Raw genomic sequence first — 72089 nt, 5'->3', positions numbered from 1 at the left:
AGAGAGAGGGAGAGAGGCAGAGACACAGGCAGAGGGAGAAGCAGGCTCCATGCACCGGGAGCCCGACGTGGGATTCGATCCCGGGTCTCCAGGATCGCGCCCTGGGCCAAAGGCAGGCGCCAAACTGCTGCGCCACCCAGGGATCCCAAATTTTCCTAATTTTTGAGGCAATTACTTACTCTGACTCAACATACTTTCAGTAAAAATCTGGTACAAACAAAAGCTTTGACTGGTGAAGTTGGGGACATTCAGAGAAAAGAATCACAGTTCTTTATAAAAGAGCAGCAATGCAGCAAGTACTATTTAGCAGCCAACATGTTGACGCCATGCATCCTCTCAGGAGTGGACATGAGACTGATAAACTTCCCTTCGGTAGGAGATTCTGCTGAAGGACATCCTACTATGTGGGGGTTGCAGACTCCCAGGAAAATACCACCTAATAACAGAATGTCAAATATTTTATACAATAACTGGCCTAGACTCTTTTAAAAAGTCAATGTTGTTAAAATAAGAAGCGATTGGAAGGAATGGAGGATGTCTCTTTACTCCTGCCCAGGAGGGAAACACCAAAAGCATTGCTTTGAGGCAATTATGCTGGCAAATGATTTTATAAGGTCTGTGGGATGGAGCAACTGTGACAGCAAGTGACAGACATTGAGAACAAGACCCAGAGCAAATTTCCAAGCACTCTGATGTGTCCAATTTCAAAATAGGATATCTGGTTGACATGAGCAAGAAAAAACGATTCCAGTCATTTCCCTGGGAAAAAAAAGAGTGGTCATTTCTTAGTGACTGGCATTAAGTTAGAGCCAAGTAGAATTTCCCAGCTAAGATATCTAGGTAAAATTCTATTAGATCAGGGGGATTCAGGATAGTACAGGAATAGACCATGTTTCAATAGCATAAAAGACTAAGTAAATAAATAAATGTGCTGTAAATGCTCTGTCCTAGATTTAGAAGCATAATAACTAAATGCATCATGCAGATTTTAATTGGATCTCTAAAGAAAAAAAAAGAAACCAACTAAAAAAGACATTTTGGGGGCAATTAGGCATTTTAAATATGGCCTCGTGATTACAAGACATCACTGAACATCAATTTTATTAGATGTGGTAACAGTATTGTAGTTATGTAAGAAAATATTTTATCATTAAAAGATGTGCATGCTGAAATATTTAGGAGTAAATGTCATAATGGCTTTTCCAGAAGAATATGTGTGTGTAGATAGATAGATAAAGGAAATATGGCAAAATGATAACAATTAGTCATTCTAGGCAAGGTGTCATGTGTTCATAATACTATACTTTCTTGACTATATGTTTGAAAATTCTCAAAATAAAAATGATTGGGGAGAAAAGAGTCTTGAACTAATTCTTACTGACCTCCAACATCAAAGACAGGATCAAATCTGAGAGCAGAAAATGAGAAATAGCTTGGAAGGTAGAGAGGAAAGCAGAAGAGTGTGGTGTCATTGTTGCTAAGAGAGAAGAGTGTATCTAGAATAATGGAGCAGCACAAGTGTTCAGAACTCCGAAGAGATCATATACGACATGGAGTGAAGAATAGGGATTGAGCTAAGTAATATGATAGTCACTGCTCATACCATACAGCTCAAAACTGAATTTAGTTTGAAAGAAAAAAGTAAGATACTTACAGCAAATTAATTTTTAAAAAATGGAAATAACATCATGATGGATGTGAAGAAGAGAAAAAGGTAACTGAAGACCAGGAAAACTGATGTCCCTACAGAGAAACACAATATTGAAAAAGCCCAGAGATGAAGAGCTAACAAATTCTGCTGACATATAGGATTACTTTATCAGCAACTTCTTAATTCCATTCAAATTAAAAATGGGTAGCTATTCTCACCCTTGGTTAAAGTTGTGCCATGAATACAAAAGAAGACAGAAGGGCAAGGTGGATTACTGTCAAGAATTTCTTAGCTCAGAGGCATTAAATCTCAGATGACTAGGCTGTGGAGTATACAGAGGAGTTGTCTAAAGGATATAGGATGAAGTAGAGGTATTCATGGACTGTATGTATAGAAAGTTTATGTTCAAATGCTGTTTCTTGAATTAGTGATTTTGAAGGTGAAACAGTATTTGATGATAACAAAAAAAGGAAGAAGTACAGGTAGCTATGAAATTATATGAATAAAGGAATTTCAAAATTGAGGACTTTCTTTAAAAAAAAAATTTATTTTGAAGAGAGATATACACAAGTGGGAGGAGGAGCAGAGGGAGAGAATCCCAAGCTGACTCCCCACTGAGCTCAGAAACCCACTTGGGACTTGATCCTACAACCCATGAGATCATGATCATGACCTGAGCTGAAACCACAAGCTGGAGGCTTAACTGGAGCTACCCAAGTACCTCCCAAATTGAGGAACCTTTGTGATTGCGGCTCTAGGAGTCAAACCCAAGGACTATCTGAGAGAGCAGTCATTTGGAAGTGAATTACGTGACAAGGGCATCGTATTTTGTAGGAATTAAGGAAAATATTACTGAATAAATACAACTAGAAATTGGGGGGAGCATGGAAAAACATGAATACAAAGGATATGTTTGGGTTGATTGAAAAACAGTTTTCCAATTCTCATCTATCTAAATAACGCAAATTTCATGACTCTCTCATTAAATGTACTATATTTTTGACTACATTTTAAAATTCAGTGTTTATCCATTCTTCTCTATGTACATATTGTAGTTATTAGATATCATACTTTCATTAACAGCATTTTAAGGAGTAGTATATATGCACATAAACATCTTAGAAGTTTTATAGAAATTTTGAGTCAGATTTTTATGATTCCAATAAAAATTTTCCTGGGGTTGATTCCTAATTACAAACAGAATATTTTGTTTTGAGAAAAGATATAGTTTATATTAAATCTATTATCTAATTTATATTAATTTATTATCTAGAATAAGTTGGGAAAAAGAATGTATTGGCATGTTGAAAATACAAAGTATATTTCTACATGTAAAAAATACAAAAAGAAAACACTTTAAACATAAAATGTGGGCAGCCCCTGTGGTGCAGCGGTTTTAGCACCGCCCACAGCCCGGGGTGTGATCCTGGAGACCCGGGATCAAGTCCAACGTCAGGCTTCCTGCAAGGAGCCTGCTTCTCCCTCTGCCTGTGTCTCTGCCTCTCTCTCTCTCTCTCTGAATAAATAAATAAATCATATATATATATATATATATATATATATATATATATAATGTTTGCATAAAAGCAAACTTTTTTTTCTTAAGGAAGGCAATCTTCTGTTAATTAAATTACCTATAATTTAACTTTCAAGTATAAGTAATTGGTAAAATGGGAGTCAAGTCAAGTTAAAATCAGCAACATTTAAATTTATGTATTTATGATATTTCTTCTTAAAATATTTTTTAACCTTGAATTTACTCTCTGACCACATACAATCTAATTAGCAATATCCACTATATACTTTATGTATCTAAGAAATGATTGGTTTTTAAAATTTAATCTTCCCATCTTACTGATTAAATTTGCTCTTTAATCTACAAAAGCACAAAATATTTATTTTCGAAGCTTTAGATCATTTGGCTGATTTAACATCTAAAACCCAATTACTGTAATCTGTCACATCAGCATACTACAGAAGAAAAATCATATGACCATATCAATAGATATAGAAAGAACATTTGATAAAAGCTGATATTTATTCAGCATAGAATCATTTAGCAAACTATGAATAGAGAGGAACTTTCTCAACTCAATTAGGAACTTCTACAAAAACCAATAGCTTAACAGAGTGAGTAGGCAAGCCACAGACTGAGAAATAAATGTTTAAAGGAGACATATTTGATAAAGGACTGTTATCCAAAATATACAAACAACTCTTAAATCTCAACAACAGGAAAATGAACAACCCAATAAAAAAAAAAATGACCAAAAGAGCTGAACAGGCATCTCACCAAGAAAGATATACAATTGGCAATTAAGCATTTAAAAAGATGCTTGACATCATATGTCATTAGGAAAATGAAAATTAAAACAACAATGAGATTCACATCTATTAGAATGGGCAAAATCCAAAAACCCAAAATAAAAATACTGGCAATACCCAATGTTAGTGAAGATGTGGACCAACAGAAGTTCTCATTCATTGCTAGTGGGAATTGAAAAATGGTACAGTTACTGTGGAAGACAATTTGCAGTTTCTTACAAAAGTAAACATCTTATCATATGATCTCGCAATCACAAATGAGTTGAATGTGTCAAAGACTTGAAGACGTATGCACCCCCCCGCAAATCCTGCATACAGATACTTATAGCAGCTTTGTTTATAATTGCCAAAATTTGGAAGCAACCAAGATGTTGTTCAGCAAGTGAATGGATCAATACACTGCCAGTACATCCAGACAATGGGATATTATTTAGTGTTAAAGGGAAATGAGCTATCAAGCCCTGGAACGATAGGAAGGAACCTTAAATACATATTAATAGATGATAGAAGTCAATCTGAAAGGCTACATAGTGTATGATTCCAAATACATGACATTCTGGAAAGAGCAAAACCTGTGAAGACAGTAAAAAAATCAGTGGTTGCCAGAGGTTGGGATGGGGAGGAGTGAATAATATTGGTAGAGCATGGAGAATCTTAAGGGCAGTGAAAATACTCTGTATGAGACCATAATGATCGCTACCTGCCATTATGTATTTGTGCAAAGTCATAGAATGTACAACATCAAGAATGAGCCATGATGTAAACTATAGACTTTTGTGGTATTGACATATCAGCGTAGGTTCATCAATTGTAACAAATGTACCCTTCTGGTAGGGGTTCTATCTATCTATCTATCTATCTATCTATCTATCTATCTATCTATCTATCATCTCTCTATCTATCAAGAGAGAAAGAGAGAGATGGAGAGAGAGAGACAGAGAGAGACAGGGAGAAAGAGAGACAGAGAGAGAGAGAGCGCATAGGGGAAGGAGGAGCAGAGGGCAAGGGAAAAGCAGATTTCTTGCTGACCAGGGATTTCCCCCAACGCGGATCTCTATCCCAAGACCCTGAGACCATGATCCCAGTCAAAGTCAGGTGCTTAACTGACAGAACCACCCAGGAGCCTCAGATGTTTATATTTTTATATATTATATATGATAAAGCAATCCCACCCTAGATTTCTACCCAAATCAAATAAAAATGTATATCTACAAAAAGCATCTTTGCAAATGTTTATAGCAGCTTTACTCATAATAGTCGCAATGAGCCGCTCACCAAGTGATGACTGGATAAATAAATGGTGATGCATCCACACAATGGAATACTATTCAACAATAAACATAAAAACCACTGATACACATGGCAATCTGAATGAGCCTCTTAAGTGTTACTGTAAGTGAAAGAAGCCAGACACAAAAGGCTTCATGCTGTTTGATTCTATTTGTATGACATTTTAGAAAAGACAAAATGATGGGGACAAAAGATGCAGCAATAGTTGCCAGGGCTGGGGGCTGTTGGGGGGTGGACTCACTACTGGGAGACAGGGAAAATCTGAGGTGATGGAAATGCGTTATTTCTCAATTGTGATGGTGGCTATGTGGCTGCATGTATGTGTTAAAACTGATAGAAATAAGGGTGCCTTGGTGGTTCAGTTGGTTAAGTGTGAGGACTTTTTTGAAGTATAATTCACACAAAACACAACTGATAGAAATATATACCTTAAAAATAATTTGTGCTTTGTGTGAATTATACTTCAAAAAAATCTGATTTCAAAAAATAATAAAGAAAAATGCCAAGGCAGAGTGGGGGCCAGCCCTCCTCCACTGCTGAGTCGTCAGGTGGGCTTGGAAGGATGGTGCATGGTGGGGGGCTGGGCAGTGCATTTGCTCTTCCCACAATGAGATACTCACTCCCAAGTCATGTAAAAGGGAAGAAGAGTCCACAGTACAGGTTTCCCTGTACTCCAAGGGCCTCAAAAGCTCTGGCAAGCGAGAGCAAATGGCAATTTCCCACTCCCCCTTCTTTTACTTTTCAACGAGATGCCATCTTTTCTCTAGAGAGCACCACACCAGCTTCATATTCTAGTCCATGTCCCATGGAGGTCACATCTGATGTGGTGATGTCTTTGTTTGCACACGTTTTGTATATGCAAAACAAATGAAACAGAAACCATCTTCTATTCATAAAAATTTCTAAGGAAACAGAAGACTGTGGGGTTTTGTGTGCCATTTAATCAAAATTCTAATAAATGAAATAATATTCAAAGGGTTGATCAGCTGAGAGGATTACCTGCTGTAGAAGGCCTAATTTGTTTCAAGCCGCAGAATTTGATTTCTCATTTAAAAAAAATGTGAATATTAATATACTCCATGCAGTGTTCTCTTGTGAGAATTAACTGATATTATGGATGTAAATTACCTGAGACTCAGAGAAATTAAGCAATTTGCTTAAGTTTACTCTGCATAAATGACAGGTGAGGGATCTGGTAGTAATTACTAGTAAACCTTGTTAGATATATGTGGAAAGAAGCTGAATATTATAGCTCTTAGGAACTGGCCTTTTTATACATTCAATTGAAGATGCTTTACTGTGACTTCACAAAAGAAAATTTACTGTAATCCCTTTACTACTTCCCTGATTCTTACACACACACACACACACACACACACACACACACACACCCTAGAAACCCTCTTTGCATTTATTTAATGTGTCCACCAGGTGGCATTATTAGCACACAGGCTGGCAAATAGTCTCCTAAAAGTACTTGTAAAACTGACATCTTGTATTTGTTCCAAGTTAAGCAAACCTGAGCTTTAACCATATTGGTTCCCACACGTGTTGGTATTCATTTTACCAATCTCAAGTTATTTTTACCGAAAAATACAACATGTTAAGTTGAAGTTGTTTTTAACTGCTTTGTGGTGGTGATGTATGGTGAGACTGGAAAGTGGTTTACAGTTTGGTTAGTCCCAGCTCCTTGGGGAGAACACAGAATCCAGGGCCACTCAGGAGAAGCACCAAGCACCAAGCACTGGGGCGGGTCCCCAGGCAGAGGGAGGAAAGAGAGCTGTGAACAAGCACTTTGCTTGGAGTTTCTGTGGAAAAGAAAGTGAAAATAGGGCAAGCTTGCTTGGGATTGGCTAATTTGAATAATGACAGTATGTCTAGGGGCTCGGGGCTGTCCCTGGTTGTCTGGTACTGGCCCCTGGGGTCATATGAGGGTAGTTGAAGGTGTGGACTGAATCTAATGGTCATGGAGAACTGATTGACCTGTCAGCTGATCTCAAACCTGGGGCAAGGCCACACACACACACACACACACACACACACACACACACAGAGTCAAATAAGTATCTTTTAAATTTTGTGGCAAGGCTATTCATATTTCATATAGATGATAGTCATTCAGACCTTTCTATCTTGTTAAAACTTGAGACTCTTTCCATTTGTTCCTAAATCCTGAGGAATTCTGGCTGGGAATGTGTAGCCGCCTCTGTCTAGCAGCGGAGTGGGAATGAGAGATGTGAGCCTGGGAGTTTTCATTCCTTGGGGTTGCCTTTGGACCCATTTAATGTATTTACCTCTATGTCTTACATTCCTTGTGTCTAAAATAGAGAAGGCACAATGTTTGATGGATAGGGCTTTACCAGGAAGCTGAAACATTGGTGGGGAACACTATACAGCTTATGGTTAGTGGAAGTCAATTAAGTAACCATGTGTAGGCACAATGTTTGATGGATAGGGCTTTACCAGGAAGCTGAAACATTGGTGGGGAACACTATACAGCTTATGGTTAGTGGAAGTCAATTAAGTAACCATGTGTTACTTAATAAAAAGAAAATATTGTGGATTCCCGTGGCAAAATGGTAAAAAAAAATTGGAAGGGGGCATAAAATTCATATGGAAATTGTAATTTCAGGCAAAGGGGGCACAGATATTAAAATTTAAAAGTCAAAAGCCCAGAGGCAGCTGCTCAAGTTTTTAACACCATCAACCATTCCTCACCACCCCTAAAACCAGAAAGAGCCCCTACTCCCTGCAAAAGTAAAAATCTCTTAGCAAGAAGGCTTGCCTGAAGGCTTTATACTCCAACTGTCACTATCAAGGTGAAGAGGTACTGAGGGGGAGCATTCAAATTTATATCCACCTAAGAATCAGGCCACGCACGATCCCTCAGGGATTGTGACCAGAGTAGCCCTTTCTACAGCAGCTCTCAGGAATATCCCTCATGGATTTACCTGAAGCATATCAATCAGGCAGACTGGCCTGTTCAATATGAGATGAAAAAGAAAGACAAGAAACAATGTACAGACAGTTGACTTCTGAACAATGCAAGGGTTAAGGGCCTTGAAAGCCCATGCATTTGAAAATCCAAGTATAACTTTTGGCTTCCCCCAAACTGAACTTCTAACAGCCTACTGTTGACCAGAAGCCCCGATGATAACATCAACAGTCAATTAATACACATATGTTAATTTATATGTTAATTGTATTATATACTGTATTTGTATAATAAAGTAAACTTGAGAGAAGAAAATGATATTAAAATTATAGAGAAAATACATTTACAGGACTGTACTCTATTTATTTAAAAAAAAATCCACATACAAGTGGACCCACACAGTCCACACTTGTGTGGTTCACGGGTCAACTGCAATTCAAGACAGTATTGTTCTAGGAGATACTAGGAAACAGAGATGGCACTGTTGGAGCATACAAAGGAAGATAAACCCGAGTAGAATGATTGGATGGCCAGTTCCAGGAGACAAGTTAACTAGAAACATGTGGAAACATCTTAAAATATACAAAATGCTCAACTTTTCTAGTGTTATGATAACATTCAGATTCCTTCCTTTTTAACTAGTTGGAGACAAAGGTGAAATTGGAATTCATTTTTCTCTAAATTAAACATCTCATGTTTTACAAATAGAGTAAGTGATTTTGGGACAAATTATACAGATTTGTGTGACAGCATCTATTTACAGTTCCCTGGAGCTTTTAGACAGAGCTAAACGAAATAGTTAGCATCTCTCCTGGTCTTCACCTAGACTCTAAAAGCCACTTTTCCACAACTCTCTACCCCCTTATTTACCTCTATTAAAAGTTATTACATTTTATTATATGACTTTATGACTGTGTTCTCCACTAGGCTACCAATTCCTAAAAAGAAAATGTTCATTATTTTATATTTCCCAAGGCCAAGGATATTACATGGCATTTTTTTTAAATTGGCACCATAAAAAAAAAAAAACAATGGGTAATTAACATAGGTTGAATGAATAAAATAATATATGGATTTTGATATTCTAGGGAATGGAATGGGAAGTGACTAGAACATCAACATTGAATTATCGCTGAAAAAAATGTCATGTCACCTGATCAATGTCATGTCCTAGAGTTGCAGAGCCAATCTTTAGTAGGTAATAGAATGATCACTGGTAAAGAAAAACTAAGAATAGATAGTCACAAATATAAAAAAAAAGTAGTTCTATTTATTTAATTTTGGAAACAGTAAAAGCATTGTAGTGAGAATAAACTATAAGTAATTGTCTTGTAATGCATAGAAGAAATCTTACCGGAGTGCCCAAAAGTCCAGGAAGAAAAGACATGTAAAGAATATATAGAGAATAACCCAATGAAAACATTTTTTTGCATATTTAAGCATAGATTTCTACCTTATATCTACTATTTTCCCACTTTCACTTTTTAATCATGTCTCACAATTTGCAGGTAAATATTGAAATTTTAGGCATTAAAATAGTTCACTATGATTATATTTATAGATTTTGTTTCTGGTTAAGATTTTTATTTTACCTTTAATGTTTAGTAACCTGGTGATTTGAGAGCACATAGATTGTATTTTCCTGTGATAGCCAAGTCTATGCTAACGATGCTTTCTTAATGAACATGGTAGATTTTTCTAAGCACAGGCACACCATCCTGCTGTAGTTGTAGCTACTCAAATAACAAAGAAAATTGTATATACATAATGAACACTATGTAAGTTTTTTGAGGTAAGGATGCTTGTTTATTTTGTTCATTTCTTATCTGCACTGTTCAGAATTGTGAGTGGCCCTGTTAGATCATCAATACATTTATTTCATTGAGTGCATTAGAACTAATTTCATTTGTCTATAGATTGCTGTTTTGAAGGAAGCAAAAAAAAAAGCTTGACTCACAGGAAAAACTCAAGAGGAAAATGTAGGTAGCTTCAAATTTCATACAAAAACAGTGTGTGGAGGGGTACCTGGGTGGCTCAGTCCTATTAAATGTCTCACTCTTGGTTTCATCTCAGGTCATGATCTAATGGGTCATGGGGATTGCCCCCATCTGGCTCTTCACTCAGCAGGGAGGGAGTCTGCTGGGGTATTCTCCGTCAGCCCCTCCCCTCATTCTTGCGCGCGATCTCTCTTTCTCTCTCAAATAAATATATCTTTAAAAAAATAGAGTGTGGAGAATGAAAACTATAGACTTTGGAAGCTGCTGTGTAAAAGATTGATTCTCAGATATGGTCAGCTCTAATAAAGATAGTTGAGTTGGTGTAAAATTTGATAAAATATTTGACTTTAGATTAGATCCAGATCTGCTAAAAGAGTTGATCATTAAGTTCCTTTACAAGAGGCACTTGAATGTTTGGCTTCCTTTTTGCTTCCCCAGTGCCTGGAATAGAGCAGAATAGGTGGTACGTACACAACAACAATGAGTTTAAATGGAGATTAAAGATAAATGCTTGAGAGGTTGCAAATAGATGGCGCTTATCTTAGAAATCTTATACTGATAAAGAAAGAAGACACTATCCCCCGGAACAAAGGATGGCATTTGTAGCTTGAAAGTCATTGACAAAGTAGCAAGAGAAGTCATGAAAGGGGGAGGAGGCAGTTTGGTTAGTCTGTGAGCACATTTTTTAAATAATAAAGGGCCCATCAAAGTCAATTGGGAATATTCCAGAAAGAATGGGATGGAATGTTTGTATTTCTGATGTAACTACCTTGGATTTCTCTTTTTATTTATTTATTTATTTGAGAGAAAGCAGGGGAAGGGGGAGAGGAAGAGGAAAAACTTAAGTAGACTCTGCGCTGGTCACAGAGTCAAAGTTGGGGTCCATCTCATGACCCTGAGATCACGATCTGAGCTGAAACAAAGAGTTGGAGGTTTAATCAACTGAAGCACCCAGATGACCCCACCTTGGATTTCTTATATCACCTATGACAATATTTTATACTTCATTCAGTATATTATAAATGTCTGTTTTTCCCATTTCTTCTTGATATTTCTGTACTAGGGGATCTTTCTCTGAACATCGTGACTGCTCTTTTCTGAGGCCAAGGCCAAATTATATATGCATCTTTTAAAAGACAATAGCTCTGTAGTTGAAGAGTAATTACTTTTCCAACTTTCATAGTAAATTTTCTTTTAAAACACTATCTGCAGTGTGAAATTGAGTAGATATCTGATGGAGCTCAACCCATTTATTTCTCCCCTCAAAAAATCATTAAGTTTGAGTCACATTGAAAGCTGTACTGACATTAAATAATGCATTCTATTGCTTTAAATTGCTTTCCTACCTACACATTATCCAGGTACAAAAACACCTCACAGTCTTCCACATTTTGAGCTTATGTGCTTTAAATACACACACACACACACATCCACACACTTACACCACTTCATTATTAATAGATAATAGCAACACAAAGCAATGAGCAACTTGACTTACAGTTTTGGCTTCTTGGGTTACAATAAGTAATTCCTGTGATCAGGGATGTTATTGCCATTGGGTTTTTTGAGTGTTATTTAATTTGGTACTAATTTTCCAACAAAAGTGCTTGCTGTATTATAATTTATTTTTCCTTTTATGAAGTTATCTTAATTATATAGAAAATGTTAGCGCTATGGTTGACTTTTAATTAGCATATTCCAAGAAGAGAATTTAATCCAAGCGGGGATATAAGGGTATTGATTTTCTGTCTTCTATGTCATGGGTCAAGTATAATGTGGATGCTGTTTGTATTAATATAAATTCCTAGCAATAGCATTGAAATCTGTCACTATTATTGATTCCTGCTTTAAATGGCCAATGCCCATTGATTTGAGCAGAAAAAATATTGGGATGGATTTAGCACTTGCTTGCTTTGACTTGTAGTCAATACATGACTTATTGAACAGACATTCATAATATTGCACTTTATGCATACCCATCAAAAAGCATGCAAAAAGATACAATGAATGGGTGTATTAGAAATGGCTTATAGACCACGTGTCCTTGCTGGTTATTTTCTGATGGATTTCCAGGGGGTCTAGAGGGAAATTGTACATAAATATGTGGGTGTCTTGCAAAGTGTATATAGCAGAAGCTATGGTATCTAAAATATTATAGTGGAAGTATCTGGAATTTGTAAGAGAATTCTCAAGACACTAAGAGCATTAGAGTATGAGACTTTCTGGATTCTTACAGTCAACCATAGAAGTAATGACAATATAAGAGTAATAAACATGTGAGTAAGTGTGAAATTCAACATTTATAGATCTAAGAGCTTATGGGTTGAAATAGCCTATTTCTTATTTTTTAACAAATAATAATTTTGTCAATTATTCTGAAATTACCCAATATTCAGAGGAGTTCAGATCTAGAAAGCAGAGATACCATACCCCATAAATTCTCAGTTATCCCTGTTCTAACTAGACCTTTATGTTCATACCAGTCTGACCTCAGAACTTTTGATTTAGTCTTTTGTCTTATCTTACTGCTGTACTTCATTCTCTTCATTCTGTGACCTTTTTTTTTTTTTTTTGGTTTGTCCCTGTTTTCCGTTGTTAACTCTGTTGGTTTTACATAGCTTTTCCTAGTTGTGGCCTGTCTGATGCCCATGTGAACCTGCTTTTACAACTTCCTATGATTTTCCACAGGGCAGAGAAGAAAACATACATTCCATCTTCATTCCATCATCACCTAAAGGTGACTGGGAACTAAGCTAACTTTAAATATCATGACTTCATTTCTGTAGTTCCTGTGATTTGTCTGGTTTCTTAAGAGAAGTGTAATGGAAAAGGAAAACTAGCTGACCTTGAGCAAGTCATTTCATCTCCTAAGATTCATATCACTAATTTTTAAAATGATCTTGACTTAGATTTTCAAAGTTATACTAATCTGTAGAAATTCTATTTAACAGTATTAATAGTTGAATCAAATTTCATTGTGAACTGGGATTTCCGCTGGTTGTAGAGTTTGGTATCTGAGAAGAACTTAAGTAACTGGTTGATAAATATTTTAGTTTGGTTGAATCTTAATGCATCATGTTCTCAAATATTTAAAACAATGAATTTGGTTGTTCTTGGATGAATTTTACTCTTTACATTCCAAATGTAACAATCTTCCTGGTTTCACCCTTAAAAAAAAAAAAAAAAGACCCTTTCTTTAAAAGAAATCACAAAACTGTGGGGACATTGATAGAAAGCTACTCTCTGGAGTTAGGTGGCTTTGATTTAACACTAGATTCCAGGACTTAGTAACTGTGAATTTCAGCAAGTCACTCAATTTTTCTAAAGATATTTTCTCCTCTGTTAAATGAGTTTAAATTAAAAGAAAAATATTTAAGTTAAATAAAAATTTGTGCATATTAAGGGTATCACATACTTAACTGTGAAATATTTGTTTGCTATTCAATCATTACTACTATCAGGATCACTATTATGTTCACTATTATTATTAACTACTAGTTCCATCAAATTGTGATTCAGCATTAATAAACTAGCCACAAATCTTTACAATTTGATGAATATGTTTTATCTATAAGTACATTCACGTCCCAAATGACTGCCTTACTTTCAGAGTGGGAAGGGATTAAAGACTCCATAGGGCATAATGTTGAGCACATCTCTGTAAGTTCAACAGACCAAAATGAAAAAGATCTAGAGAATAATTATAAAATTTCGTAGGAGTCAGAATTTAAGAGCTCGTTCATTTTCTATTGCTGCAGTATCCCAAACTTTGCATCTTAAAACAACCACCATTTATTATCTTGTAGTTTCTGTAGGTCTGGATTCCAGGCACTATAAAACCGAGTCTTCTCCTCAGGGTTTCAGGGCCAAAATCAGGATTTTGGTTAGCGCTATGATCTTATCTGGAGTTCTGTGTTCTTTCTTAAGCTTGCTGAGGTTGCTGCAGAATTCCATTCCTTGTGGTGTAGAGCTAAGGTCTCTGTTTTTTTTTTTTTTGCTGGTTGTGAGCAGAGGCCCAGCAGGATAGGTCCTGAGGCTGCCTCTTGGGTTGTCCTACAGACATCGCTCACAAGACTGCTCTTTCTTCCAGGCCTTCAGAAGGGTCTGCTGCTGCTGTGTCTTCTCTCTTTACAGCACTTATTTGATTGGGCCCCACCCAGGATCATCTCGCTTTTGATTAACTCAAAGTCAACTGATGAGGGACCTTAATTCCATCTGCAAATCTCACCCTATAACATAACATAATCAAGGGAGTGATGTCTCATCAGATCACAGATTCGGTCTGTCCCCAAGGGGAGGAGATTACGCAGGCAGCTAGTCTACAGGGAGGTCTGTAAATTTGTGGCACAGAGAAATTTCTTTATGTTTCTTACAAACTCTTAAGCACAGAAGGGGAATATTTGTAAGTAAAAATGTTCCTGAGATACAATAAAGAAAAACTTAACTGGATGCTTTGTTTTTCCTCCAAAATGAGATAAAAGAGAGAATATGCATTCAGAATACATCATTTGTAATTAAGTAGTTTAAATATTTATCAAACCTTGGAGAGAGATGCAAAATTTTTAAGGTTAGAAATATCAGATGAAAAGATAAAACAGGCAAATGTAACTAAATACATATAAACATTCTGAATGAAACTAAAGTTCATGTTTGATAAACATTTATAGTAAATAGGGGGTTAATAGGTTTATATGTACTCGTAGTATAGTAAGTGAAAGATAGTCTTTTAAAAAACAGTGTAAAATACCTGAAGGGGTATAAATTGACCATACCTACCATTTTCTTTAGGTTTATCATATGCCAATGGACTCAGTGATTTATATCCATTATTCTAATTTTAATGCTTAGGTCAATATTGGTACTAGAGTTTTAAGAATGAGTACACTGATTCATAAAGGTTAAATGCCTCAAATCCCAAAACAAGCAGGTGATAGAGCCCCTCTCAGCCAGTGCCGGTCTGAAAACTTCCTCTTTCACCTTTTTGCCTGCTTCCACTTGAATACTCCAACCATGGGTAGTTAAGAAAGGGGAAGTTCTATTAATCTCTTCATTAATGAAATTATTTTTTAAACGATATGCTATTTTCACTTATCAAACTATAAATATCTTTTTTTCCCCCTCACTGCTAATGGTACCTATCTCAGCTTGGTTGATCCTCATATGACAATAGATTCAGATTCAAAATTTACTTCATTTAATGACCCTGGTTCATTTTTGAAAGAATTGAGGCAATAAAAATTCTAAGACCTACCAATCTGTTAATTGTCTTTAGCCACAGAGGAACCTGAGTACATTTTCCTTAAAAATTTTATGTGGGTAATTCTTGGGTCAATGCCATAGAGATTAGGAGATGGGGGTTGTAGATTGTCTAGTTATCCTAATTATCAGATGATATAAACTTTAGTTCTTTAGTGCACCCTACCTATTTGGGAGGTGGTCCCAGGAAATGCTGGTAAGAGAGTAGAGAAAGGGTTCAGGGAAGAAGGAGGAGCCAGTGAAGACATACTCTACCCAGCTGCCCCGGGGGACTCTAGAGAGTGGGCTATGCACACATATATTTCTTCTGTATGATCACATTATAAAAATTGCAAATTAAATATTTGGGTTGATAAAATACCCAAGCCTCACATTTGACTCAAAGAAAGATTTATAATTCTTGTCATGCTGCTGATCTGTGGACCTTCAGTTGGGCATCTCTGCCAGACACCAAGGATTGGTCCCCAGTGCCATCAAGCTAATAAAGCCAGTCTTCTGCTTAACTTCAACACACAATAATCATGCTGCGTAGACACATCATCCATCTAGGTCTCAGTGAAATTTGATAACTGTGTTGCTTTTTTTGTTTGTTTTGGTTGGAGAAAGCCATTTCACAGCATCGTGCAAAGCAGTGCATTAATACTTTTGGATGCTGAGCATTTGGCAACACTTTTCTCTTGGGCTATGAGGCAAGTATCCTGGAGAACTGATGTGCTTCTTAGGGGTTTACCAATTGCATTGCGTTGCTAGCCATCAGGCTTTATATATAAGGTGTCAGGTTAGAAATGTCCCTTTCTGTGCTTCAGCAGCTTTATTTTTTCCAAGACCATTTGCATCATGAGAAGTTATTTCAAAGTAGCATTTTGCAAGAAAAAAAAAATACACAAATGCATGTAAATAGCATTTAGTTTCCTGTAGGAAAATAGCTCAGAAATGGTAATTATCCAAAGCACAGAAAAAAAATCCAACAATCAATAAACAGGTTTCAATCTTTTGACAGTAAATAGATGGAAAGGATCTAAATGGCATTAGAAATAATGAAAAATTTCATAGTTGGCATGACATATTTTGTTGTATCGATATTTCAAAATATTACAGAAATCAAAATAATAAATATGAACAATTAAGCTTGAAAAATATGAAAAGAATTATTACATATCTATCATAAAGGGAATTAAAATGAAGGTTATTTTACATATTTTTTCATACAACATTCTTTGTTCTCTGGGCTTCATACGTCATCAAAGACAGAATAAAAAGTCAAGAGTATTTCTGACCATTGCCAAGAATTGCTTTAAGATTTCCCATTCTCTTACTGCTTTTATATTAAGGAAGTGAAATGAGTCTATTTTATTTCTTAAATTGTTAAAGTTGTTCTCAACTACATCTACTCTACAGTGTTTACAACAAAATGTCTAGTCTCTTTGTCAAATATGCAAATGTTTATTTTAATTTAATGTGATGTTTCCAATTCAATTAAGAGTTTCCTGCAAGGGTGAATTGTTTTATGAATTAATTCTGATGCCTGCCCATTTCTTATTATTTTTAGTCTCAAGATGTACAACAAGGAAAATCCTTTAAAGCCTGATGTGCAATTATTCTGTAGGAAACTTATGTTGCACATGCTATTATGGTCACACTAGTCTCATGGTTTTGAGTATCACAAAAAAGCTTTGAGATTTTGATGAAATCTGTGTGGTCTATGGATCATTTCCCTTGATAATGTACAATAAATGACAAAAATAATATATGCAATTTCAGTGCATTTGTGTCCTTTTAGAGTTCATGGACTTCATTTAAGGAACTCCAGTTTATTTTTCTCCCCCATGTGTGGTGAATGGGAATTTAGAATAAGCAAACAGGAAAAACAATTGGGCTATTAAATTTGAAGCGTGATGATGGCTTCACCCTGCCTGCACCTCTGCCTCCTCTTTGGCAAAATGAGGTGATTGAATGGGATGATCTTGGAATCCATTCCACCTCTGACATTCTATAATTATACATCACCATTATAATGATGTTGATAATTTCTCTAGAATAGTCATCTTCAAATTGTGCTCTTTAAGCCATTGGGGCATTAGGAGGTACTCAAGAGTTGTGACAAGGTTGTTCATCAATGAACTGCATTTAAGACTGAGTTTAAGCATTCAGATAACAACTAGAACACTTTCTCTTGAATTTAATATATTACACATCTCTGTGTTAATTCATTTATATATTTAAATGTTGTCCTATATGGTAGGCACCAACCACAGGAGACTACTGAACACTTGAAATAAGGTCAGTGAGACTGAGGAACTCAACTTTTAGTTTTATTTATTTTTATTTAAATAGCTCTTGCGGCTAGTTTCTAAGATGTTGGACAGGGCAACTACAGAAATTTTTGAGCTAAATAACCTGCCTCAATTTCTCATTACTAGAAATCATTTCTTCCCTTAATTTTAGTTCCAATTTACTTTGTATTTTTATGTCTTATTTACTTATTATTTTAAAATTGAGACATAAGGAGTGCCTGAGTGGCTCAATTGGTTAGATGTCTGACTCCTGATTTTAGCTCAAGTCATGATCTCAGGGTCCTGGGATCCAACCCTGCATTGGGCTCTGCACTCAGCAGGGAGTCTGCTCGGGATTGTCTCCCTCTCTCTCTGCCCCTCCTGCTTGTGCTCTCTCTCTCTCTCTAAATAAATAAATCTTTCTATAAATAAATAAATAAATAAATAAATAAATAAATAAATTTCATACATTATATTAGTTTCAGGCATCCAACATAATGATTCAATATTTGTATATACTGTGAAACTATCACCATAATATAAAATAAGTAAGTCATGGGGATGTGATGCACAGCATGGTCACTATAGTTAACAGTACTATCTTGCATACTTGAAAGTTGCTAAGAGAGAAGATCCTAAAGGTTCTCATCATTATTAGCAATCTTTAAACATCAGCTGATGACTAATTAAAAGAATTATTTTAGAGGCAATCCAAGCATCAAGTGAAAATTGTACTGGGTGACTGAATTGCTTCATAGTTAAAATCCTGAAATTATTTTGCTCAGATTATAAAGCAGGCACAGCCTTTAACTTAGCCAAATCTGGTTTGAATTCCACCTCTGCAGATTATTAGCTGAGTGTCCCACCTGTCAGATGAGTTACTGACATCTGACATCCTCAGCTTCTTTGATAAAGCAAGAACAATATTTCCAATCTCACAGAATTGCTGTGCGGATTAAAGAAAATCATTTGTATGAAATTTCCAATGAAGTGCCTGGCTCATGAATGTTATCTCACCTCTCTATGTCATTATGTAACATGTGACTCAGGTATGTTTAATTCATCTTTTGAAGTGTACAGATGAAATATGCTTTTAACTGGTAACAAGGATGGAAAAAATAAAAATGATCCAGATGCTGTTAAACTAGAGTTTTATTTTTCCAAATGTGACTTTTAATTTAATGGCTGACTATCTAGGTGTATTCCAAGACTGGGAGGACAAGGAGATGGAGGATAAAGATTTATAGTTACAGCTTAATATAAATAGTACAGCTTTGAATCTTACAAGCATAGCCACTGCCACTAGCAATAGCATTAATGTCAACTCCAGAACGGGCTTGTCATTGGGTCTCTGAAGACCTGCGCAGGTGCTTGCTATGGATACATATCCCTTCCTTGATTTGACTTCTTCTCCAGCAGGAATGTCACCTTAGGTAGAGGCAGATTGATTTCTTAGGAAGAAAGTTCAGGTAAGTAGCACTGTGACAGGCCCTACCCTAAGGGAATTAGCCCTGGGAGAATGATCCAACTGTCTCATTTTAAATCAAAAAGATATTTCTTGGGCATATTTCTGAGTAAGAAACACTGAGAGAAAACTATTTTCTGGGGGTGTCTGGGTGGCTCATTGTTAAGTGTCTGCCGTTGGCTGAAGTCTTGATCTCAAGGTCCTGAGATCAAGCCCCCCATTGGGTTCCCTGCTCAGTGGGAAGTCTGCTTTTCCCTCTCCTCCCTGCTCCTGTTCTCTTTCTCTGTCTCAAATAAATAAAATCTTTTAAAAAAAGACTACTTTCTGTTACCTGATAAATTTAGTGCTCTCAGCATGCCCTGACATCCACAAATGTGAGACTTGAACACAAATTTTCAGGTTATAAGTGTCTTCCTCTTATTTTTTCAATAGCTATTTTTTAGTCTAGTTGACACACAATGTTACGTTATTTTCAGGAGTACAACTTACCAATTCAGCTTCTCTCTATTATTCTATGCTCACCACAAGTGTGAGCTACCATGTGTCACCATGCACTATTACAGTATCATTGAGTGTATCCTCCGCACTGTGGCTTTTATTCCCAGGACTCAGTCATTCCCTAACTGGAAGTCTGTATCTCCCACTCCCCTTCACCCCCCTTTGCCCCTCCCCCAACCCCTTCGCTCTCACAACCATCAGTTTGTTTTCCATATTAATAGATCTGATTCTGCTTTTTGTTTGTTTATTCATTTGTTTTGGTTTTTGGATTCCACAAATGAGTGAAATCATACAGTAGTTGTTTTTCTCAGTCTGATTTATTTCACTTAGAATGATAACCTCTAGGGCCATCCATGTTGTTGCAAATGGCAAGATCTCATCCTTTTTGTGGCTGTGTAATATTCCACTGTATACAGGTGTGTATATATATATATATTCCATTGTGTTCCTTATCTACTCATCTATTGATGCAAATGTCATGATACTATATGCAATGATACTATACTATACTATTTAGAAAACCCTAAATACTACACCAAAAAACTATCAGAAGTAATAAATGAATTCAGTAATATTGCAGGATATAAAATTAATACCCAGAAATTGGTAGCATTTCTACACACTAAAAATAAGGTAGCAGAAAGAGGAAAAAACAATCCCACTTAAAACTGTACCAAAAAGAATAAAATACCCAGGAATAAACTTAACCAAGGAGGTGAAAGACCTATACTCTGTAAACTACAAAACATTGCTGAAAGAAATTGAAGATGACACAAAGAAAAAGGTGTTTTCCACTTATTCTTGCCACTAAATTCCAATTTACAGATTTCCACTCTAAAGGTGTTTAAGAGAAAAGAGTTTTTGAAAAAGTTTAGTCTAGATGATGTATATTTCTGTACTGCATGAAAATTTCTTTGCAGTTGGAAATCAGAAACCTAACGTGTAATTTTGTTTTATAATATCTAGTTAATATGCTTCTTCCTTTGGAAAGGATTGTTACCTCCATAATCTTTGTCTACTTCTATATTCTTAATCTACAACTCCTAATTAGAGATTGGAGTTAATTATGTAATTGGAGATTATAGAATTACTTCTATAATCTAAATCTAGAACTCCAAAACCTAAGTGCTAACTCCTCTATTAGGACTCTCTTTGAACCCCTATAGCATAAAACAGATTTGTTCAATGAATCTGAATCTACTTACAAGATGTTTTACTAGGTCAACAACAACAAAAAATGTTTTAATGCTGGAGGAACAGTGTTTTTCTGAGGATTAAGAAAAGTCTGGACTTGTTTTACCATTAAAGATATATTAGTAATTAGTGGTCTATTTGCAGGTGGAGACCTTTATTGACATTTGGGAAGGTGTGTCCAAGCAGCCACTTCTAATTGACTTCAAAACGTGAAATGGCCTCACAGTGAATTACTGACTTATAAACTTCACCTCCTCCACTAAGATAAATGTTATGTAAAAGTCCTGGGCATCTTCTGAGAGGGCCTGACCTGCAGGGAACCTGCCTGTCTAATTCTGATGCTCTGCAAAACTACATAATGCAAAGCCCTTTGCTTATTCTAAAAATAGTGAGTATAATTAGTCTTGCAAATCAATGTTTCCACTCATCAGGATGACAAAATAACTTGTTAAATAGCGTGCTTAATTTACATATCCAAGAGTCAACAAAAGCTTCATCTACCATTTATTTGATTATATCCTTTTAAGAGAAAAAAATGTGGTTCATTGGCCGGCTGCCACTCTCCAAAATATAGGAGGTAATTAGAACCATACTGTTGTCATGTTTTCATAGCAAAATACAATCTGCTTTCAGAGCAAATATGCCATTATCTTATCTGGAGCTCCTTTATTCATAATTATTATGATATATATGCTTATGGACAAATTAATAAAAATGTGGGTAACTTGAAAATGGATTTAATATGTAACATCTTGTGGTTAATTCAACAAAATCTTTAGAAATAAAAGTAAATATCACAAATACATATGTATATTGATAAATCAATACTTTTTTGGTATAATAAAGGACAAAAATAAGATGCAAAAATAAACGTCGTTTTGTTGGCTTAGTTAATGCCAGTGACATATCTTTAATTTTTCTCAAGTGATATGACACATAGTAATTGAGAGAATTTTGCTGATACTAGAGTTTTACTATTATTAAAATATTTGGGGGGATCCCTAGGAGGCTCAGCAGTCTGGTGCCTGCCTTTGGCCCAGGGCGTGATCCTGGAGTCCTGGGATCAAGTCCCGCGTTGGGCTCCCTGCATGGGGCCTGCTTCTCCCTCTGCCTGTGTCTCTGCCTCTCTCCCTGTGTCTCTCATGAATGAATAAATAAAATCTTTAAAAAAAATAAAATAAAATATTTGGGATCCCAGCAGAAAAATCTACCAAATTTATGAGAATGTATGAAAAATTTAAAGTGAGGGATAAATTTAGGTGTGCATTCTGTGTTTCTACCTTCATCTCTGGATGTGGGTTACTATCTTTTGTTTCATTTGAAAACGAAGTTCCTATGAAATTTGTTTATTCCCATGATAATATATTTATTTATAATATTATTCCCCTAACAAAATAATATTAATCTGTTTAGTTTTCAATTGTCATATAATGTTCAGTTGGTTCAAATCTTTTGTGGACAGTAACTCATACTCAATCATCTGCTTTCCCAAACCAAAAGGATTACATGCTTTTAAAAGTATGATTTCATTCATATGTGGCATGTAAGAAACAAAACAGAAAAACTTAGAAGAAGGGAAAAAAAAGAGAAAGAGGAGGGAAGCAAATCATAAGAGACTCTATGAGAACAAAAGGAAGGACTGATGGAGGGAGGTAGGTGGGGGATGGGCTACATGGGTGATGGTATTAAAAGGGGACTTGTGAGGAGCACTGAGTATTATATGTAAGTGATGAACCACTAAATCCTACATCTGAAATCAATTTTACCATATGTGTTAACTTACTGGAATTTGAATAAAAACTTGAAATAAAAAAATAAAAGTATGGCAACTTTGCAATAATAAATATATTTGTCAAGGAAGTTGAGTACTTGAAATCATTAACAGCAATGAATTTTTTTCCTTATTGACAGGCCTGGCTGGGAAGGAGTTCGTTATAAGAACTTACTTTAGCGGCATGACCTTAGAAACAAGGATGATAATTTTTTGGTATCAAGATAAAATAGCATCATAATTTGGGTGATACTTATAACGGAAAATGCAAATTCAATTACATTTAAAATCAAGAAATATTTGTTGAATAGATGCATTGAGCTGGCCTACTGTGTTTCAGATACTATTCAAAGGGCTGAAAAGCCAAAGATGAATAAAACCAAAATAGTCACTATAAAACTTACACTTTAGCAAGGAAAGGAGAAAAATCATTACTTTTACTATCAGGGGAATGAGATAGTTTAAAAATATCTAGGGGAGTGAGCTGAGCTTATCCAGATATCCTTTAAATTTTCTCCCAGGATATTAAATATAAATTAAAACCTGAAGGATTAGTAGGAGTGTAAGAAAAAAAACTTATTTTACTCATGTTTTCTTGACTTAGCTGGTTTTTAAAATGTTTTAGATCAAATGTTGCATTATTTTATTATGTAGTATATAATAACATATAGAGTATATATGTAGTATATAATGGCATGTAATATATAATAATATATTAACATATATTATGTTAAACTACTATCTGCCTTACTTAATAACAATCATAGTGTAATAATACTTTTGTATTATTTGAGTTCACTAATTAAACATAATAAAAATGTATTTGATGTCTGAAGTTTGAAGAATGTATCATTCTTTCTAAATAGAAATGAATTGTGCAAAATCTCTTATTACAAGTACGTGACAGAAAAAGAAAAAGAATCAAAACATTTAAAAAGTAATCATTTGTAGCAAGCCTTTCCTAAGAACTATAGCATGAGGATAAAATACACAGTAAAAAATGATATTATTTTTATAAATATTCATAAATAGCATACACTTATATTTGATTTATAGATTATACATTTATAATATAAGGAATGATACAAATATTGTACATGTAAAGAATTTTCACTATATGCATAGGTTTTTTTTTAAGATTTAATTCATTCATTTCACAGAGAGAGAGAGAGAGAACACAAGCAGGGGGAGACAAGGCAGAGGGAAGGGAGAGGGAGAATCAGACTCCCTGTGGAGCAGGGAGCCCAATGCAGGGCTGGATCCCAGGACCCCAGGATCATGACCTGAGCTGAAGGCAGATGTTTAACCAACCGAGCCACCCAGGCGCCCCTATGTGCATGGTTCTATATTAAGTTTTCTAAGAAATTAAAAATTAGTTACAAACCTTTTCAGGTACATTCTGCTTATTATTATGATTATCCTTACATTACAACTACATTTAATATATTTTATCAACAATTATATCGTACCTACTGTATGCTACACCCCAAGCATAGAAAGAATTCTAGCCCCAACAGAGTCTGCAAAGAGTCCACCATTTAGAAAGGAAGTCAGACACATGATGATTATATATCCAGGAATGAACAACAACTCTTGTATCTGTAATCTCATGTGATCCTTAAAAAGTAAATAAGTTGAGTATTTTTATCATGCTAATTTTATTTTATTTTTTTTTAAGATTCCATTTATTTATTCGTGAGAGACACAGAGAGAGAGGCAGAGACATAAACAGAGGGAGAAGCAGGCTCCCTGCAAGGAGCCTGATGCAGGACTTGATCTCAGGACCCCAGGATCACGACCTGCCGACGGCAGATGCTCAACTGCTGAACCACCCAGGCGTCCCTATCAGATGAATTTTAAAAGGTGTGCTTAAATGATTTCCCTATTATCATGTATTTTGTTAATTATAGAAATGGACTATGTGGCCACAGATGATAGGAACTCACAAAGCTAAATAAAAACCACTTGAATTAAGTCCCCAAATCAGTCCCTAATATATAAAACTTTTAGTCAAAAATTTATCTAGATAATGGTCCCTAATGCAGCTTCTCCCTATTCCCCACTTAAAAAAAAATTAAGAAATGGAGAGGAGACAAACATTAATCTAAAAGTGGCAATTAGTTGTTGCCAACATCTGGGGCTGGAGGAGAAATTCATTAATTATAAGATGTGTGGGTCCCAATTAACAATCATAATCAGAAGTTATCATTCATTCATTATTAAATGTTTGCTGTGAGCCAGACATTTTGTTCTTACTTGAAAGAGAGGTGGTAATGTGATTTAGCTTTTTATCCCTTCTAGTTTGGATCTAGTTTGCAAAAAAGAAATGTCTATGCTGAACACAAAACTTGGCAACTAGTGCTTCTTTTTGAGATGGCCAATATGAATATAATCATTTTCAAGTTTCCAGACTTCCAGAACCCAGAAACAGAAGGGCAAAGATTACTCTTGTGTATTTATGTTCAAGCTGTCCTTCCAGAAGTAGTGGGGCGAGTGGAAGCAGAAGAAAGAGTGGGAGCATTCTTTGCTTTGTTTCTGTTCTCTACTACTTCATTTCATTTTAAAAACCAAGCAGTCCTATAGGCATTTAATAACAGGAGATAATATTTCTGTCCGGGAATGCATAATAAATTATGGGCTTGCTCATCTAATTCAGGCCACATATGTGGGAATGCTAGATAGCCTAGCTCTTACCATTACAGATAAGAATTAGACCAAGTTCACAAACATCCCTCCTGCTGTTACGAAATGCTTGCTCTTCAAATCTAGCAACGCCCAGTGGGGATGAGCCACGACAAGGAGGATTTACACCCCCTGACTGCACCACATCTCAACAGATTGCTTCTTACTCTAGAACAAGTAAACATATAAAAATACCCTTGAGTTCTGCTTCTGCTCAGGATGCAGAAAGCTTCAAGAAAAAAAAATCATTTCCGAGCTGACAAGGGCAGAAAAAGACCAGATGACTTACAAAATCATAACTTTTTTTATTGAGATCCACAGAGAGCTAAAGGTGCAAGGTAAGTCAACTGTATTCCAGAAAGAATAAACCCCTTCTTTGAGAGATGAGACACAGGATCGGTTTTATTCTAGCGAAGGGAAGAAAGATGCAGATGCCATACCAAAGGGTAAGAAAGATCTGGAATTGCAAGGCAGCATGTAGGAGTTGGTTCGAATAATAAAGTCCCCAGACCCAAGGAGGGGTTTGTGTTCAGGTGTCACAGGTGAGGGCTCCCTGCCTCCCTCCCAGGAAACACTCTACTGCCAGGGACAAAGCCCAGATGGGTGTCGGGGCGTGCTTAGGAGCCTCATCCCCAGGGCCCGGCTTCGGGGGGCCTGCCTGCGGTGGGGCCGACCCCAGCAAGGGTGAGCCGGGCCCTGGGCGCAGGTGTGCAGGGCGGGGAGCAGGGGGCGGGGCCCCTCACAGGTGCACAGGTAAGGCCGGCGTCTGAAATGCGCAGCACAACAGGACAGCAACGGGGAAACACGACCCCAGGTCAACTCCTGATACAACCGAACTGGAACTGTCTGCACTGCTTTTCTGGCTGATTTTAAGAACCATTGTCTTCAGTGTTCAGCTGTTTGGCCACATGTCAAGGTGTGTTGTGTTTTTGTTCTGTTTTTAATTCGGCTTAGAATTTACGGAGGTTCTTGGATCTTCCCATCAGTGTTTCTTTTCTCAATTTTATGAGGTCCTCACCACATTTTTTTCAAATATATATATATATATATATATATATATATATATATATGTTTTTTTTTTTTTTCTGTAGAAGTTACTTTCTTAAAAAAAAAAAAAGAAGTTACTTTCTTCTGCCGGGAATCGGATTATAATAATATTGGACTGAAAGGTCTTGTACAAGATATCAGATGCTTTTTTTTTCCTGTGTTTTTAAGCTTTTATTTCACTTTCTCTTTCCATTTGGATTTTTTAAAGGATTTCATTTAATTGAGAAAGAGTTGGGGTGGGGGGGGAAGGGAGTGAAAAGAGGGGAGAGAGAGAATCCCGAGGAGACTCCCCACTAAGCTGGACTGGGCCTGGAGGCTCCATATCACCCTGAAATCGTGATCTCAGCTGAGCCCAGGAGCCTGACACTCAACCATCTGACACTCACCGAGGCGCCCCTGTGTTTACACTTGGATTGATTAATCTTGAAATACATTGATTCTAAACAGTCCTCTGTTTAAGCCACTAGATAAATTTTTCTATTTGATATTATATTTTTATTTCTAGCATTTTTATATAGTTCGTTTTTTTTTTTTTTTTTTTTTACAGTCGCCACACTTCTTCTGCAGTTACTATCTCTTCACGGATTTTATCTACTTCTTCAGAGATCATTGGGATTTTCTTTTCCCCTGTAGTTGTTTAAAATCACTGTCATAATTTCAACAACCAAGCCACCACTGGGTCTCCTTTTATAGACTATGTCTGTGTATCACATTTTCTAATTTTTTGTGTGGATGTTTCCTAATTTGTGATTATATGCCAATGTTTTCATACACATGAAAATGTACATAATAAATCAAATGATATATACTTTCCACCCATGGATCTTTTATCAAACTGTGGATGCTGAGAGAAGGAATAATGTACTTGACCTGTAGTTTATCTGGGTCTGGGTTTTGTTATCCATGGGGTTTGACCCAGCTTACCATTGACTTTAGATATTTTGAGAGTTGGATGGACATTTTCCTACCATCAGGGCGTGGGGCTAAGAACTGGTAGGATTCAGCAATATGCCTGTGCTTCAGAGCTGAGCCCCCAGATAGATCTCGTCCTACTTCACAGCCTGGCTGGTAAGTTTCTGTGTCACTAGGGACCCCTCTTTCCTCTCCAGTGCTTCCCCTTAATTTCTCTGTCTTCAAGAGAACTCTGTAGTCCTGTTGTCTGTTCCTCGGCCTTCAGAAGGGGTGAGGAACTCTGGGTGGCTCAGAATGTCTCAGAATTTCCCTCTGTTCTATGTAGATGCCTTCAGGCTCTCTTATCTACAATACTGGGGTGTCTCTGTGGAAATTCTCACAATCCTGTCATCACACCTCCAGACTTTTGTGATTCAAAGCTCTGATCCCCTCAGGTGCCCACCTAGGTCTGCATGCCCAACTCTCAGGTTTTGGTAGCTGAAATCTGAGAGACGTGGGAGATGTTATTGGAACATCCCTTCCTCACTCTTTTTGTAGGCAAATCCAAAATGTTTTGCATAGATTTTTATCTGATCCCCTAACCTCTCCACTGCTCTTTAAAAGTGCCTGCTTCAACCTGGAGAGGGGGCCACACATGCGCTAGGGAGAGTCCTCTGTTCTCCTTCTATGCCCCAGCTGTTAATATATTACTCCCAAGTTTCTGGTGAAGATGTACAAGAAAATGTTGGTGTTTCAGTGCAGACTTGCTCTGGGGTTGGGCTGCTTGTAATTGTAACAAGACTTGCCAGCCCCCATATTTGATGTGAAAAGTTCCTCAAAGTTTAGCTGTTTGCACCTTACCATCATCTACAGCGGATTCCTCGTCTATCTGCTCTTCACCCTGGGATCAGCTCAGCCATGGATCTTCAATCTCCTCCTATTATTTGGGGGGAATTTAATTCTTCTAGGTTTTTTTGAGGCCACAACCAACTGTTCCTGCCATCTCTTGCATTTGCTGTTTTAGTCTGGATAGCTTCTTTTCACTAGATCTTTATGATATTTCCTAGAAAGTAATATTCAGTTATTATTAGGTGGTGACCCTTAACATTCTCCACCCTTCACCACACATGCAGTTATCACTCTTCCCATTCCATATTCCATATTCCATAACCTTGCAGTTTAAAAAAAATTCTTTCTTCATAGTCTTCTCACTGCACGCCATCATACTCTTTACTTATTAGCCTACTTGTTTATTGTCTACATTTCTCAGAGTAAAATCTCCATGAGGGCAGGACCTTGGATTGTGTTGGCAGCTCTGTTCTATTATGATAGAAATTCTTAAATTGCCAGTTATTAGTTATTTAATAAATGAAAAGACAACATTGAGATGGTATTTTTTTACGTCTTTGAAGTTGGCATTAAAAATCTATGTTGGCCAGTGTCATCATGTTTGCAGAGAATGACATATTATCTTCTACTATTAGTTGATCTGTAAATTGAATGGAAGTCTAAGACCAATGTACTGGCAGGTTTGTAGCAAACGGCCAAACCTTTCTTTAGGCTAGGCTAATCTTCTAAAGCACAGCTCAGTATAGGCATTTATGCCATTGGGTTATACTGACTGTGCATCACATAAACATACATGTTTATTTCTCCATCTTATTGTGTTGCATGCTGATTTAGTGATCTAATAAACCAAACTAAACAAACAGATCCCTCAGAAAGCAAGCAAAAGAACCCCAAACAAACAGTCCGTTGCAGAAATATGGCAAGTGACACAATAGCTTTCTGACTTTTGGACTAATTTACTATTTAACTCCCTCATTATTTTTATTTTTCCTCACTGGTTTCAAGCTTTTAACTAATAAAATTACACTTATTTAAATTAAATTTTATTAAAATTGTATTTTATTAATGCAGAAAATACATTGGTAATCAACAATTAAAGAAAATCGTGCTGCACGAATAATAATAAATGATGCTTGAAAGTCATTGAGACGTTGTTTTCTTATCTGAGGAGCCAAGCAAAGATATTTATCTTTACCACTTTCCCTGTTTGCATTAGACTATTATTTATGACAATTAGGAGATAATGCATTTTAAATATATATAAATTATAAAAAATATAATAAAATCTTTTATGCTTGTGTCATTACCACTTTTATTCCCTAATTTAGTTATACCCCAAATTGTTAGTAGTTCTTTTGGAAGCTGGTATCTAATTCATCAGTCATGAAGCACATTTTCTCAACTGTGAGCATTTCCTGTTAGTTGTGTTATATTTTGTACACATTCATCTGTGGAAAGAAATTTGAAATGAAAAATAACCTCATAACAAGATAAAAGACTGTATCAAAAAATGAAGGGATGTTGTTAGGATATTTACTTACTCTACGTGTGTATAATATCTCCTTCAGATATAGTGTCATTCACAATTATGAACAAATTTCAGAATATAATTTTGCTAAATGAGGATTGGCAAGTCATTCTTTGCCTTCTAAGACTAAGAGATTCTTCAATTAATGAAAAGAAATGCTTAATAGCAATTACTTCCTACACTAGACAATAAACCTAATCTAAAGGACAACCAGTTATGAACAGTTGAAAAGGTTAAGGAAGCAAGAGGAAAGTCAATAAAAAGCCAGATCTATACTTAGAGTCATTATGATTATGGAAGAGAAAATCCTTAGAGTGGATCCAGAATTGAAAATAAAGGGGGAGGATTATCCTTAGAATGCTTGGAGGATTTTTCTGGATTAAAGGCTGAAACAATTTGTATGTTTAATCTAGATTCTGAGTTGATTCAACCTACTTTTATTATTTAATTTGTAAATATTCTACACCTAGTCTGTCTTTATAAGAACAGCCTTCCTGCTTTCAAGTGGCAGTAGTATGAACTTAGAACTAGTAGGTATTTAAATGTATTACCACTGAAGCATGAATTTCCTTTGCCTGAATAATCTGGGGAGATTGTATTTTGAAAAACAAATTCTGCTGCCTAAATATTACCAACTGTTAAGATTCTTTTATTTTTAAACAATGAAAACTGATATATCCCAAATAAAAGATTGATTAGGTAAGAATTCTTATATATATGGGGTATGGAGACTGCTTCCATGGCATCATAATACGCATCATTAATCACACCAAGACCAGCTCTGCTTAAAAGATGTACCAAGACATCTTCTTTACCATAACATGGATATCCTGAATACTGCTTGAATGAAAGGATCCATAATCCAGCATTTCGAAAAGTTTTTCCTGTTTCAGAATTCTCATTGTAATGGTACTTATTGCTATTGATTTTGATTTGAATTTGTTATGTTCTTGTAGGCAGAGGGTAATGTTCTTGGTGACATAAATTTGGGAATCAATTAGGTCTGAATCTTCTACTAGATAGTAGTCTGAGATCGGCAATTTTTGCTTTAATAGATGTGGAAGGGATTACCTGAACATAAACAAACATATAAAACATCATTAAAGCCTCATTAATTTGGTCATAGCCTTCAGAATTTATCATTATTTGAATGAAATGCATTAATATTTACTTTGATGAATAAATTTTTTCTTCACAGAGTAAATGTATAAATTAAACACTTGAGGGAATATTACGTTTATAAGCCATTTAGAGACACTCATTTACATAAGTGCTGCACTTAAGAATAGTTAACCCATAAAAATTCTTTGGAGGGGTTGCCTGGTTGGCTCAGTCAGTTGAGCATCCAAATTTTGAATTCGGCACAGGTCATTATCTCCTGGTTGTGGGATCCAGCCCCCCCACCCCCCACCCCCGTGGCTCAGTGTGGAATCTCCCTCTACTCCTCCCCTGCTCATGCTCTCTATTTCTCTGTCTAAAATAAAAAAAATAAAATCTTTAAAAAAATTTGTAACTATTTTTTGCTCTGAAAATGTTCAGCTTTTCAGTATTAAAATAGCTACCTCTAATATTATGACATTATCTGGAATATGCTCAATTTCAATCTGTATTTACATGGGAAAACATTTTGATCTCCGTAGTTCTGCTCTTTGTTCTCTGATTGGAGAACCAATATAATCTGAAACAAGGAATTATGCACAAGATTTTTAAAATTTATTATTATTATTATTATTATTATTATTATTACTACTACTACTTTTAACCAGGGAGCTTATCTAAAGGAGAAGAATTGAAGAACCTGGAAGGGTGAGATACTCAGAAAGGAAAATTCAGTATCAAAGCAAATGGCAAATGGGGACTTAGTCCTTATGGGATCTCCCAAGAAGTAAGCAAGATTCTTCACTGAATTACGTATCCAAAGTATGGGAAACACAAGTGTTACCTGTACTTCTCATATCTGATTATTTGAAATCTTCGTGGGACGGATTAATCCCTTGTACATCTGAGCAGAGAAGAACGTAGCCTGAATGAAATTCTCCCCAGATGTGTAGCAAAGATGAAGTTTGAAGGCAAAAAATGAAGGTATGTGGTAAGCAATTGAAGACAGACTCTGTTTACACTATCAGGGAGACCGAGGACACCTTGACCTGTCCCCATTACTTACAGCTGGAGTCTCAGATTAGATCAAGGAGGAATAGGTAGAGGGGATGCCTGGGTGGCCCAGCAGTTTAGCACCGCCCTTGGCCCAGGGCGCGATCCTGGAGTCCCGGGATCGAATCCCACATCAGGCTCCCTGCATGGAGCCTGCTTCTCCCTCTGCATGTGTTTCTGTCTCTGTCTCTCTGTCTCTGTCTCTCTTTCTCTCTCTCTGTCTCTCATGAATAAATAAATAAATAAAATCTTAAAAAAAGAAGAAGTGAGTAGAACTGAAAGTCAGTGGTTGGGGCTTTTTTGTAACCATAGCCCTTACCAGACTTCCTCATGCTCTACTATTACTTAGACATCATGGTGGTTGCCTGACACAATCTTTACAAAAGCTTTAATGTGAAAGAATTAGGGAAACAAGCTCTAGTCTCCATTGCAAGAGCTAGTCTTCAGATAAGAGTGGGCTTGCCTCATCTCTCTCCACCACTACAAATTCTAGATTTCACTCACCATCAGCCAGCACTTAAAGCCTTTAGGTATATACAAAAAAAAAAAAAAAAATTAAAGATGAGGAAAAATAGGAAAGTAAGATACAATGTCAAGAGAAAAGTCAGGTAATAAAAATTACCCTTGAGATGACCATGCTGTTAAAATTAACAGACAGGAATTTTAAAGGAGTGATTATAAATAATTCAAGGTCTTAAAGAAGGGAGTGGTTGTAATATATGAACATATAAAGAATCATATCAGGCAAGTTAGAACTATAAAAAAACTGGAAATTTTATAATTGAGATGTATAATATCTGAAGTAAGAAGTTTATTAGATGGACAGAGACTGAATATTTAGGGAAAAAAATAGAAATCTTTCATCCTGAAAACCAGAGAGTTTATTAAAAATAAACTGAACAGAGACTAAGTGACCTGTGATATAGTATCCAGGAGTCAAATGCATGTGTAACCAAAATCTGAGAAGAGAGGGCATATGGACAAGAAAATATGTTGAAAGGAATATTACTCCCCAAATTTCCCAAATTTGGAAATTAAATTAAAGATCCAAGAAGTTCAGCAAACACCATGTAGTGTAAATAGTGTAAGCTTCACAAGACATTATTATTTTTTGTATTAAAAAGTCAATTGTGGAGGATCCCTGGGTGGCTCAGCAGTTTAGCGCCTGTCTTTGGCCCAGGGCGTGATCCTGGAGTCCCAGGATCTAGTCCCATGTAGGGTTCCCGTCATGGAGCCTGCCTCTCCCTCTGCCTGTGTCTCTGCCTCTCTCTCTCTCTATGTCTATCATGAATAAATAAATAAAATATAAAAAAAAAAGTCAATTGTATCTTAAAGGTATTTAAATAACATTTAGAAAAACATTCACTCATGTAGTTACCATTTCCAGTGCTCTTCATTCCTTTGTGCAGAGCTAGACTGCCATTTGGTAAATCTTTGTTCCTTAGGAAGAACTTTATTTATATTTTCTAGTGCATGTCTTCTGGTGCTGAAGTCTTCCAGCTTTCATATGCCTAAAGTTTTTATTTCACTTTTTGAAAGCTATTTTTGCTAAGTATAGAATTCTAGGGTGACAATTTCTCTCCTTACTACTTTGTAGACAGCATGCCACTGTCTCCTGGTTTCCACTGCTTCCAACTGGATGTCTGCTTTAATTCTGATCTCTTTTACTTTGCACTTATATGTCATTAAAAAAAAAAAAACCTTCTCTTTCTTTCTCTTGTCTTAAACAATTTGATTACAGTGTGATATACTTTGTATACAGTATGTATACTCATTCATGTTCCGGTGCTTCCTGGATATGTAGATTTATAACATCAATTTTTAAGGATAATTAGCTATTATCTCCAAATATATTTTCTCTCCCACAATTTGAGTCTCCCAATAACATGTATACTAGCTACTTGGGCTTCTCCACACTCTTGTATATATTCTCAGCTGAAGTAACTGCCATGATCGTCCTGATTTTCCCCTCTCTGAGTCTAGGTCTGGAAACTTTCTCTGGTTAGGATGCGTTATTTCCTTTCTTTATTTCCCTTTTCTTAATGATCACTATCCTTTGCTGTCCAATGTCTAGTGTCTTGAAATACCTCTGTTTCAGTATCTTGTTATGTTTTAGTTGTTTCACATGGGACAGTTTATGTGGTTCCTGTTAGCCAGATGATGAACTCCTCTTGTCAGTTTTTTTTAACTTTAGCCTTTCTAGTGGGCGTAAAATTATAACCTTAACATAAATTTTCCTGATTTCTAATGATAATCTTTTTATTGGCCATTTCTATATTATATTTAGTGAAATATCTACTTTTGTCCTCATTTTAAATTGCAGCTCTTGGATTAGAACATACATGTATATTGCAGTGGATTTAGAACTCATAGTTTACTACTCTCCAAGAAGATTAGCACCTTTGCCACAATATAATTTTATTACCCACCTGTTAAACCTAAAGTCACATATTTTATAATTACACTTGTTATAAACCTCAAAATGTGGTGTTATATGCTTGACATGAAAGATATAGTTATCTCTTTTCAAAGAGTTTGAAGAAGAAAAAATAGTATATTTATTTACATATTCAATATTTTGATGCTCTTAAATCCTTGCTGCAGATATAAGTGTATTTTAGGAATCATTTTCTTTCATTCTGAAAAATCTTCAGTTAGCATTTTAATGCAATTCTGTGATGAATTCTGTCAACTTTTAATTATTTGAAAATGTCTTTACTTTCATTTTTGAAAGACATTTTCATTAGATATAGAATTGTAGTTTGACAGCTTTTTCTTTTAGCACACAATCCAAAAGAAGGTAGAAGAAAAAAAATACCAAAGAAAATTAGGAAAGACATAAAACAAATAGCAAGATGTGCATTTAAACCAACCATACTAATAATTACAATAAATGTGAATCAACTCCAATCTAAAAGGTAGAGATTTTCAGACTGGATAAAAATTCAAGACCCAATTGTATTTCTCTTCAAGAAATCCACTTTAAATATGAAAACATAAATATATTAAAGTTCAAGTAATGGGAAAAGATATACCATGATAACACAAATCAAAGGAAATCTGAAGTAACTATATTAATACTAGCCAATGTAGGCTTTAGTCAATTATTAAAAGGTAAAAAAAGGTCATTTCATAATTACAAATGGATAAATTTACCAGGCGAATATAACAATGATAATGATTTATACATCTAATAACAGAACTACAGGATTCAAGAAGAGATAACTGATAGATTCCAATAGCCCCTTTTCAATAACTGATAGGACAATTGGACAGAAGGTCAGTTAGTATACAAAGACCATATATCCCTGACTACTAATGTGTCCTAATTGCTATTTATAGAACATTCAGCAGAATGCACATTCTTTTCAAGTGCACATGGAATGTTTACAAAGATTGACCATATTCTGGTCAAGACGCAATAAACTTAAGTTGATTCAAGTAATACGGAGTATGTTTCTGTTCAAATGCAATTAAGTTAGAAATCAGTTAATAAAGATATGTAGAAAATAATAAAATATTTGGAAGCTAAATAGCACATTTCAAGCAGCTGTGGTTCAAAGAAGAAATCAAAACGGAAATTTGAAATTTTCAAATTGGACAAAAATGAAACACTACATCTCAAAATTTGTTTGGATGCCACTAGTCAGAGAGAAATTCAAAACACAAAATGCTTAAACTCAAAAGAAGAAAAGTTTCAAATCAATAACTTCTACTTCTACCTTAATATAATAAAAGAAAAAGCAGAGCAAAGAAAACCTAACGTAGAATAAAGGAAACAGTACATATTACAGTGGGAAATCAATGAAATTGAAAACATAAAAACAATTGAGGAAATTGATGAAATAGCAAGGTTGTTCATTGAAAGTATCAGTTTAATTAAGAAACCTCTAGTTGGGCTGATCAGGGAAGAAAAAGAAAACAGGAGAGAAAACACAAATCAGCAGTATTGGGATTGAAAGAGGTAACATCACTACAAATTCTACAGATACCGACAGGATTAAAAAGGCCATATCATATACAACTTTATGCAAACTGGACAGATTGTTTGAAAGGGCAAAAAGTATCAAAGTTTGTTTGAAAAGAAATAGAGACAGCATGGCCAGAATGGTGAGGAAAGGCCTGGGAAACTCTCCTCCTCCATGAAACAATGAGAACAGTGGGGGAAATTTTAAAATAAACTTTTTTAGGACTACAGAAATGAAGCAAAGCCCTGAGACAATCTGACAAATATATGTTAAGGAAAATTGCTGAATTCACTAATTACCAGTCAGATTAACACAAAATAAGAAGTTCTATTAGACAATATTCTGTTGGTATGTTTTATCAGTAGGAATGCTAACCAGTGTTCCAATGTATTTTTAATCCAGGGTGTAATTTATAAGCAAATATTATAGGAAAGATCCTGAACTCAGTACAAGGGGTAAATGATGAACACACAATAACCATGTATGTGTTTGTTTCCACAGACCACATCCTTATGCTCTGTGATCAGAAGTTGGTTACATAATAGAAATAAGGGCTGAAGTGCTAATGGGAGGTATAAATTGTTCGTAATTCTAAAAACAAAGTGATTTGAAAGTACTATAATCTTCTTGCAAAGATAAAATTTGAAGTGTACATTGAAAGATGTAAACATTCTGATGTCTCAAATATGAAAGATCAGAAGGAGGGAGGAAGACCTATTTTAAACCATAAACAGATCTCAGAACATTTTTTTTGAGGCAAACTGTTTTCTATAATTTATTAAATAAGATGGAATTTTATTTCCATGAATTAAAAATAAGAATTGAATAATAATAACCAGATGGCAGGTACTATATATATACTATGAAGAAATATTCTTGAGAATAAATAATGATCTAGGTTTTTCAAGGCACTTACCATCTATATAAACAAGGAAGCAGAAGATCATAGAGTTGCATCGCAAATGCTATCATTTGGGGATGAACATGTCACAGTTATCTTCTCCAGCTTCGCTGTAGGAGAGGGGAGAACACGAGGGAGAAGGGGTCGGAAACTGCCTGAGGAGGCCCAGAGAGCAAATGAGAATCAACGAGGTGTCTGCCTGAGGGCTATGGACACAGGATGGAGGGGACGGTCAGGAGGGGTGACAGGTAGTTAACAACGTCTGGAGCAGGTTCCAGTGGAAGTTGTGGCTGTAGTAAGACACAAGGCTGTGAGCAACACTCTGGTCAAATTGTTAGGTAGAAGCTAGAATTGAGCACCTAAGGAAGGCCCCCCAGGCAGAGTCCCAGGTCCTTGAAGGGAAATGATAGAGACGTGAGCTGAAGGCAAGAACAGTGATAAATAAGTTACACATTACAAAGCCTGGTGACAAAACATCCTGGCCAGGTGGCTTCCAAGACCTTAGGGCTGACAGATCAGGAGCCACATGAGCAGAGCATGGGCTTCCTCTTCCACTTCTTCCCAGGGTAACCCCTAGACTCCTTATAATTCATTTGCTTTATGAGTACAGTTCCCTCCCCACCAATGGAGAAAAATGTTTCCATGATGGTTCCCCATATACAAACTTTGTAAGGTCAAAAACTCCCAACCTGTGGGAGGAGATTCCCAAACGCTTGGAAGCAGCTTCCATCCGTGACCACCTCACTGCAGGTCACAGCTTCTCCCAGCCCAGAGAGATGCAATGATACCTAATCAAAAAACAACGCAGGGGCTTTTTCCACCTTCCAGAACCTGCCTGCTCTCCCACTGTGAGAATGTATTTTCTCTTTAATAAACTGCTTTGTGCTTGCTACTTTCCCCGTGGCTCTCTTTATTGGAGCATGGCTCCCCTCGTGATTCTTTTTCGTGTGGAATCCAAAGACCGAGACCTCCATTCACACTAGGCAGACCCTCCCACTCTTAACAAATTCATATAGGGCCCTTTTAGTAATACTGAATAATGTGTCTTTTTCGTGAAGATTGTGGTGTGTCAACAGAAAGTTCCTAAGGAGTAGAATGATGGTCAGAATTTGCTTATAATGATCATACTGGCTGTGGTTTGTAGAATGGATTAGATGGAGCAAGCCCAGAGGTGAAGAGGTCATTTAGAAAACCACAAATATCAAGGAGCCAGAGGATAGTATCCTTTCCCAAAGGAGTGACCAAAGAGAGAGAACCATAAGGGAAAGCCAGAGAAAATAAAGTATAATTAAAGCTAACATAGCCACTGCTTTGTATGGGGGATGAGAGGATGGGAAAATGCATGTCCCTTAGAATATAATCAAAGGCCATTCTATATTTAATTACATATAAATTTAAAATTTCTATAATTTTTTTTGTGATTTTAGGAGGCAGTAAGAATTCGATATTTCAAGAATTCCCAGAGAGATATTGAAGCAGATCATGATAGCCAAAAGCAAATTTGAAAGTATTATTTTTGCTTAGACTATGGACACAAAAAGTTTCTTAATGCTCATGGAAGTCTACTCTTTTTGTTTTATACAAAAGGAATGCTACTTTCATTGGCAAAATCAGCTGTAAAAGTCGTTAAAAGTCATGGTTCAAGATTCCAAAGGCTTTTTTTGTTATAATAAATGTATGTTCCAAAGTGCTTCTGCCCATTATAGATCTGATTCCTTATCAGTAAACAGTAGCCCAAAAGAACCCTCGTGAATATTACAGACCACGTTTGTAAGACATCAACTTTCACCTGTCAATAAAGGAGGCTGCTCTAAATTGGCAGTGATTTGAGAAATTTCCACTAAAGAACCACTTAGACTGGCCACAGTCTAATAGAAATATAATATCAGCCAGATATTTAATTTTAAATTTTCTAGTAGCCACATTGAAAACTGAGAACCTGGAGAGGTGAATTTTAGCAATATATTTAATTTAGCTCAATATATCCAAAATATTATCACTTCAACTTATAATCAAGATTCAAATTATTAATATGATTACATTCTTGGTCTTTTCTATTCAGCTTTGAAACCTACTAGTGTGTATTTTATGCTTACTGAACATCTTAATTCACACTAGTCACACTGCATGCTCTTAATAGCCTGTGTGTGACAAGTAGCTAATAATGAATAGATAGTGTGGACTTAAACATTGAGGGGCATTAGCTGTGCCTTGTCCTGTAGTAAGGGCAGTGTCAATATGGTTCTCAACATGTTTAGTTTTCTGTCCTTCCTGGTTTTGTCATATCTCTTTTCTTTCTCCAGTCCTGCCCACTGAGGTCATGAATCATACTACAATACTTCTTGAGCATCTACCATATGCCAGAGTTCTAGTCACTAAACAAGCAACAAAAAATACAAGTAAGTTCTCTGCCACTATCATGCTTGTGTTTTACTGGTCATAGTGCTTTATTGCGGCATCAGTTTAGGTCAGAAAAGTAAAGCCACTAGTAATCATATAGAATAAGTAATTTATTATAAGGGCAAGAATTGCATGATAATGCAAGGTGGTTAGTTCTGCATCAAGTGTTTGGCCTGAAGTCAGCAGGGCTGGAGTCAGGAAGGAAAGACAGATGTCAACTGGTGTAGCACGGGGAAGAGCTGGAACCCACGGAGAAAAATTGGAATCATGATGATTACTTGGTACCTGCATCTGTCTGTTGCTGCTTTCAATCTTGATGCTGTGGGTGATGGTTAAATTAGCACCATTCACTTGACCCAGGATAACCTAGAATCTAAGAGAAGAAGTAGGAGGGAGCCAGAGGAACCTAGGGTCCATTGTAGCCTCATACCCAAAGGGTGAACCAGCATTTGGGCAATGATGTGAAGAGCTGTGGTGGTGCCTGCCCTATACCAGCCTGTGGCTAACCTGAACTCAGAATCATAAAAGAAATGAAGACTTTCAGGATGACTTTCAGTGGTGTTAATTGGACACATTACGAATCCACCCTAATAGCTACCTCAGGGTACTGCCCACATATCCCTTACAGACATTTACATTTGCTTTTCCTCTATTTTATCCTATTTGTGGTCAAGAACACTTTCCAATATTGAATGTTTGAAAAGAATGTCAGAGAGGCCTTTGAAAAAACAAGATGTGTAGGTACTGTTTACATGTTTTGTATAACACTTCACATGCCCAAGAGTACTGCAAACGGTAATAGGACTTCGTTTAAATCAAGACACAGAAAAGGAGGTGTTCCACACAAGGAAACAATCCAGTTACATCGAGGTTACCTCATTAGCTCATAAAAATTAATATCTGTTTAATGAGGGTGTCATTATTTCAGTAGTCACTTCTGTCCTGTATAGTTGTTGATGCCCTCAGGAGATCATATAGTCATTTTCCCTTACTAATCGATAATGATAAAGGACTTCTGAAATAAAGTCAAGGTGGGTGAAATTATTCAATTAAAAATGGTTTCTACACAGCTGCTTAGAAACTCACTGAAAAGAACAGCAAATAATACCTGAGTCAGGCAAGAAGTACTTTCAACATCCCAGGAAATAGCACATTTGCTAACCTTGGCTTTTCTACAATACATGAACATCTAAGAACAAGAGTTAAGCACATATAATTAAACTTAGAATTTTACTATTCACTGCAGATTGGTTTCTTAATATGCATTTTAATGATCTCAATGCTACTTTTAACATGATTTTCTCTTCGTTCCAACAGGAGTAAATAGTCATCTCTAGTTTTTTGCTGCCGTCAGTAAGTCTGCTTCTATGAGTTCTCCCTCCTCCCTCACTTACCTTCAGCGTAAATTTCCTGTAGACAGGGAAACTCGATTACTATAATGTTGGGGAAAATTAAGTGGGTTCATTACAATTATTGTCACTCTAGTGATAGCACAAGGGAGTTGTCATTTTTTTTTTCTGGGTCGTTGAGAAACATTTTACTGAATTTGTTTTCTTTTTCTGTATTCTGAAGACTTTACCCCACCAGATAAATTCCTCCTGGATAAATTAGGAGTTTGCTTATTTTTTTTTTTAGATTTTATTTTTAAGTAGTCTCTACTCCCAATGTGGGGCTTGAACTCAAACCCCAAGATCCAATGTTGCATGCTCTACCAACGGAGCCAGCCAGGCACCCCAAGAGTTAGTTTACCTATATATGCGGAATTTATGCATAATTATATAAAATGTCACTAGTAATTGTGCTGTCTTAGTTTCTGTCAGCAAGTGTAACAATTCAAATCAATTTATCACCAATTGTTAGAAGGGAGCTATTTGGGAAAAAAATCAATAATAGCACTGACAAAACACTATGGGGGTAACTTCTATTTCAGTGTTTAATTTCTTACATTTTCCTACTTAACTTTTCCTGAAGTGAATACCATTTTTCCCCATTTACAATATGAAATGTGATAAAATGTTAATCAAGTTATTTCCTAAGATTGCAGGAAACACTTTGATTTAGGTCACCTGTTTGAAGGGGATACGTTGATGACCTAAAAAGTATTTTTGATGTTTCTAACTACTGATGACACTATTTTATGGAATTAATTTAAAAAAAAGGAATTAATTTAGTGTTGATAACATTTCTTCTCCTGAACCCCAAGAAAGTGGGCACAAATTTCACTTGTTTAATTATTCTCACCTGAGGCAGAGCTAGACATTAAATCTAGGTCAGCTTGAATCTGGCCCCTGTGCTCTTGCTCCTATAGTCTATAGCTTTTCTTTTTTTAGAAAAAATAAGAATAAAAAGCTTCTCTAAGAGAACATAATCCATATGTTCTATACAGATGTATCCAAATACAATGTAAATGTAAATGCCTATTATGCAAAAGAGACCTAATAATTGTTTGAGCCATATCACAAGGTTTTTGTGCAGCTAGCATATGTAATCTATTACTACGTACCTTGTAAAAAATATCATATAAATAAGACTTTAAAACAATTTAAGAAACTTTAAATAAATATAAGTTATTTATTAGTAAAAGGCAGAATAAACTGAGGGAAAAGAACACAGACTCTCACTATATTTATGATTTCCTAGTTAGAAAGAAATAAAGGGGAAAAGCTGAAATTTAGCATTTTTATGACACTAAGTTGTTTGGAGCAAATATGTTTATATAAAAAAGAAAGTTTACGAGATATCAAATGATTCCATTTTAATCTATAGAACACATTTATAGAGTGAATCATGTACATATATTATCTTCTCAGAGCACAGGTGTGTTATACGAATTTGGGTACATACATCTTTTCCCCCAGTTCTTTAATACTTTGCCATTCAATCGATATCACTTACAACTGAGAGTCATATAGTTTGTTGATCTCTCTGAACAGATAAATTCATAACTATTAATTTCTTTGTAGTTCCTTCCCTTCACTCTCAAAGTCCTCCATTTTCATTTTTATTCATTCTTTCTAGGTACTTCAGAATATTTTAAATTCTTGCTACATTTGCTCCAAGTTTCAAGATGAAGATAAAAATATCATAGAAGTCTTTGGAACTTACCAAATCCTTTTTTTAAAGGTTTTTAAATTTATTTAATAGAGAGAGAGAGAGAGAGATTGGAAGAGACACAGGCAGAGGGAGAAGCAGGCTTCATGCAGGCTGACGTGGGACTTGATCCAGGGTCTCAGGATCATGCCTTGGGCTAAAGGTGGCACTAAACCGCTGAGCTACCCAGGCTGCCCTTACCAAATCCTTTTAATGCTTGTCAGGTAGAAGCATAGTGAATAAGACATGCAATTAAAACATTACGTATATTAAAATTTTATTACACATCTAGTAGTTCCTAGGACCAAGGGAGTTATGGGCCATTTGATAACACAGACATTTATACCAATAGTCAAGGTACAGTGTGACAGTTTACACGTTGAAGTTTAAGAGAACAATATACAACTTTGGACAGATTATTTAAACTATTGGAATCGAAGGAGAAAGATGGCCAAGGGGAGAGCCTTCCAAGGAGAAGTTAGGGCCCATGTGAAAAAGCAGCTGAGGGGGCAGCAGTCCAGTAATGGTCAATGGCAACCGAGCAAGGCAGTGCCTAGGAAGGGTCAGAGATTGGTTATATACATGTGATTGAGTACATTAGCAAACATATTGAGGATAAGAAGAGCCAGGTTTCTTAAGTGGAAGAAGGGATAATAAACTTTCATATGTTGGATTGGAATTGGAAAAATCACTGTAAACTAATGGTTATAAATATGTGTGTATATCTATACATATATGCACATACAATATGTACATATATACTATATATGGACAGTATGTATGCATGTAAAATGTATTTGTTTGAGTTTGTATATATGTGTGTGTGAGTATTTTTTTTTCTTGGCTTTGTTTATTGAATGAGTTTGAAACTAGCAACATCCCAGCAACAATAAGCACACCTAGCATTGAGGTCTTCATTTCTAAAGATCATTCTCAATGAGAAGAAAACAAGGCTCCCTAGAGAGATGACTGAGACTAGAGGTAGGTAAAGTAAAAGAGGAAACTAAAATATATTATGGTAAACAGTAAGGAAATGCTCAAAAGCTGATGAAAATCTGTTGAAAAGAAAGAACTCAGCTTGAAAGCACCCTCACTTGCAAAAATGTGAGATAATTTGAGCATGAAAATAAATAATAATGATGATGAGTTTTATTATAATATGTCTAGCAATATTTAGTAAGCTATGAAATTATATTGATACAAAGAGATAAAGGAATGAGTGAATAAGATAAAACTCTCCTCCAGTGGTAAATAATAAATGTAGAAAGACTGAGATAATTCTAAAAGTCACCACCTGGTAGCCATCATAATAATAACATTTTCAGGAAAGATTCTTCAATAAACTATTTATTGGATCAACTTTGATGAATGAGTGGGTGAAATCAGGATGCAGAGTGAGATATTTACAAAGTGCCAATCTCCACATAGTTATTAATTACACATGGAAAAAGATAAATTTTACAGTAAAGAAACTGGAAGACACCACCTTATTTAACTGCTGAAAGTTATCGATAGCAATGGAACACAATGAAATCCCTACATCCCCAAAAGAGCATAAGAAGAAGAGTACATTAGTTGCCCATAAAGTTCAGGGTCCACTTCTGGATTCTCTATTCTGTTCCACTGATCTATGTGTCTGTTTTTGTGCCAGTACCACACTGTCTTGATGACCACAGCTTTGTAGTACAACCTGAAATCTGGCATTGTGATGCCCCCAGATATGGTTTTCTTTTTTAAAATTCCCCTGGCTATTCGGGGTCTTTTCTGATTCCACACAAATCTTAAAATAATTTGTTCTAACTCTCTGAAGAAAGTCCATGGTATTTTGATAGGGATTGCATTAAACGTGTATATTGCCCTGGGTAACATTGACATTTTCACAATATTAATTCTGCCAATCCATGAGCATGGAATATTTTTCCATCTCTTTGTGTCTTCCTCAATTTCTTTCAGAAGTGTTCTATAGTTTTGAGGGTATAGATCCTTTACATCTTTGGTTAGGTTTATTCCTAGGTATCTTATGCTTTTGGGTGCAATTGTAAATGGGATTGACTCCTTAATTTCTCTTTCTTCAGTCTCATTGTTAGTGTATAGAAATGCCACTGACTTCTGGGCATTGATTTTGTATCCTGCCACGCTACCGAATTGCTGTATGAGTTCTAGCAATCTTGGGGTGGAGACTTTTGGGTTTTCTATGTAGAGTATCATGTCATCGGCGAAGAGGGAGAGTTTGACTTCTTCTTTGCCAATTTGAATGCCTTTAATGTCTTTTTGTTGTCTGATTGCCGAGGCTAGGACTTCCAGTACTATGTTGAACAGCAGTGGTGAGAGTGGACATCCCTGTCTTGTTCCTGATCTTAGGGGAAAGGCTCCCAGTGCTTCCCCATTGAGAATGATATTTGCTGTGGGCTTTTCATAGATGGCTTTTAAGATGTCGAGGAATGTTCCCTCTATCCCTACACTCTGAAGAGTTTTGATCAGGAATGGATGCTGTATTTTGTCAAATGCTTTCTATTCGATAAAGGAGGAAAGACTATCCATTGGAAGAAAGACAGTCTCTTCAATAAATGGTGCTGGGAAATTGGACATCCACATGCAGAAGAATGAAACTAGACCACTCTCTTTCACCATACACAAAGATAAACTCAAAATGGATGAAAGATCTAAATGTGAGACAAGATTCCATCAAAATCCTAGAGAAGAACACAGGCAACACCCTTTTTGAACTCGGCCATAGTAACTTCTTGCAAGATACATCCACGAAGGCAAAAGAAACAAAAGCAAAAATGAACTATTGGGACTTCATCAAGATAAGAAGCTTTTGCACAGCAAAGGATACAGTCAACAAAACTCAAAGACAACCTACAGAATGGGAGAAGATATTTGCAAATGACATATCAGATAAAGGGCTAGTTTCCAAGATCTATAAAGAACTTCTTAAACTCAACACCAAAGAAACAAACAATCCAATCATGAAATGGGCAAAAGACATGAACAGAAATCTCACAGAGGAAGACATAGACATGGCCAACATGCACATGAGAAAATGCTCTGCATCACTGGCCATCAGGGAAATACAAATCAAAACCACAATGAGATACCACCTCACACCAGTGAGAATGGGGAAAATTAACAAGGCAGGAAACAACAAATGTTGGAGAGGATGTGGGGAAAAGGGAACCCTCATACACTGTTGGTGGGAATGTGAACTGGTGCAGCCACTCTGGAAAACTGTGTGGAGGTTCCTCAAACAGTTAAAAATAGACCTGCCCTACGACCCAGCAATTGCACTATTGGGGATTTACCCCAAAGATACAAATGCAATGAAACGCCGGGACACCTGCACCCCGATGTTTATAGCAGCAATGGCCACGATAGCCAAACTGTGGAAGGAGCCTCGGTGTCCAACGAAAGATGAGTGGATAAAGAAGATGTGGTTTATGTATACAATGGAATATTACTCAGCTATTAGAAATGACAAATACCCACCATTTGCTTCAACGTGGATGGAACTGGAGGGTATTATGCTGAGTGAAGTAAGCCAGTCGGAGAAGGACAAACATTATATGTTCTCATTCATTTGGGGAATATAAATAATAGTGAAAGGGAATATAAGGGAAGGGGGAAGAAATATGTGGGAAATATCAGAAAGGGAGACAGAACGTAAGACTGCTAACTCTGGGAAACGAACTAGGGGTGGTGGAAGGGGAGGAGGGCGGGGGGTGGGAGTGAATGGGTGACGGGCACTGGGGGTTATTCTGTATGTTAGTAAATTGAACACCAATAAAAAAAAAAAAAGAAAAAAAAAAAAAAGAAGAAGAGTACAGAATGACTCTGGGATATCCCTACCAAAAGTATAAAGCCTGAATCTAACTGTGAGGAAATATCAGACAAACCCAAACTAAGGGTCATCCTACAGAATAATTGATATATTACCTTCAACATAATAAGATCACAGAGGCCAAGAAAGGACTGAGGGACTGTCCTAGAGGTGAACAAGTAAGTAAATACATTGAGGATAGTGAGAATCAGGTTTCCCAAGTTGAGAAATTATTTATAAATCTGAAAAAGGAGGAAAGATGGAATGAGTTTTTAATTGGAGTTGGTGGTGTCAATTCATATGTGGCTTTATGGTTTTGAATAGAAGGATAGACGGATAGATTGAGAAATAAAAAGGTGATGAGTGGATAGCTAGATAGCTAATAGATAGCTAATAGATACACAGACAAATCAGCAGACAGATACATTGATCAATAGACCTATAGATAGATAGATAGATAGATAGATAGATAGATAGATAGATATTGAAGAAGTCAAAAAAGACATGACAGCTAAGTGCAATGCATGATCTTGGATTGGATGATTTTGCAACAATAGACATAATTGGACAATTGGCAAATTTTAGAATGGGATATCTGAATGAGAGGAATAAGGAGTTTCTGAAAAATTATAAGTATTTCAAAATAAAAAGTTTTTAAACATTTTAAGAAATTTTATACAGGATAAAGCAATCTTAATACTTTGAACATTATAATTTGGAATAGGCCATATATCCAAGTTAGTGTGTTTTAAAAGACAGTTTTCTATTTTAGTATGTAATTACATGTTCTAATTATATAACTAATTCCTGTAAGTATACTTATATAATTAAATGATATAATTACAGAGAGTAATTGCATAATTATTGTAATGACATAATTATAGTAACTACTTAATTGCAAAACATTCAATGCACAAGTAAAACAACCAAATTAATTGCTTTAATAAACTGTCCCCCCAAAAAGTCATTTTGAATTTTAAATAAAAATTTCATTTAAAGTTCAACCATAGCATATTTTTAAAACTCTGATATATACCTATAAATTTTAACTGTATTTAGTTTTATCTTCACTCACCATTTTAAAAATATGGAATTATTCAAGAAAAATATTGTAAATTATTACTCTTCAATGTTTAAAATGAATTTAATTTCCTAAAATTTTCTAAACTCTCTAGTCCATTATTTTCTAGCATTTATTGCTAACTATTCGAATGGAAGCATGGAAAATGTTATTGAGAGTCAACAGTTTTAATTGTTTGCTCATTGGTCCTTAGCAAAGAATTCTCCATGTGATCAGAGATACATAAATATTTTTTATTACTCTCAGGGCAAATAAGAAATCCATAGTACATATGCAAAAGTGGATTTAAACTCTCCCATTAGATAATTCATTATATAAATCACCATGCTGAGTGTTCTTAGGAGACCTCTAGACATGACATGCTGGCGCTACTTTTTGATTTGTATTAAACGTGTGATGATCCAATAATGTGGCTCTTGTTTTACTTCTATTAATAAATACATCACTTGCTTGGTTTGTCAATCCCTCCCTTTGCATAGCATTTTCTGAAGTGTTTTGCAGAATTAGCTTTAGATCAGCAAGTACTAAGTATATCCACAAGGATTCCAGCTTCCTTTTTTTGATTATTTTGCCTTGCAAGTTTGTGCCTTTTTCCCAACCTTATTACAGATGTCTGTACTATTTTTTCCTGTACTATTTGTTTTATTTTTAGGAAAATAAATACTTCTATTTGTCATTTCATTTTGATGTGAATTTAGGACATTTGGCATTAAAAATTATTTTGAGTCATGAAAGCCTTTGATTATTAGTAAGGAACTGGATGGAACAATCAGCAACTTTTATCTGTGAGAGACATTATATGATAGAAAAAAAAGAATAACTCTGGTATTCTTGACATCACAGTACATAGGCAACTGTCTTCTCCTGATATTTGCATTTTGACACTAAAAAAATCATAGCACTCACATATGTATCCGTGGTATTGAGAGCCTTTTAGTCTCCATAAAATGAGAGAGTAGTAAGCTCTACTTTTAACATCTGAAAGAATATATTTTTCCACATAAATCTGTGGTATTGGGGTTATTTAAACTTTCTCTTAAATATTATCAGGATTAAAATTATAATTCAAGTTAAATTACTTACTGGAGAAGTTAAAATTTTTTAGATGAAGTTCACAATACTTAAAAGTGACCATTTTAAGATTTACTTATTTATTTTAGAGAGCAGGAAAGAGAAAGAGAATAAGAGAGAGCCTGTGAATGGGTGGAAGGACAGTGAGAGTGAATCTTTTGAGAAGGCTCTCTGCTGAGTATGGAGCCCACTGAGGGGGCTCGAACTCATGACCCGTGAGATCACAACCCATTAGATCATGACCCAAGCTGAAACCAAGAGCTGAATGCTCAACTGACTGAGCCATCCAGGCACCCCAAAAGTAACCATTTTAAAGTGAACAGTGGCACTTCTATTTCCAAAACATCTTCATCACCCCCAAAAGAATACCCAGTACCCATTATAGCTACTGAGAAATATTTCCAATCCACTTACTTTCTATTGGCGTTCTGGCATTTATTCTTCAAGTCTACTGTTGAAATAACTTGGGATCAGGTCCCTTGGAACTTGGAAAGCCCACTTTGCCCTAAATTACTAAATTCTTCTATGGGCTGTAGATCCAGGAACCCTATCTATCCTATCTTAGGTGCTGGCTTAACCTTATACCCTCAATCTCAGTCACAGGGGTCACATTTCCCTACCCATGACAGCCCTAACAATTCTAAATTCACTCTACACACAACTAGGACCTCTACTGGGTTTTCCAATATTATTAATATATATACAGTCTTCAGCTATTCCATTAGCTAGTATATGCAGAGTTTATATTTTTTGTCATGGTAAGAAACTGCCCACTTATGTCTACCATTCCCAAGCAAGTAAACAGCTAGAAAACAGAAGGGATAGAAATGGGATATTATCCAAACTTCACCAGAATATAATTTTCCTATATTATGAGTTGGGGGTAAAGCCTCATATCCTTTGTGGGAATAATTCCTTCTTCTACACTGTTTCTGTCTGTTCCTACTGCTCCACTTTAAGAGGTCCAACATGGAGGAAGTCCACTAAGAGTCCCAATCCATCTTCATCCTTGCTGTAATCCACAGAAATTCCTTCAGGGTTCTGAGATACCACTGTATGATGTCATTATATCCTAGTTCTGTTGGTGTTTTATATCATGGGTAAACTCAGCTATCTAAGAAGTTAGGTGATTTATCCTAAATTGTGATCTTCAGGTAATTTGTCTGCTTTAAAATACAGATTTGGATTATTGACTTAAAATACAGATCCCTGGCTTCACCTCAGTTCAAATGAATAACAATATCCATGTATGGCCACAAGAACCATACTTTCAAAATAAAAGTAAACCCCGCATGACTTCTAAATGCAGGACACATTGAAGGCATTTATTCAGATGAGATGATTTAATAAAATGTGTTGCCTAATGAAGCCCACATAAATGTATTTGCCAAAGGTATTCAGGGAAGGAAATTGTTCTGAAGATTCTAGAATTCTCTTTCCCATACAAAGACATCAACTTCTCTATCATGATCTTCAGGCCAAAAAAAAAAAAAAAAAGTGTGGAAGGTGAAAAATAATGTAATAGAGATATTAAGAGTATGCTCTTTACTAAAAATATTAAGTAAAAAAAAAAAGTGTGGAAGGTGAAAAATAATGTAATAGAGATATTAAGAGTATGCTCTTTACTAAAAATATTAAGTAACCATAGGGTTGGGATCATGTAGCAGCTTTCTGAGTTTCTAGTGTATCATGCATACTATTGAATGAATACATAATCTATTGTATTAATACTATTGTACCAGTTTCCATAATATAAGCCCCAAAGAAAATATTCTAGTTGGCATTTTCTTCCATGCCATAGCATTGTTTGGTATTTAGAAAAAAAATGGATAAAACCTGCCAACTTGCATCTTGACAATAAATTTTAAAACAAAATAAGCAATCATGTCAATGAGGCTTTTAATAACTGCTCATGATACAACAGAGCATTTTAAATTATCATGAAGTAAGCACTTCATTTACATTCAACTAGGCATGGATTGTATACTAATTAAACCATCACAGTGAGGGATACATCATCATGTGTTAAAAATACACAGACAGATAGTTCTTAATTGGAATTCTTGTACAGGCTTTTAAAAAGAGGAATGAAGATTGTGTTTCAGTTTTAAATGGTTTTGTCAAGGTGTGTGGTATAGATTTGAGACAAGACTTTACATCAGGGCTTGACAAACCACCATCAAATCTAGTCTACTACCTATTCTTATATACAAAGTTTTTCTGGAACAATCCACATCCATTCCTTTCTACCTGTCTGTGGCTTCTTTTACACTCTGAGGGCATAGTTGAACAGTTATGACAAAAACTGTATGACCTGCAAAGGCAAAAGTAATTACTCTCTGAAAAAGGTTTGTTGACCTCTACTTTAGATGGATTCAGACCTCACTCTGTGATATCTTGTGTGTTTTCAGATTGTTAATTAAGCTTCTATTGGTTTTATTTTTCTAATGAACACAACGGGAATCAAGTGGCCTAATGTGTATGAAGTTCCAGGGCTTTTTTTAACTTAAGTAAGAGAGACCCTAAATGCAGATCTGCAAAGATCTATCTTCAAACTATTTATATTATGAGGCACAGGGGTTTAGGACTTGAGCATATGAACTTCTGGAGAGCTACAATTCATCCCATACCATGGCACAACTGGGGTGAGATAGGATTGATCAGGGAAGCCATTTGGAGGAGCCGAAGTATGAGCTGCAATACAAAGGTGAGGGAACGTTAACTCTGCAGAAGGAGGCAGTGCATCAGAGGGCACTATTTATAAAAACATTTGATGCTGAAAGAGCATCTGGTCTTCAGAAAGCCACAGGAGGTTTAGCAATCCTGTATTTCAGTTGGTGGTCTCTCCCTTGAGAGAATGTGAGTCTCTGGGAAAGTCAAGAACTTGAGTAACAGTGGCCATATTCTTAGAGTTTTAGCTCATGTGTGCTTGTTACTGGGATTTGAAGACCCAGGTTCTTTGTTTCCTTTTGATTTTGAGGACTTTTGTTCAATAAAAACTATCTTAAAATCCTAAAGGATTATGCTTTTGGTGTTGTATCTAGGGAATCTACGTGTATCCCAGATTATAAAGATCTTCTGTTATGTTTTTCACTGGAAAGTGTAGAGTTTTAGGCTTTCCGTTTAGATTCACAATCCATTTTGAATGAATTTTAGCATACAATGCAATTTGTGGATTGAGATTCATTATTTTGTGTATGAATGTCAAATTGTTACACCACTACTTGTTAAGAAGTTCATCTCTTTTCCATTGAATTGCCTTTGCATGTTTCTTAAAAATCATTTGGCCATATCTGCAGAATCTATTTTTGGAATCTCTATTTTGATTCTCTGATATATAGGTCTATCTTTCTGTAGGTATGTAGTAAGACTTAAAATGAGGAAATGGGAAAAAAAAGAAAAGAAAAAAAATGAGGAAATGGGAGTTCTGCAACTCTCTTCTGTTTTAGAATTATTTTAGCTCTTCTGGTTTCTACATGTCCCAGTATAAATTTTGGATCCAACATATCCATTTCTACAAAAACAAAACCAAAAATTCCTCCTAGGATTTCTGTTAGGATTCCATTGACTCTATAGACCAATTACCAAAAAAAAAAATTACATCTTAACAATATTGCATCTTCTAATCCATGAACATATATCTCTCCATTTATTTTGCTCTCTTTCATTAATAATTAACATTTGTAGTTTTTGCAATATCTACAAACCTAAGTAATTCTCTTTTTTGGGTGTAAATTTAAACTGAACTTATCTATTAATTTCAGTTTTTAATTGTTCATTGCTAACATATACAAATACAATTAAATTTTGTATATTAATCTTTTATTCAGTAGCCTTCCTAAACTCCTTTATTATAATGGCTTTTTGTTGTTGTTGCATATTTATATGGTTCTCTACATAGGTAATCAGGTCATCTTTAAATAGAGACAGTCATATTTCTTCCTTCCTAATCTGTATAACTTTTATTATTATTTTTTGCCCTATTGCACTATCTAGATCCTAGAGTGATATATGAAGGAGCAGTGAGATTGCACATCCTTTCCCTGTTCCCAAATGTTGGGAGGAAACATTCTGTCTATTACCCTTAAATATGCCATCAGCTGTAACTGTTATGGATGCCTTTGATCAAATTAAAGAGCTTGCCTTATTTTCCTAGTTAGCAAGAACAATTATTTTCATGAATGGATGTGAAATTTTTTCAACTGTTTTTTCTTCATATATTGAAACCATCATGTTTTTCTTCTTTAGTTTGTTGTTATGATGAGTTACATTACTTGATTTTTGCATGTTGAACCCAGCTAATGTATATTCTGTGTTATATGTTGTCATATTTAATATTTGCTAATATTTTGTTGAGGATTTTGTGTTGATCTTTATGAGGGATATGGTTTGCAGGTTTCTTTTCTTGTGCTCCCTTTTTTTTGGAGCGGGGAGGATTTGATATTAGGGTAGTACTGATCTTATAAAACAAGTTGTTCACCACCTGTGTGGCTAAAGTTGGCTTCTGTGTTGACCTTTAATAAACAAAACCCTCAAATCAAGCTGCTGTAATTAGACTTCCTTCTGTCCTGCCTCCTGTCTGCAGCTGTAAATAATCATTTGAACGTGACTGCCCTTAAAACAGCTGAATGTGCCATCGTGATTGAAAATTTTGTGGACATGTGTTACTGTCACATGTCCTCACTTTGGTCTTGTCGGTCCCATGCACCGTTGCAGCACGTGTTCCAAACCCTCCCTCAGCCTCCGTGTGTCCTTCCTCTGTTCCTCTCCTGCATCATGCATCAGTGTAAGTGTCCTGTGCACCTAGCTGTGCTGCAAGAGGCAGTGTGTGAGGACAGTCTGGGTGGGCACTGCTTCTGTGTAGCCATAGTCTGTCCCTCCAGGTGGCAGTTTACCTCCCCCTTTGCTATTCAAATATCATATAATTCACTCAATTATAGCAAATTTAACAGTAACTTCATTTGTAAGGTGAGCCTTTATTGTCTGCACAAAACAAAACTGTCCTATAGCGGGTGGGGAGAAATGGGGTATTTAATGGTGAAAGTATCATGTACAGCTGAAAAGACTGTGGTTCTATTATTGATGGGTTTTATATTATTTAAATATCACATAGATTAATTTTCCTGGTCATGTTTTAAGATTTTCTATATCCTTACTGATTTTATGGCTATTTGTTTTGTCATCTTCTGAGAGATGGGTTTTGAAATCTTCGATTATTATTGAGAATTAGTCTCTTTCTCCTTCTTGTTCTGTGAGTTTTGCCTCAGTCTTTTGCAAGTAGGACTCAAAGCCAAGTGTTAATAGTCCCTTTGGCGAATGTATTTTAAAAAGCTCACCTACACTGATGAAGTGGCTTCAGATACAGTCTCAATGAAACTAAACTAGCTATTCAGATATCACGCATTTCCAGGACAGGTGCTGATATGCTTCTAGGACGCCATGAGAAACTCCAATTCTGTTTTCCAATTGGAAGACATCATACAATTTCTCTAAAAAAAAAAAAGAATCTTTGATTGATATGGATGCATATATGGCACTGAAGGTAATGCATTCAGTCTTTGTGTAGACTTTCTATCCATTTCTACTCCTGCACATCAAGAGACTAATATTTTAAAGTGAGCATTTTTTGTTTCATTTCTTTTATAGTTCACTCAGTACACTATTTTTAATAGCAAATAATTATATCATCTGTCCCCTAAAGAGCCCAGCTAAGTTTAAAATGTTACCATTTGACTGGAGGAAAGATACAAGACCCAGTGTCACATAAATGAAGGGTTCCCTTCTCTTCTGTGTTGAAAGCAAGTCAATTGTAACTTAATGAAATTTATTAAAATAGGACATATGTTACAAAATGTCAGATTATTGAATTCTTTGGATCATGTTCGGTTTTGGTTTCCTAAGATCATTTAATAACTTCAATATTTATTGCAACTATCTTTTCCCCTAAGATGAGTCTTTATCAGTGTTTATAATATTAAAACAAATTAAGCATTGAGGAACTTTTTAAAAAGATTTAATTTATTTATTCATGAGAGACATACAGTGAGAGGCAGAGACATAGGCAGAGGGAAAAGCAGGATCTCCATGGGAAGCCTGATACGGGACTTGATCCCCAAAACCCCAGGATCAGGACCTGAGCCAAAGGCAATTGCTCAATTACTGATTCACCCAGGAGTCCCTGGGGAATTTTTTTAAGGTGTTTTATAGTGATATAGTTAAAACAATCTATCTGTACTTTTGGTTAGAGACATGACAATACGGTGTTCTTCATGTTCATTTGAACATTCCTAGTGCACATAAACATTAAAACCCCTGGAATCTTAAAATATTTTGGCTTTTACCATGTCACAGCTTATTTTGTTTGATCTCAGGCCACAGGAATATATGAAAATTATAGCTTTCTAAATTTAAGTTAATTTGACACAAACATGATTTTACAAATGTATATGAATTTCCTTATTGAATTACACATTTATATAAAGAGTGTAATTTAATAGAATGCCAGATGGCTAAAAAGATGTTATGTACCCATCACATTGCTTGATTCTCTTGTATTTGAAATTATTAAGACATAAACCATTTTAACAGTAGCTTCAGTATACTGAACTGTACACATCTACATTATGCTATGTTTTTTAGAAAAGCCATTACTTTTGAGTAGAATGTCAAAGATTGCAATGTGTTAATGCAGTTTGCTCCATCCTACTGTTGCAAAGGTAGAAACATGATAAATGGAAATATGAATCATAACCCACTGAAAAGAATGAGACTTCCCATATTTTAATCCAATGAAGCCAGTGACTCATTCAGTCAGCAGGGATGGGTAAAAACACACATATGAGAGAAAATAGTCATGGTACACTGGAAATTGCTTTTCTCATTGGGGCCAAATGGCAAGATTTTTGTATTTTTAAGCTTACTTGGCTTAGTAGAAGATAGATAGTGTAATAATTTGCTCTTAAAATGTCATATAATTCAGTTCCTAATAAAAGAAACAAAACAAATTTAACACAATCACAGTTTTTTAGTTACTTAAAAACAGTAGACATGTAATATTCCGTTGTCTTCTAGTGGTATTTACTTAGCATCTTTATGCCATAGTTAAAAAATGCATATATTGAAAAAGAACTTACTGAACTGGTAACCATATCTTTAAGTTGATGGCTATGTCTGTTGGAACATCTCCTTCTGACCAAAGTTCACAGACATACATAAAGTTTTGGAGCCAGGCTATGAGTCCTTCATGTGCCTGACCTGTGCTTGGGTGCATTTTCTTTATAGTCAGGCAGCAAGGATGTGGTTGGTCATCAAAGTTAACCTCCCTTCAAAGCCGAAGTATTCCAGAGAATTCTAGAAAAGTGTGTGCTTCCTGTCTCTTGTATACACGAAGAAGAAAAATAATCAATATTGGCTTTTTTGAAATTCTTAGTGGCCTTTGCCAGAAGCCAGAAAGTAGAAATCAGAAGTCTTCTGGGTGGTATATACGAATAGCTGGAAAGAACTAACATTTGAGCAGCTATCGTGTTCAGAAGTACATATTATTTACATGATATTATAACACCCTTGAGCAGTACTATCAACCTTTCACTTCCTAAATAGAGGAGGGAACCAAAGTTTGAGGAAGTAAAATAAACCATCCGATATCACCCAGATAGAAACTTGCAAAACTAGGACTTGATTACCTTTCTGATTATAGCTTTGTCTCATGGAAGTAAAACAAAACTATCCTGTGAAAAAAATTCCAAAGATCATCACTTGCCACGAACACACATGTTAATGACAACAGAGTTTGCTAAACATAGGTTATACTTCCTGGACCCTGTATTTCCTGCAGAATCTTAATATCAGCTAGAGATGATCACTCCCCTCATTTGGAGTTCTCATGTGGAGCTATTTACCGATTGATCATTTGTGCTGCCGAGCTGAAGCACTTCTTGCCTTAGACCTAGCAGCATGTGTTACTGGTGGAAAATGAAGAAGAGTGTCCTAATTAGTGAAGGATTTCATTAAAATCTATGTTTTTCAGTTTTTCCATTTTAAACATTTGATCTCTATTCTTGGATACCAATCTCTAGGGTGTTTTTAGTTAAAATGTCTTTTTAAAAATTTGATATATATTTCAAATTGAAATTATCAATGTATAAAACTCAAATGGAGTTTAGCAAGGAGGGATTTAACAACTTCATAATTATGACCTTAAATTATATCTACTTACTTTAAAAATACATAATGCCAGGGATGGTGAAATTGATACCTACTTACATAACGCTGGAGAGGAGGCATATTGGAACAAATCTGGTGAAGCTCACAGTAATTCAAGCATGCTTGTATCCAGTGATACATAATCTTACACGTGACCATAAATGCAAAGCAACCAAGAATCTACACAGATTATGTTAGGGTCTTAGCTCCAGTTGCTCTAACAGGATCCCCCAGACTGGGTGACTCAAAGAGCAGATATTTATTTCTCACAGTGATGGAGGCTGTAAGTCCAAGGTTAGGGTGCCAGGATGGCCAGATTGTGGTGAGGGCCCTCTTCCTGGTTTCCAGGCATCCTCTTCACTGTATCCTCACATAATGGAGACAAAGAGAGAGTTCTGGTCTCTTACTCTTCTCACAAGGCCACTCATCCCATCATGGAGGTGTTATTCTAATGACTTCTTCTAAAACTAATTATCTTCCAAAGGTTCCATTGTCTGAATATTACCAGATTGGGGATTAGGCGTCAATACATCAACTTTGAAAGGACACTAACTTTCAATCCGTAATGGTCGATTATTGCCATGCTATCTAATCAGTCCTTTACTATTAAAGATTGAGGGCTATTTTGAAATTCAGCCAAAGTACGACATGTAGACAAGTGTAAGGAAATGCCATGCAACCAATAAAAATGGTAACTAAAAAGATTTTGGAATGTTATCAGTAAACAAATCTGACAAAAAAATTGTGTGAACTCTGACTAAGTCTATATATAAAGTGTGTGTGGATATAGGCAAGAATTTTAAAAGTGGAGGAAACAAACTGAACAATTTAAGAAGATGAAATTGTGGGCAATATATTTGCTCTTAAAAAAATCAATTAATTAATTTATTTATTTTAGGGAGAAAGAGAGCAAGTGGGAGGAGGAGCAGAGAAAGAAGGAGAGGAAAGGGGAAAGAAGCCCAAGCAGAGTCCACACTGAGCACAGAGCCTGATACAGGGCTTGATCTTATGACCCTGAGATCCTGACCTAAGCTAAGATCAAGAGTCAGATGCCTAGCTGACTGAGCCACCCAGCACTCCAAAATTCACTTATATTTTTAAACCATTGCTTCTTCAACTTAAGGTGCAGATGTATCACTTGGGGATCTTGTTAAAATGTAATTCTGACTCAGTAGGTGTGGGTAGGGTATGAAATTCTTCTGCATTTTACAAGCTCCCCAATAATATCTGTGCTGTTGTGATCTGAGGACCACACTTTCTGGTAGCAAGGGACTCTTTTATTCAGGTAGGTAGAAACTGGGAGGAAAGAAGGGAAACATCAATTTCTTACACCAGACACACTACACTCAGTTTTCAACTTGTACAGAAATTCTTTTGGCCATGATCTTGGGTTAAAAAATCACTGGAAAGTGAGATAAACCCCAGTGATGACTAAAATATGTGTTCTTTCAAGTATCTGGCCCATCTTCTTCCACACTGTAGCCCAAAGCCTAGAAAACTTTTTGGCTGTGATAGGTTCTCAGTAGTTGTCCAAACAATGGACAAAAAATGTGGTTCATTGTCTTTGAATCTTGAACTTCTTTCTAGCACTGCAGCAACTCTTCCCCAATCAAGTCCACTGCTTCCTTTTGGCTCAGATGGCCACCACACTCCATTTTTCTTCTTTTTTAAATTAAAGACAATACTCATGATACTCTTATTCCCCCTTTTCTTATTTTTGCCTTTGTTATAAGCCTCACAAATGGGAACTAGCTCTGAAGCTTTTTATCTAATTGATACACAGTGTTTTTAAAAGGAGAAAGAAGGGGAGACCTCTCAGACACCCTCTGTTATCTGATGACAGGGAGCTTGCCATTCTTGTTTGCTGCTGTATTCCCAGGAGGAAATACATTTCCTTCCCCTAGTTCTCATTTGACACATATTTTTGGAATGAATGGCTGAATTAATTTTCTTTCTTTTTTTTTGAATTAATTTTCATACTGATTTTGTCTTTAATTTTTTTGTCTTTAATTTTTAAGTAATTTATTCATAATAGATTTTTGCAATAATTTTTTATTTAAAAATATTATATTAAAAATACCTTGACTGTTACAGGTTTTATTTTGGTGGTGAGGAAGGGTGGTTATCTCCTTAAATGTTGCACCAGAGGCAAGGGCTTCATTTGCTTCCTCTAGTTCCAGGTCCTCATGTGCCAAAATGCAGTATCCGCAATTGAGACGTTGAATTCTTTCTTAAAAATATTTTTTCAGTGAGGATTTAAAATAAAAATATTTTGTTTCTCAAGGTGTTTGATGAGAATTGAGATCTCAACTTGTCAGTTTTACATGAGAGGGCATATATTTTATTATAATAGAACAAATGAGGGAAAAAACTAAGGTGGGAATGATAATTAAAGATGCCTTTCTGCACAGGAAATGATGACATTTCATTTGACTAGAATGGCGTGGCTAGTTCAGAAAGACCTGTGCCCCTGCAGTTAATATCTGTTTGCATGGCAAGGGGATACATTGTTCAGTCCTGCATTGAGCATATGAGTTTTTGAGAGTTCATTAATAATGAGTTGGCGTGATGGTAAAACAAAATGAAGAATGGTTATTTCCTCTGCGGCTTTCATGGAAAAGTCTTGGGAAGGGGCTGCTGAATTGAAGATGTGAACTCCCGCTTGGGCCTGGGGCTTCCCACACCTTTCTGACTGCCTTAGTCATAGTTTTCACTTCCTCTCGTTTTCCTCATTTCTCTTAAATTCTCTCTTATCCATGAATCAGTAGTTACAGAAACACACAGAATGAAAAATTAACAGAATTTCAAACCATTCTGATGGCATTTAACCCAAAAGATACTTCCTACACTCTCCAGACTGGGTTTTTCCTCAAATTATCCACTACGGTAGACAGCTTAGGATACTTACAGGATAGAAGACATGCAGAAAGATGCTTGGGTTTCAAATTCCCAATCCTGATCCCCACTCTGCGGTGGTTAGTAAGCCTTGTGATATTCAGGACTCAAATGATAACATTAATAGTTGCATAAACCTTCTTAACCTTTTGAATCTTGGATAGAAACTCATTAGGCAATTAGATACCATATCCAATCCCAGATCTCTGATATAAATATATGTCAAAGGTGTAAACAGGTGTGCATACTCTTCTAGTGTTGTCATGGAAAATTTTTTCAGAATGAAAAATCAAGAAAATTGTTCCTAGACTGTCAGCTATACATTATTCGGTATCAATTAACATGCTCCACATTATGCTTTTCAATGCCATTTAGCATATATTCATACATTAGGAAGACCATTACCTATAATTGCACATCATGCCATTTAAAGTCAGCTTATGTGACGTATTCCATATGCTGAAAGTAAGTAATAGTATTAATTCAGAATCACGCAGAGGATAGATATTAAATCATATTTGGATGTCATGACATAGATCCTGTACATGAAATTTCTTGATGACTTCCTTTATATACATTCATGCTGGCCCAAACACTTGGAGGAAGGTCCCAATAATTTAGAATCTCTTTTAGAGAAACACACACATGAGCACACACATGAGCACGCGTGCGCACACACACACACACACACACATAGTAATGCTTTGGTGCCTGTAACCTCTTCTCTCTATATAATCGATTCTTGTTATCCATGGTAGTTATGTTCTGTAAAGTCACTGAGAAAATTGAATTAACTCATGCCTGAACATGCATTTTTTTCCCTAAGGGACATTACAGCCCTCTTGAGTTTAGGACATTAGATAGTATTCCAATACCATGCTTGGGAGCCATTTTAAAATTTAAATAAAATTTCTCAACCAAAATTACAAAAATGAGAGAAGCATGGCAGATCTACAGAGTTGTAGATCATGGACAGGACATTTGTTTATAGGGTTAGAGATGGAAAAAGAAGGTAGAGAATCCTTTGTTTCACCCCAGCAGGGACACACAGCAGGAGATACAGGCTTTTCACTGCTCTGCCCATATCCATGAATGACTGCAAAAGCACCATATTGATTTTGGGGTTATGAATAAATTTTAGTGAGTAGACACATTTGCAAATACAGAATCTATGAATAATGAGTATCAACTGTATAGATTTAGATACATGTCCTATTTTTTTTAAAGTCGACAACTTTTATTATAATTCATGTATTTTGTAGGGAAAAAAAAAGAAATGTAGCAAATGGGTCAGGGGCCAGGGTTATGCCAAAACAAACAAACAAACAAACAACCCAACACAGACACACACACACACACACACACACTGCAGGTTTGCACATGTTGCCCTATTACATGGGGAACAGGGTCTCCTGGACATCATGCACCGCAGCTGCACCAGTCTGATGCCCTTTACAGATGCAGCTCCTAGCACGGCTCACAGGGCAGCAGGCCCAACCTCTCTTCTTGCAGGAAGCGCCTCTGTACTCTGCATTTGCAGGAGCTGGCACTGGAGCAGTTGGGATCCCTGGAGCGCTGAAGGCACAGCCAGAGAGTCTGGAGACAGCTGTCAGAGCAGTGGCTGGCACTTTGGCAAGGCGTCTACTTGTCCTCTTTTTTATCGCCTATTCATATTGATAAATTCTCCTTTGAGACCAGTTTGGGACTACTTTGTCCTGAAAGGACAGCTACTCTTGTGGGACCTCGCCGAGAAAAGTACTAAATCTCCCAGTCAGGGAAGGAAAGTCATCCCATCAAGAGGAGCAGCCCTATTAGCTCACCCAATACTGATTGTCAATGCATATGTTCGCAGACATAATTGTATAAGCTGAGCTGAATGGAGCCTTAAAAATGATCTAATTAATTTTTGGAAGTAGTAAAGGGGAAGCCCAAGATCACGTGGCAAGTTACCAGCAGTGAAGACCAGAATGCATCACTCCCTTCTCCCAGGAGAAAAAAAAAATTACTTGAGCTTCCAAATCTGTGAGCCTTTTGAGCCACTAGGATTTTAATGCCAATAGCTTGCTGTTCTCAACATAGATATATTCCCATAGTGTCATGGATAGGATGTATGGGCCATTTAAAAATATGTACAAGTAATAGCAGTGAGATTAAATAATCGATGTATTTAGCTGGCTTAATTCTCTAATCTGACATCTATAAGCAAGGAAATGCTTTGTTAATAAAATTAGTCAATAGTGAATTTCTTTTTGGCCTTTTTTTTTTTTAGCTGTATAACTAGCAAATCATTTGCAAATGCAGGGGTCATATTTTGTACAGCCACTATGTTGATAAATTAAATATGATCATTTTTCACACAGAGGAATAGTGTGAGCATATCAGAGCCAGTGAACATAAGCTTTCATGACCTTACCTTTGGTTTTCTTGGCCACCCAGAAGCCAGACTCTTTGTGACTTGCATCAGAGCTATTTGGGGTAACATAATTTTTTATAAGAGTGTAAATAATCAAGATTAATTGACCATATGTAGCAGGAACAATAATAAATTATGAATCACCACATCAACTTGGAAAAACAGCTCTCTTCAGACTTCTCTTGGCCCTCGTTTGGATGAAAAATTAAATCATTTCTTTTTCCTATCTTCCCTCCTATAATAAAAATAATCCAATGTTTCATAAACTCTTACTAAAATTGGAGGCACAGATTTCACCAGTCCAGAAGAATATGGCAAATCATATCTCTCTGTAACTAATCACTGCATCACTAAAGCTGTGTTCAACGGAAATCAGTAGGAGAGGCTGTCCTGGCCTAGAGCTGCTCCTGTATCCCACGCGGTCTGGATGCCAGCAACCCAGATGAAAACCATATAGAATCACTTCTTCTGACTTCCCTGCTTCCCTGAGGACAGCATATATGTGTCTCTAAAAATAGCCATGTCTCCAAATTGCACATCAACAGGAAACTTTGCATTTTTATGTCACAAAATACTGGGCTTCAGTCATTCCTCAACTCTAAAATTCATAAATCTTTATAGCATCCCCTAAATTATCAAGCAATCATACCTCTTCCCACTAAACATTTCTATGGTTCATTTATTCATGTGGCTTTTTCCCTGAACAGGCAGCAGGTCATGAGCACCCAAGCAGGAAAAGGTTGTAGAAGGCTTTCCTGCTTTCCTTCTCTCCACAGAAGTAGTCAGTTGGTTCCTAACCAGTTGGGAGTTAAATCTCTTTCTTCAGTTGTGAAGCCAGCACCAGCCTCCACTTCTCACACTCAATCCAACACCTCTAGTCAACCTCAAGTGCTTGAACTGTTAGCATGTGATACTAGCAACAGCAGAGTTTCTCTTGCATTTCCTGCTCCCATTTCCACTTTATTCCTGCCTTTCTGTTGGCCAAAAAGTCACTGTGGTGATCACTGCTCTTCCTGCCATGATGAACACTGCTCTCCCTCCTGTGATGTTGCTTTTATGTCTCTATTTCTTTTCCCAATAGCAAATAACAACATTAAGTCAGGTGAAATTTAGCAATTATATCTTGAATCTGTAGGAGAGAGACAGTAAACTGAATTTGCATCCTAATATAGGAGAAAAGACACAGTTAAATCAACTCATGTCAACTAGGGCTGCTTACATTTTCATGAAAGTTTTGTGAAATCAGTATTCACGTGGAAGCTGACTTCTGAAACTCTTCAGAAGAAGGATAATAAGACCTTGTCTAACCATACTTTAAATTAGTGAAATGCCTCCAAATTCCTGTTTAGATATAATTCTAGAAAACAGGGGCGCCTGGGTGGCTCAGTTGGTTTAGCATCTGCCTTTGGCTCAGGTCATGATCTCAATCCACATCAGGGTTGGGCTCTCTGCTCATCTGGGAACCTGCTTTTTCCCCTGCCCCTGCACCCGTTCAAGCTCTCACTCTCTTGCTCTCTCTCTGTCTCTCAAATAAATAATCTTTTAAAAAATCTAGAAAACATTATCATATAAATGTAAGATACAATGTTTTTAAGTATGAACTCTTTTACTTTAAAAATAGTATGCAGAGCCCAGAAAGAGTCAACACTTCCACTAAGAAACACTCTGGTATGAGTATATGAATATTTTATGTTGCATCTTACACAGAGACCTAAAGGAGAAAAAAAAAAAAAACCTGACAAACTAAATTAAGTAATAATATCGCAAAGGTCTTTCATTAAGTGTCAGAAGGATGATGATCTGTTATTAGTTCTCCAAGTGTCCTCTGTCAGCCTCCCCCAAAAATCACCAGGGAAACCTGCTAAACTAGCAAAGCTAAGCAAAGTTAACCTAAAAGCTAAGCTATTGGGCTTGCTTCCATAAGGGAGCACCACCTCGGCTGTCTTAGCAATCTCTCAGAAAGGGGATGGTGAGAGAGGATATTTATAGGGTCAGAAGTCCAGGCTAAGTGATTTTAAGGTGCATCTGCAAGGCAGAGAACTGGTTGGGTTGGGCAGAGTCTATGACATAAAGGCTTGTACTTGAGGCACAGAAAATCATAGGGCACTTGGGTGGCTTAGTGTTAGGTGTCTGCCTTCAGCTCAGGTCATGAGCTCAGGGTCCAGGGTTCGAACCCCACACCAGGATTCCTGCCCCACAAGGAGCCTGCTTCTCCCTCTCTTCCTCCTTCTCCTCCCCCTTGTGCTGTCTCTTGCTCTCTCTCTCAAATGAATAAATAAAATCTTTAAAAAGAAAAGTGTATATTATTGAATAAGCTGTTAGTCTTGACAAGTAAGTTACTTTGGTTGGTTTATAGCCTGCCAAGAATAAATATTTCCTGGGGAACATATTTAAGTTGTTTTGCTTAATTCCAGTATTGTTTAGCAGAAAGTCAGATGAGCATGCTCCAACCCAGAATCACTTAGCTCAGGATCAAAAAAGTCTTTGGTTCTCAGAATTGATTTAACACAGGGACAAAAAAAAAAAAAAAATCCAGTTCTTAATTCTGCCTCTAAACTCTTATTTTTCAGTAAAAGTGTTCCCACTATATAGATTCATAAACAGCAACAACAATAAGTTGATGTCCAGCAGTCGATGTCCAATAACTCAGCTAGTAGACCCGTGTTACACAACACCAAAGTCAGCATTGACCCATAATTCTTAATTTCCAATGCAGTGTTCTTTCTATTATTTTTACAAAGAAGAAATTGGGTTTTATTCTAATCCTAATTAAAAGTCTAACCTAATTGTAACTAAAATTTGGGTGGCAATTATAGCTAGAAGACAAACATCCACTTGATCATCTAGAGGTGAGAATGGAATTTCTCATGCTGAGTATTTGATAGGAGGACTTAAATAATTATAGCAAAGGACTTCAGAAATTCTGTACAAAATCTCAAAATCTCAAAGAAAAAAAAACAAAGCTATAAAAATGTGTGGACTTTACACATGCAAATGTACACACGGTTGAGGGAGTACTATAATAGTGAAGGTATAGATGTATACTGTAACCTAGCAAATAGGGTTTTTCTAGGCTAGACCTTAAATCCAGAGTCATCATTAGTCTTTACCAAGCTTCAGGAATTAGATGTAGATCTCTCCTTTAGGTAGTCCAACAAATGTCTCAATTTAGGCTATAAAGCATGGCTGCAATTTAGCACCATCTGTGTCCTTGACTGAGCAATCTTGTATAGGACACAACCTGCAAAACACATGTGGTAGCCCTACCTAAATCAATGACTCCTAGCCCTCCAAAGTCCACTTGCTACAAAATGTATTTAAGAGAAAAAAACATATAGCTGGAATTAGAACATACCATTCAGAGTTATGCTATTTTTAGAATTATAATATGTTTTTACTTTTATTTAGTTTTTAAAATATTTTATTTATTTGAGAGTGAGTGAATGGTGTGGAGGGGGAGGTGGGCAGAGGGGAAGGGAGAGAGAGAATCCCAAGCCAACTCTCTCAGAGCGCAGAGCCTGACAAGGTGCTCGATCCCACAACCCTGAGATCATGACTGAGACAAAATCGAGAATCGAATGCTTAACCGATTGAGTCACCCAGGCACCCCTGAATATGTTTTTAAATTTCTCTATTCATGTGTTTGGTATGAAGCCTTTGAAAGAGGTTCCCATCAGGTCTTATTTTATGTATTTACACAAGCTTGCTAGTATATCATTAGACATACCATTCTGAATTCTAGAGATTATAAACCACAAATGTTTTAATCTGCTTTCTAGCTCCTTATCCCATTCAAGCTCTCTTATAAAGCCATGTGAAAGTGAACATTCAGGAGCAAAACAAGTTAATGTTGTTGGGCTTGTTGGAATCTAAAATCATAGCAAAATTTTGATATACCCAAAGTTAGTCATTTGCCTTTTATGAGGCAATCAAAATTCAAGATTCTATATACATATCATTTGGATTCCCTTAATTTCTCTTTATTACAACTGGAAATGAATCATAAGAGAATTCATCTTTAATGCCCCAATATTGCCTCTCATTTTATAGATAGTCTCCCAAGATGTTATAATCATCTATCTCGTATCAAAAATATTTAAATGACATTCAGTCCAGAAACTAAAATAAAACTTATCACACACTTAAAATTGTAATCTCCTGGAGAGTAAAGAATTTGTATCTCTTGGTTTTCAGAAAAGTGAAATAGCAGCTTTTTGTAGAATTGACTCTATGGCTACAGAGAATAACAGATACGATTTAGGGAGAAATGTTCAATATTCTACGACCAAATGTTCACACATATCATTTTTTCAGTTCCCTCTTTTATTTACAACAATGGGATTACCCATCAACGGTGATAAAACGGTATCACTACCTTTCAATTTACCTGTAAAGTGAATAACAGCTCAGATTGTATGACCTAAATAAATTGATACTTGGCTCTCAGGGTATGAGCAATGGCATGCTAAATAATATTTCAGCAGGAGGTCCTTTGCCACAGTATTCAGTTTGTCATTTCAATGGCTATTTGGTTTGAGAGACTAGAATGGAGAAATTTCTGGATTCTAATTTAAGACATTTAACAGATAAGATCAGAATGGTGATTAAAGCAATACAGCCTCCCAAAGCTTTTTGATTTAGAAGTATTACCAACTCTTTCTTTGAATTGTAATTGTCTAAAGAAATTGGGGAAGATTAATATAGAGATTCAAGGTAGAAAAAAGTGTGCTTTTATTCCAAGACAAGACAGATAAGTTTAGATGTTGAAATAGCACATACAAATTGAACAATGAGCTAAGCAATATGGAGGAAAGGCATTTCATTTTACTTCTCCTGCTAATTACAACAGCAGTCCTGGACAAAATCCCATAAATTGGCCTAACACAAGATTCTGAGAAATGGAGAAAACAAGGCAGATTGGCTAGTGAGCTCAGAACTTGAGTTTCACCCCAGTAATGAGTTTTGTGGGCTTTTTATTTGCCGGCTCTATGTCTCAGCCCAGGTGCTAGAGAATCCCAAAGCCTGGAAGTGCCAGCTAGTACAGACCTAACAAAGCCTCTAGAAAATCTGGCTCTCTCTAGACAAAGGACTGGGAAAGGTAGCCCGATAGGCTACTTCCTTTTGTTCTTTCTGCTCTTGAGATAGGCATCATGAAAAAAGTTGTGTCCCTCTCCCACCTCAAAAGACACTGAATTAATAGAACTGTGTTCCACCTTTTTCCTCTCCCAGCTCCAGCTACTAGGAAACAGCTCTCCCAGCGGAGCCCATGGGTGGACCTCTGACTTCCAATGTCCCTGATGGATCAAGGGAGGAGGGAGGGCTCCTTGCTCACAGAGCCTGGGGAGGAATTCTTGCCCTCACACCCCACACTGGGCAGTAACTGGGAGGCACTCCACCACAGTGGTACCTGTGAGCAGAGCTCTGAAAACTCCATTTCCCAGCCAGTGCTGAGGAGACTGTGGACAGGTCCCATTGCTCAAGTAACACACAAGTAAAGCAGACTAGAAGAGCACTTCAGAGGCTTTATAAACTAAATTCACATTTGAACCAGGGCCCACACAAATGAACCAAGGACTTCTGAATCTAACAGGTTGACTACCTGCTCAGATAGAAGATGCAAATAGGAACCAGAATCTTCGCAATTCAGTGTCAGAAATGTCCAGCATACAGTCCAGAATTACTTGTCACACAAAAACCAGGAAAGTCTCAAGTCATCTGGGTAACTAGAATCAACAGATGCCAATGCCGAGATCACATGGATGTTCAAATTGTCAAAGATTTCCAAGCTGCCATCATAAAAATGCTCCAATGAGCAACTATGAACATTCTTAAAATATGGATGAAAAATTAGAAAACCACAGCAAAGAAATAGAAGATGTAAAGAAGGACCAAACAGGTTTGAAGTGAAATTACAATCACCATGAACAAGGAAACTTAATAGCAGAATGACACGAATGCAGAGGTGAACCTGAAGATAGAAAAATAGAAAAATAGAAATGATCCATCACAGCAACAACAGAATAGATTTTAAAAATTGTAACTGATAAAATGTGAAATTTTTTTAAAAGATTTTATTTTTTTATTCATGAGAGACAGAGAGAGAGAGAGAGAGAGGCAGAGACATAGGCAGAGGGAGAAGCAGGCTCCATGCAGGGAGCCTGATGTGGGACTCGATCCCAGGACCTCCAGAATCACGCCCTGGGTCAAAGGCAGGCGCTAAACAGATGAGCCACCCAGGGATCCCAAAATGTGAAATTAATAACAGTATCTTATCACATTTGCATTGAATTGGCAAAATATAAGAATCCTAGACAAGTGTTAAGTGTAATAAGGCCTCTACTCACTGCTACATGAAGGTAAATAGGAGCAAGTGCTCTGGAAATCATGGTGGCATATCTGACGGTGCTAATATGCATAAGCCCATCAACTAGCATTTCTAAGGTCCCATTCTACAGAAATTCTACCAAATGTGCCCAGAGAAGTGCTAAGTTGTTAATTGGAGAATTGTTTTTAAAAATGAAAAATTTGAAGCGTTGTTTATTAATTGAAAAGATAGATATATTTTCGAACATTTGAATGTTGCTCGAATACAGAGCAACTAACATGAATTATATTTCTGAATACCAACATTTAAGTGAGTGAAAATGCAAATTAAATAAGATTTCAGAGTATGAAATGTTTGTTGCCATTCACTGTTCATGTAAATTAAAGAAATAATACTATACATTCATTTTGATTATATAAAGATGTAGTAAAGTATAAAAACATATACTGCTGAGTGGTTACATTCTGATTAGTGATTATGTCTCTGCTGTAACGAAGCTGAAAATGTTTGAGAAGGGTTTTAAAATGCACTCCAAGTACTAGGACTTTTTTTTTAATTTTGAGAATATTTGAAACTGATACAGCATAATATTAATATTTCTTAAATTTGGTAGTCCACGAATGTTTGTCATATTATTCCTTTACTTCCTATATATTTTGTGATAACAGATAATTTAATACACAGTTTTTGAGATACTTCATTTTTATAAAAAGTATAGCCTCTGGGCCAGGAGCAAAATCTACACACTGCAATGTTAGATTATCTATGATCTTGGTCTTGCTTTAATTCCCTCCTAACATATACTTCTTGTTCATTTACCATCGAGTAGCCCTGAGTTTCATTAATAATAGCTTTATTTAATTTAATTCTTTCACTTCCAAGTAACAGCCATCGCATGCAGTTTCTAGGAAGATGAAAACCCCAGCTAACAAGAAATTGATCTCCAAGAAGGGAGTAGCTCCACTTACTTTCCTTTTCTACTTTGAATATTCTTATTTTAATCTGTAATAAAATATGATGTGAAGTCACCACAATGTAGAAATGTAGCTATTGTTGGAAGAAGCTCATGGTCAGTTCAAACAAAAAGGAATAGGTATCTAATAGCAGAATACATTTTAACAAGCGTTTTAGGATTTTACTATAGCTGGGTGTGGTGTAAGATAATTTACAATGCCAATCTCCCATGCGAGACACTGAATGTACAAATGCACAATGGCCAGAGCATATGTAAGAGTAGAACTCTGACTCACAATCTTTAGCAATGTGATTAGGACACCGAATCAAAATCTCTGTAGCAATCAGTCTCAAATGGTTGGGACTTAATCAATTACTGCTGGCTTCCCACATTTTTACCTTTGCTTCCAACTTAGGAACATCCAGGGAAAGCTCCCTGGATGCACCCCTCATCAATAGGATGTTCTACTGCTTATTAGTCTGCCTCCAGCTTTCCCAGCCAACATATCCAGTCAGCACATACCTAAAATCTTTCATCTTTCCAAGATAAAGTGTTTACACTCTTCCCTGCCTTTAAGTTTCTGCCAAATGCAAGCGATAGCATCTGATTCCCTCGCTGTAGCAACCTCTGAATAAATAGCCTTTGCTTTTTCTCATTCAGTGGTCTTCATTTATTTCCACACAGGTAGTATTGAATTTACTCCTCCGACACCCTTAAAGAGAAAGGTGCCTTTCTGAGGAAAATGAGGCAAAAGAAAGTGTATGTAACTTGCCAAAGGTAGCTTGCACATAAACAATTATGGAGTTGTCATTTGAACCTATATGGCATCATTCCAGAGCCTGTACTCCTACTTTTATGAAGACTGTATTAAATTATTTAAATTATTTTACATAAGATTAATCTTATCAGTCATGAAGGGGGAAACCATGCCATAGTGATGTACAACTTCTAAAACCTCAATAGTTTGGCATTTTACACAGGATGGGTCTTTGCTTATGCTCCATAAACATAGCCTGTTGCCTGAAAGCTCGGTTCCACATCTTTTCCTCTGAAACCAGGCTGATCATTCAGTCACTGGCTCTTAAGCTTCCACTTGGGAGTAACACCCATCACTTCTGCTAATGCCATCATTGGCCAAAGCCTGCCACACATTCACCTAATTTTTAAGGTGTAGGAAGTACAGTTTTTCCATGTACGTGGAAAGAGGAATAAATTCACTCAGAAAAAACAATGTCAATAGTCTTTGTTGTTTAAATCCCTTAATCATGTTATAAATGAGAAGGTCTCTGATCCCTCTTCAAAGTAAAGACCTCTTCAATGGTAAAAATACAAATACAATTTCTTTCTTTAATTCTCAGTGTAGTTAAGCCTCAATCATATAAGAAAATTTTCAATATTCTTATAGATTTGAGTGGCTTAAAGAGACAGTTTGACTATTTGAATACAATATATTTCAATATGTATATATCAACACCAAAGAAATTCATATGATGGTTATAAACCTCATAACAGCTGCCGTTTATATATATCCAACTTTGGCTGGCCCCTGACTTAGTGGCCTCTGATATAACAATATCATAACTAGTGATAGAAATGGAATTCCTTCTAGAGCTTCTTTTGTCTTAGGGGTCTTTGTTCAGAAAACTGGTTCATTATTTTTTCAAATAAATAGCACAGTTCACTGAAGAAGAAAATGTTGTAGAGCAAAAAATTAAGTAAAAAAATGTTATGTAGGAGGTGTCAGATAGTATCACCTTATTCTATAAATATACATAATCTCCTCTCTTATGTTCCCATCGTACGGATCTTGTTTCATCCGTAACCCTGAAGTAGACAACTTTATGCCTTTTTTGACCTCTTATTTCTTGCAGCCACAGCTTATTGGATCAGCTATGAACTTCTGAGCCAAGATGGGCAAATCAGATTTAAAAGTAGAATTTAGACATACACAGTCACTTGGAAAACTAGTGGAAAAACTTGCGGGATTTACCCCAAAGATACAGATGCAATGAAACTCCGGGACACCTGAACCCCGATGTTTATAACAGCAATGTCCACAATAGCTAAACTGTGGAAGGAGCCTCGGTGTCCACCGAAAGATGACTGGCTAAAGAAGGTGTGGTCTATGTATACAATGGAATATTATTCCTCAGCCCTTAGAAATGACAAATACCCACCATTTGCTTCAACGTGGATGGAACTGGAGGGTATTATGCTGAGTGAAGTAAGTCGATTGGAGAAGGACAAACATTATATGGTCTCATTCATTTGGGGAATATAAAAAAATAGTGACAGGGAATAAAGAGGAAAGGAGAAAAAATGAGTGGGAAATATCAGAAAGGGAGACAGAACATGAGAGACTCCTAACTCTGGGAAACGAACTAGGGGTGGTGGAAGGGGAGGTGGGTGGGGGGTAGGGGTGACTGGGTGATGGGCACTGAGGGGGGCACTTGATGGGATGAGCACTGGGTGTTATTCTATATGTTGGCAAATTGAACACCAATAAAAAATAAATTTACACACAAAAAAAAAAAGAAAAAAGAAAAACTTGGGGGCTGAGGCCAGTGCTTAAGGACAACATGTAAGTAGATAAACTGAAAAACTGATTAGAGAGGGTGTGTGAATAATGAAGCAGATACACAAGAAGAAGCAAAGTCAAAGAGACAACTATGGAGGGAGGGAGGAAGGGACAGAAATGGAAAGACAGATAATAGTTATCGGACAACAACCCATTCTTCTGGTGTGTTATATTCACAACTGATTTTCAAAGATTCCTTACATCTTAAATTAAACATCATTTTTAATCAAGCTTATTTTTATCATGAGTTAAACACAACTACTTCCAGCATTCTTGATAAGTGCATACTATCACACTTGGAAGTACCGTCTTTTGTTTAAGCTGTCTCATATGCTTGAACATTTAGGCGGTTTCCAGCATCTTTCTTCATTCTGGGGCAGTTCAGTTAAAACAGACCTAAACTCTCAGTCCACTTATCTGGTATCTATGTGCCTCTCCCAATTTTTCTTTCTTTACTCCAATCAAGATGGGGCAGGTTTGAACTTTGGGGCCTTTGTCCTTCCTACCCTATGCAGCAAATCTCACGCACTAGTTGTCATAGGGAAATAGGGAATCTTATGGATGCACTTGTCTCATCTGAGATGATT

This window comes from Canis lupus, chromosome 1 (assembly GCF_003254725.2).
Source record: "Canis lupus dingo isolate Sandy chromosome 1, ASM325472v2, whole genome shotgun sequence".
NCBI lineage: Eukaryota > Metazoa > Chordata > Mammalia > Carnivora > Canidae > Canis > Canis lupus.
This window is presented reverse-complemented; position numbering follows the sequence as displayed.